General features: G+C 36.3%; 1 protein-coding gene across 1 annotated transcript; it reads right to left on the bottom strand.

The window, feature by feature from the left end:
* Positions 1 to 49,488: 49,488 nt before the first annotated feature.
* Positions 49,489 to 69,229, bottom strand: DMRTA1 (DMRT like family A1). Its single transcript, XM_004004409.6, has 2 exons — positions 68,306 to 69,229; positions 49,489 to 65,106 (listed from the first exon to the last, which is right to left on the bottom strand). The coding sequence occupies exons 1-2, from the start codon at positions 68,946 to 68,948 to the stop codon at positions 64,259 to 64,261; spliced, it is 1,491 nt and encodes a 496-aa protein (XP_004004458.3). The 5' UTR covers positions 68,949 to 69,229; the 3' UTR covers positions 49,489 to 64,258.
* Positions 69,230 to 72,089: the final 2,860 nt, after the last annotated feature.

Raw genomic sequence — 72,089 nt, 5'->3', positions numbered from 1 at the left:
TTATGGGACAAAACACAAAAGTAGCACACACTAGGAGCTCAAAAACTAACTCTTTCTGCTGCATTATCTATACTTATATCTTCCTAGTTGGCCAGATGAACATGATATCTCATTTATCAAGAGACCTCTCTTACCATAGGAGAATTTCAAAGAGAAATAAAAACTCATGTCACTATTTTCTTAACCAAATTACTAATAATGTAACATGTGTGTAATATGTAAGAATTTAATATTCTAAGGAATATTAGCCATACAAAGATCGAGATTCCAAACTTATTATACCAAATTTTTTCTATGTGATTGCTATCATTTGCCTTTTATAATTTCTTCATCTCTAAAATTTAAAAGTTGGAATAAATGACCTCTAAGACTTGCCACTATCAAAGATCTGCAATGCAATGAGAAGTAATAGCCATAACCAATTACCATGGATTATAAATTGGAAATACATAGTATCATTGTGCTATACTTTATCAGCTAAAATTAGTTTGGCATCTTTGTGGCTCCAACTTTTGCCTCTCTTTTGTGTTAACTGGAAAAAAATGACCATCCAGTAAGTCTTTTTCATCAAATTCTTTTGATTATGAATTTATCTGTATCAATAATTGGAAGAATCGAGGGTTCAATGGAATATTTTATATCTGGCAACATAATGACAAATAGTCAATTAAATATATGAGATGTTAAGATTATATATACATGTCAAACACTTATTTTAAGAATTCAAGCAATATCAAATGATACCCAGAAACTGCAAATAAATAAACAAAAGAGCAGAAAATCACCTTTATAAGGCCAAAATCCTTTTGGAGAATGACAGTCTAAAAAAGATTAGGCCAGAATAACAAATAAACTACTTCTTTGGAAGAACTAGCATATTTATTTAAACAGAGACAAAAAGAAAATGAAATAAACCCTCAAGTTGCCTTAGGTCACAGCATGTGGCTTATAATCTAATCTAAGAAAAGAATTTGACAGATTCTACAGGTTAGTCATGATAGAAATAATTTTCATGATTTAGCTGACAAGTCCTTTAATATTTTCATTGTAGATAACGTGGAATGGAGAGATATATTACACTGCCTAGCATGCTCTCAGTCTGATTTTACTCTATAGCTTGTTTCCTCTCTAGTTTTTTTCCCTTCTCATTTGATTTTGTTCCCATTGGAACTGAACAATAAATCACCTGGTTTGCTTCCCAAAAGGCCAGGATAGGATTGAAGTAAGATTCATATTAATTTCCCTTGATCTGTGACTGAGAAAGCACTGAAGCTAGGGAGCACTCTGCCATTATGCAAGATTCAAACAGATTCTATGATTTCTGTTGTGAGAGTCACACCAATAACTCATGGAGTCATCTCTGTTACTAGCTATGTGACCTTAGGCAGTATACTTAACTTCATTGAGCTTTATTATCCTAATGTGAGAACTGAGGATAAAAATTGTACTTTTCACAGACTTTTATTGAAACTTAAATGAGAATATTCCACAAAGCACTTAATAAATTGTTGTGTATTTATTCTTTCAACGGATTTTACTGAGTTCCTACTATGATCCAGGATCTAAACTATAGAAAGGTCTCAATTAATACAAACCATTATGTTTATTATCAGCAACATTAGACCATCAATGTTTCTCAGTAGAGAAACATTCCAAATAATTATTCATTCTGTGATTTTAGGAGTCCTTTTTTGAGGATAGAAGAATGGTAAGCAAAAACTTACTTTTAACCAACTTAAAAAGGCATGCTTAGAGGAAAAAGCTATGATGATGGTGGTGTTTTTCCTAGGTCTCTTTGATAAAAGAGATTAGTTCTGACTTGAAAGCAAAAGCAGATTTCCTGCTCAATAATTAATATTTATTCATTTGACAGATTTTTTAAAGTATATCAGGCTATTAGAGAAACAAGCACAAGTTTAAATCTAGTAAGAGAGAGAAAACTGGTGTGTAAGAATCAAAGTGTACAATAAATGCCACAGTGATAACACACAGTACTAAAGACAAAAGCTATATAATAGTGTATACTAAAAATAAGCCTTATGATAGCTTTAGTCTCTATGACTCTAATCTAAATTTGAAGCCTAGTCTGAACCTTCCCTCTCACACAATGTGACATCATAAATCAAATCAGTTCTTCCAAATGGAATTCCCGAAGAGCAAATAGAGTGCCGCAGAACTGCCATTCTTGGAAGCTGCTGGTGTTCAGACATTTTATGACTTTCCTTTTTAAACTGATTGTGAAGCCTCCATTTCAGTGAATTTCTTTGGTTCTGCTCCTCTTTCTTTGTAACAAAAGGATAGTTATTTTGAGTCAATCCCTTGACGCCAAATGAAAAGAGAACAATCTTGTAGAGGAGAATTAGACACATTTAGAGGCTAAATATGGCACCTCTGTTAAGCAGTCTTGGAAAATTTCAAGGCAAAGGGATTCATAAGGAAATTGCAGTTGAGAAGAGAATAACAAGCATCTGAAAATTAGAGAATAGGATAAGAGGAATAGTTACAAGTGCAAGTATAGAATTAGATAATTGAGGGAAAATGTGTACAGTGCCTTGAGCTCTTTAGAAGAAAGTACCACAACACAAGAAGTATTATTAGCTAAGGATGAACTTTCCCAGTATAATCAGCAGCTGAAGAAAAGTACAAGAGATCACAATGTAGAAAAAATTCATTTAAACTTCAGGGCATAAAATTGTTTAGAAAAAGCATTCAAAATAGCTTAGGTGAGAAATGGGTAGTTATACAAGCTACTTGCTCCCACTTGCAAGTAAACTGTGACCACAGACAAGGCCACCTGAGAGCAGTTTGTTTTGCTTATACCCAAAGACATGACACCTATACTCCTCTACAGGCAGAGTACACTCACTCCACCTGTGTACTCCACGAGTGTACAGGCACCACATTTGTGAAAAGGTACATCTCAAATCACAAGTAGCTAGAGATTATAAATTAAACTATATACAAATGGAATATATGACATTCCTCCATAAAACATTTCTAATTAATCATTTGAGAATTTAAAGTTCTATGAAGTACTTCCATAAATAAATCCATGTTATCTGTGTCAGAGTCCATGCTACTCCTAAAGATATAATCCCATTTCTCATTCAAGGGCTTCCTTGGTGTCTCAAACAATAAAGAAAGTGAAAGTGAAGTTGCTCAGTCATGTCCGACTCTGCAACTCCATGGACTGTAGCCTACCAGGCTCCTCTGTCCATGGGATTTTCCAGGCAAAAGTACTGGAGTGGGTTGCCATTTCATTCTCCAGGGGATCTTCCCAACCCAGGGATCCAACCCAGGTCTTTCACATTGTAGGCAGACGCTTTACCGACTGAGCCACCAGGGAAGTCCAAATAGTAAAGAATCTGCCTGCAATGTGAGAGACCTGAATTCCCTACAAAACCATCCTATGCCCATGCTCTATCTAAATTACTTAATAAATCCATATATACTACTCTCTAAACACTTTAATGTGTCTATACCTGTAATGAAAATTAGAGTAAATACTTACATAGCATTTACTCTGCAATAAGCCCTGTCCTAAGTACTTTACATATATTAACTCATTTAATCTTGTCAGTAACCTAATAAGTAAGTACTGTTGTTCAGTTCAGTTCAGTTCATTCACTCAGTTGTGACCGACTGTTTGCGACCCCATGAATTGCATCACACCAGGCCTCCCTGCCCATCACCAACTCCCAGAGTTCACTCAAACTCACTTCCATCGAGTCAGTGATGCCATTCAGCCATCTCATCCTCTGTCGTCCCCTTCTCCTCCTGCCCCAAATCCCTCCCAGCATCAGAGTCTTTTCCAATGAGTCAAATCTTTGCATGAGGTGGCCAAAGTACTGGAGTTCCAGCTTTAGCATCAGTCCTTCCAAAGAACATCCAGGACTGATCTCCTTTAGAATGGACTGGTTGGATCTCCTTGCAGTCCAAGGGACTCTCAAGAGTCTTCTCCAACACCACAGTTCAAAAGCATCAATTCTTCGGGGCTCAGCTTTCTTCACAGTCCAACTCTCACATCCATACATGACCACTGGAAAAACCATAGCCTTGACTAGACGGACCTTTGTTGGCAAAGTAATGTCTCTGCTTTTGAACATGCTATTTAGGTTGGTCATAACTTTTCTTCCAAGCAGCAAGCGTCTTTTAATTTCATGGCTGCAGTCACCATCTGCAGTGATATTGGAGCCCAGAAAAAATAAAATCTGACACTGTTTCCACTGTTTCTCCATCTATTTCCCATGAAGCGATGGGACCAGAGGCCATGATCTTCGTTTTCTGAATGTTGAGCTTTAAGCCAACTTTTTCACTCTGCTCTTTCATTTTCATCAAGAGGCTTTTTAGTTCCTCTTCACTTTCTGCCATAAGGGTGGTATCATCTGCATATCTGAGGTTATTGATATTTCTCCCAGTAATCTTGATTCCTGCTTGTGCTTCTTCCAGCCCAGTGTTTCTCTTAATGTACTCTGCATATAAGTTAAATAAGCAAGGTGACAATATACAGCCTTGACATACTCCTTTTCCTATTTGGAACCAGTCTGTTGTTCCATGTCCAGTTCTAACTGTTGCTTCCTGACCTGCATACAGATTTCTCAAGAGGCAGGTCAGGTGGTCTGTATTCCCATCTCTTTCAGAATTTTCCACAGTTTATTGTGATGCACACAGTCAAAGGCTTTGGCATAGACAATAAAGCAGAAATAGATGTTTTTCTGGAACTCTCTTGCTTTTTCCCTGATCCAGCGGATGTTGGCAATTTGATCCGTGGTTCCTCTGCCTTTTCTAAAACCAGCTTGTACATCTGGAAGTTCATGGTTCATGTATTGCTGAAGCCTGGCTTGGAGAATTTTGAGCATTACTTTACTAGATGTGAGATGTGTATGTGGAAAAGTCAGTTTAAAGCTCAACATTCAGAAAACTAAGATCATGGCATCTGGTCCCATCACTTCATGGGAAATAGTTGAGGAGACAGTGTCAGACTTTATTCTTTTGGGCTCCAAAATCACTGCAGATGATAACTGCAGCCATGAAATTAAAAGATGCTTACTCCTTGGAAGAAAAGTTATGACCAACCTAGATAGCATATTCAAAAGCAGAGACATTACTTTGCCAACAAAGGTCCATCTAGTCAAGGCTATGGTTTTTCCAGTGGTCATGTATGGATGTGAGAGTTGGACTGTGAAGAAAGCTGAGCCCCGAAGAATTGATGCTTTTGAACTGTGGTGTTGGAGAAGACTCTTGAGAGTCCCTTGGACTGCAAGGAGATCCAACCAGTCCATCCTAAAGGAGATCAGCCCTGGGTGTTCTTTGGAAGGAATGATGCTAAAGCTGAAACTCCAGTACTTTGGCCACCTCATGTGAAGAGTTGACTCATTGGAAAAGACTCTGATGCTGGGAGGGATTGGGGGCAGGAGGAGAAGGGGACAACAGAGGATGAGATGGCTGGATGGCATCACTGACTCAATGGACATGAGTTTGAGTGAACTCTGGGATTTGGTGATGGACAGGGAGGCCTGGTGTGCTGCAGTTCATGGAGTCATAAAGAGTCGATCACTACTGAGCAACTGAACTGAACTGAGACGAATGCAATTGTGCAGTAGTTTGAGCATTCTTTGGCATTGCCTTTCTTTCGGGTTGGTATGAAAACTGACCTTTTCCAGTCCTGTGGCCACTGCTGAGTCAGCAGCTGACAGGAGCTACCCCATGCCCGAGGCTGGGGGCGGTGGCTGGGAGGAGCTACCCAACGTCCAAGGAGCGGTGACTGCACGGGCGCAGGAGGGCCGAGAGGAGCTACTTCACGTTCAAGGTCAGGAGGGGTGGTGGTGAGGAGCTACCCCTCATCCAAGGTTAGGAAGCAGCTGCACTTTGCTGGAGCTACCGTGAAGAGATACCCCACGTCCAAGGTAAGAGAAACCCAAGTAAGATGGTAGGTGTTGTGAGAGGGCATCAGAGGGCAGACACACTGAAACCATAATCACAGAAAACTAGTCAGTCCAATCACATGGACCACAGCCTTGTCTAACTCAATGAAACTAAGCCATGCCCTGAGGGGCCACCCAAGATGGGTGGGTCATGGTGGAGAGGTCTGACACAATGTGGTCCACTGGAGAAGGGGATGGCAAACCACTTCAGTATTCTTGCCTTGAGAACACCATGAACAGTATGAAAAGGTAAAATGATAGGATGCTGAAAGAGGAACTCCCCAGGTGAGTAGGTGCCCAATATGCTACTGGAGATCAGTGGAGAAATAACTCCAGAAAAATGAAGGGATGGAGCCAAACCAAAAACAATAGCCAGTTGTGGATGTGACTGGTGATAGAAGCAAGGTCTGATGCTGTAAAGAGCAATATTGCATAAGAACCTGGAATGTCAGGTCCATGAATCAAGGCAAATTGAAAGTGGCCAAACAGGAGATGGCAAGAGCGAATGTCGACATTCCAGGAATCAGCGAACTAAAATGGACTGGAATCGGTGAATTTTACTCAGATGACCATCATATCTACTACTGTGGGCAGGAATCCCTCAGAAGAAATGGAATAGCCATCATGGTCAACAAAAGAGTCCAAAATGCTGTACTTGGATGCAATCTCCAAAATGACAGAATGATCTCTGTTCGTTTCCATGGCAAACCATTCAATATCACAGTAATCCAAGTCTATGCCCCAACCAGGAATGCTGAAGAAGCTGAAGTTGAATGGTCCTATGAAGATCTACAATACCTTGTAGAACTAACACCCAAAAAAGATGTCCTTTTCATTATAGGGGACTGGAATGCAAAAGGAGGAAGTCAAGAAACACCTGGAGTAACAGGCAAATTTGGCCTTGGAATACAGAATGAAGCAGGGCAAAGGCTAATAGAGATTTGCCAAGAGAACGTACTGGTCATAGCAAACACCCTCTTCCAACAACACAAGAGAAGACTCTACACATGGACATCACCAGATGGTCAATACCGAAATCAGATTGATTATATTCTTTGCAGCCAAAGATGCAGAAGCTCTATACAGTCAGCAAAAACAAGACCAGGAGCTGACTGTGGCTCAGATCATGAACTCCTTATTGCCAAATTTAGACTGAAATTGAAGAAGGTAGGGAAAACCACTAGACCATTCAGGTATGACCTAAATCAAATCCCTTATGATTATACAGTGGAAGTGAGAAATAGATTTAAGGGACTAGATCTGATAGATAGAGTGCCTGATGAACTACGGAATGAGGCTTGTGACATTGTACAGGAGACAGGGATCAAGACCATCCCCATGGAAAAGAAATGCAAAAAAGCAAAATGGCTGTCTGGGGAGGCCTTACAAATAGCTGTGGAAAGAAGAGAAGTGAAAAGCAAAGGAGAAAAGGAAAGATATAAGCATCTGAATGCAAAAAATAGCAAGGAGAGATAAAGCCTTCTTCAGCGATCAATGCAAAGAAATAGAGGAAAACAACAGAATGGGAAAGAGTAGAGATCTGTTCAAGCAAATTAGAGATACCAAGGGAACATTTCATGCAAAGATGGGCTCAATTAAGGACAGAAATGGTATTGACCTATCAGAAGCAGACATACTGTTTTTACTACTCTTTTTTACTAGAGAAGACATGAAGGTAGAATGAAAGAAATTAGATAATTTTTCCAGGGTAGCCTATCTGATCTGGTAGAAAGCAGGATTTGAAGCTAAATAATCTGGTTTCAGGTTCCAGGTGGGATATACATACATAATATGTTGATTCTCAGAAATATATTTGAAGACTCCACAACAAGTAAGTACTCTCAGTCTATCTATATTTTATCAGTTCAATAGAATTACTCTCTTAAAAAAAAAAAAAAAAAACCTTAGTAATTGACATTACAATACCCCTTCTTTTTGTTTCCAACTCACTGACCTCAACTATGCTTCATTTTTAGCCATCCAAAATTTCATTATAATCTTTCATCCTCTCCAGACAAGTAGTTTTAGTCCTTTAAATTTGTAATGTCTTATTATTCCTTACTACATGTCATCTGAATTTTATCTTCTTCATGTGTCTTTCCCAACATACCTAATTAGAAGAATTTACCTTTTTTGTCAGTACTACTGAACATTCTCACAAAAGAACAGAAAAACCGGAGTGCAAAATGATTTTACTTCTCTGTTTCCTTGATGTTATAAACTAAAAGTAGTTTCAGGTTTGAGATATTAGCGTAACACAGTGACATAGAATGAAGAGGAACAATAAGAGATCACAAATGGGAGGGGAGAAAAAATTCCTATTTAGAACGGAATATGATCTTTTAAAACGAGAATGACAATAGGATGAAAAAACAGAAAAAGTGTATAAACAGCTCTAAATACTGGCTCCATTTTCTGTGTCATGAATTCCACATCTCTGTTCAAAGGCCAACTTGAATATAACTTCTCTGAAATTACTAACACGACAGCATCTCAAGAATATCCTCTCCCTCATCTGCCTCCTAAAGCCGTTTATGCACTTTCACCTAACTTTTCATTACAGTATGTTCCAGGGTACATTACACGCGATGATCACTTGCCTGATCCAACCGGACTTACCAGCTTCTTCTCCCCTAGTGCCCAGAGCAGTGTTGCAGACTGCAAAGCATGTGGACTTTGAGAAAGAACCAAGATTAAATTACCATTCAGTCACTGACTAGATGTAAGATCTTTCAATAGCTTCAGTTGTACAGTGGAGGTTACAATAACCCTCAGGATTATGGGGGAAATTTAATGAGATAGCTTGTATAAAGTTTCTGATATATTGTAGACATTCTGCAAAAAGAAGCTGTTAGTTTTTTCCTTGAAGATATACTGTGGATTCTATCAAGAAGAGGAGAAGGAAGGAGGGAAGAACTGAAGGTATGTCTCAACTCCAGTCACTATTCAGTGTAGGGCTCCGTTCTTCGATGAGGTTGAGCTCAGAGAAGAGATGGGTACTAGATAGGAAGAGGGACCAAGATATAAACTTCATTCTGCATCATAAGTCCAAGACTTTACTGGGATAAGTGGGAGAAATGGATACCAAAAATGAGGAGTCACTATCCAGTGTTTGTTGGTGGTGAAAGAAATTGAGAAGAGTAAAACAGAAGCCTGGCTGGCAGACTGCCTTCCATATTCAAAGTAAATGAATTAATTCCAAGGCAGTGGGGTGTAGTAAAGCTATTAAAATGTATATCCAGATAGGCTTGGAAACCAAGGCCTTTTTGAGCCTATATCTGGGAGCAGTGTAATGCAACTGCATCATGAGTCTGGGGAAATCAGGCACAGAAGAAATAAGATCAAGACTTAAAGCTGAAGTATCTGTGCCAGAATCAGGTGCTATAAACTCCAAGAATTCCTGAGATGGAATCAGAGTTTAGAAAAGAATTCTATTTTTATTCATTTTTAGATAATGAACCCCTTTAAATGCTTTTGGTCATTTCTGAAACCTCGGAGAGTGCCAGAGCTCTGAGTTTCCAGCCTACAGACTGGGAATCCACTTAAATATTAAAGAGTTTTCTATGTTCTCCATGATAGCAAACTAGAATCCACCAGGGTTGCCATAAATGCTCCAAACTTTCCCAAACCAGCCTAAGATTAAACCAATAGACACTTCCATATAGTATACAGAACTAGATTATAAGGAGCACTAAACCTCTCTGTGGCCCTAACAATTGCTGGCACAGCCTCAGGACAAGTTCTTGCTACTTCTCCCAAGAGAAGTTGAATAATCACGTTGAACATCACAAGTGGGAAGAAGTATTTGGAAGGGAAATGATAGCAAACAGTTGAAGGGAAAGTACTGGTGAAATGGTTGAAAAGAGAAGAGATAAATAAAAGCAGTGAAATGTAATTTCAAGATGAAATTGTCATTCTTACAAATTTTCTATGGCAATTGGCATAAAATATTTTAATATCTTTGAAGTAGAATACTTAATTTGAGGTCATGAAATGAAATTAACCAGCTACCCCAAAGTGAAACTGAATATGTGATCAACAGCTCATTTGCCCTGTGGCTGGAGGAAGGCAAATGAAAATGCCAAGACATGATTAACCCAAACTGAATTGGGTAGGAAGAAGACACTTGCCCATTTAATTTGATTTGTGGGCTTAGCCACTGCATGGGGACCTTTGCACTGCTATTCTATTTTAAAGGAACTTCTAGAGAAGAACTCTCACAGCTATGTTGATGCTTGTTTTTCTAAAGGGAAATATCAGAAGACTGTCTCTTTAGCACTATTTTAATTTTGCTCAGTTTGAAAGTATTGTACATGTATGAATCTCATGATCATGATCTTAATTAGGATCGTATTTAGATTCATATTCAAACTGGAATAGATAATCATTTCCATTACCTTGTATTAAATATAAGGAATCAAGTTCTCAAGCACTACACAAATACAGGATCTTATTAGTGTTTTGTTCTCTCTATCTCTGCCTGTTTTTTTTTCTCCTTTCTGAAACCTGTTATTATGAATGTTTAGGAAACAGCAAGAACATATACACCAGTAATTTTTTGGTTTTGGGGGGGTGGATGGGGGAATAAAGATGACAGTCTCAAAACATATTTCTAGTTTGACTGTTCTCTAATGAAAGTTGCATTCTCTTTCACATGGTGGTTGCCACCAATGAGTTGCTCTGTTTCACAAGTCCTATTTGGCCCAGCATTTCATTGAAATAAGAGTCATAGATTTCCTTAAATATCAAAGGAAATTTGATATGGATAAAAAATATAATTGCTTCTGTCTTGATAAAATGTAAAGAATCATTCTGCCTGTAATAATCTACTCAAGAAAATATTTCTCTAGCTTAAAAATTACATGTAACTAGTAAGTGGGAGCTACCTCTGAGGGGTTTTATTGGTGTATTAATATATTGTTTTCCTTTTAAAGGTAACGAAAAACGAGTTCTAGGGGATTATTTTCTTGCTATAGAGAGGACTGATACAAAAGAGAAGTCCAGTAATGCCCCTCTGTGGCAAAAGCAAGGCATAGCGAGTTCCTTTCACAGCGAGAAGAAGCAAAGCCATTTCAAGCTCACCGGGTCTCTCCATTTATGAATTAGATGTTTGGAAAAGGAATAGCTAAAATAGCAGCAATCTGCATTAAGCCCAGGGACATAAATGATTAATAAGAATATATTATGTTTAAATAAATTCAACCACTGCAAAAAAAGTATGTATATATTCAGAAAATGCTAACAGCAGAATTTTAGAAGCATTTATTTTTAATATAATAACAGCTAACTCATAATTTAGAGAAATCAATATTCTTGATCATGAAAAAGTCTTTAAAGGGTTACTGATGATGCATACAGTGAGAAATATAAATATATTCCATCTTTATTCCTCAGAAACTTAAATATTAAATATGTAACAAAAAAAGTTAATTCATTAATCCGTCTTTACAAATGTATTAGACTGTACATCTCTGTCAATGGTAGTCCAGTCTGATTTAGCACTTTGACTGAGAGGAACAAATTATCTTCTGGAGGCTGCATCTTCTTTGTACAGCTCTTGTGAAAAAGTTTTTCCTTACATTGAGATGCTATCTTTCTATCTGAGACCTCTTCTCATTGGTCTGACTCCCTCCACCATACGTGTTCATGCCAAAATTTCTAAATAATAATAATTTAAATATTTTTAGATGATGCCTTTGATACATCCTATTCTTGTCCCTAGGTCATACAGAATCTATTCCCTGAAGTTCCGGGTCTGAACTTTCTTCATTAAAGAGTTTCAAGTGTCTTTATATTCAGTCTCTTTAGAATGTGTCTCAGTTTATCTGATTATCTCTTAAATCATTATCACTGCAAAAATCTAGGCATTCTTAAGAACAGTGGGCCCATACCATCTTAATCCTACAATCTATTTATTCAATTAATGTATCCCCTAAGTCTATATTAGCTTTGGGGACATCTACATCATGTTGTTGATTTCCAGAAATATGATTGTCATCTAATACCTCTAGGCATTTTCACACATTCTACTCAGAAGCTGCAACTTCTCCATCCTCTCTAAGTACAGCTATAGTTCTGGTTTCTGACCCAAGAACAGGACCTCACATTCACCCCTGTTAAATTTTATTATTTTTTCAGCTCAAAATGTTTTAGCCTGTCAAGATCTTTTGGGATCCCAATTCTGCCATCCAACACATTCTTTATCCCTCCCAGCCTTGTCATCTACAAATTTGATGAGACTTCTCTCTACAGTTTCATCCAAGTCACTAACTCTAAAATGAGTGAATCCGACAAGACCATAGACACAGCCTGGAGGTGATCAACAGAAATTTCTCTCCAGATGGATGTTTATCTATAAATCAGGTTTTTTGGTTAATATTATGTCAATTTTTAGTTTACCTAATTGTGAGGACATTCTATTCATACGTCCTTCTATCCATGAGAATACATGATGTGCTTTGATAAATGAATTATTGAAGTACAAATACTCCATGTCAAATGTTTTATCATCAGTTTAGTAGCTCGGTTACAGAAAGAGGTGAAGTAAATCTGTTTCATTTACTTAGTGACCACACGGTGATCCAGAGTGACTATTACTTCCTAGGATTCTAAGATTAAGGAATGCTTCCAGTTAAATTATTGTCTCATGACAAAAGTATATGAGCTGAAAGGAGATAGGACAGTCAGTAATCTTAAATCTTTTTAAAGATAAATCTTAATCTATTTTAAAACAGTGAAACCTATTTTTCAAGTAAAGATATATTTTCATGTATGTATATCTATAAAAATATACATATACCCTTGTTTTATAAAGGGTAAAACTTTTCTGATTAAAACTGGTATTGGGGATAAAGTACCAAGAGCCTCATTGATTTGAAGCTCCAGACTCCTCCAGCTATTCATCAGGTTTCCCTGAAAAATCCCTAGAAAGTCTCAGAATACAGTTTTAAAAGCACTGCTTTAAGCCATTTTTAGCCACTTTACCAATATGAATTAATTTTAAAGTTAGCTTAAAAAAAAAAACAGGCAGTTGTAAGAAGTATCTTAAAGCAAAACTACATTTTGATAAAACAGAGGAAAAGGAATACAGGATAGAATCTAAAAACAGGGAGCATGTCTAAACTATTCAGGTCTTAAGGATTGGTAAGGTAAGATTCCTCTGAATTCGCTCACCGACCACATAAAGTTACTAGTCTAGCATATCCCTTCACATTTTAGGCACAGACTTGATTCGTAGATGAAGGGAAAGCATTCATAAAACTATAAGGCAAACATGTAAGGCAAATCTTTTCATTTTCACTAAAAGAGGAGCAGGAGCTTCTATTAGGACTATAAATGGATTGGAACCATTTGCCAGTAACAGTATAGAATATTTTAAAATAATTATATACTTTTTGGAATTCAAAGACAATCTTTTGCAACATTCACATAAATCTCTCATTTAATAAACATTTATTGAGCATCTACTACGTGTCAGGCATCTAATTAAGTACTTTTGAAAACTGTAGCATCATTCAGCATCACAGAAGCAGTGAGACATGTGAGGATACTGAGATTCCAAGTAGCTAAGTTTCTTGCCCAAATTCACAAACGAGTAAGAAGTGCTAGGATTTAAACCAAAAAAAGATCTTGTCCCAGCTCTCAAGAAGTTCCCTGTATAATCAGAGAGATGTTATGTAAATAAATAATTACATAGATTATTGCATTTATAGATTGATGCTGACAGCTCTCCTGTTTTTACAAGGGCTTTCTTCACCATGCTTCAGAGAAGCATGAAAACGGAAGACAGAGCAGGAAATCTCTTCCCATACTTAAGAGAGACAGATGTCAGTTGCTATCTTATTAAGAAAACAGAAAGTACACTTCCTTCACATTCTATGTGTTTAAAGGACTATCACCTAATAGTCAGCTGTACTAAAGTTCACTCACAACATATGCTTTTAAAATGGCTTGCCAGAGAATAACTATCGAGATTCCACTCTTACACATCTCCAAGGCTTCTGCTAATTCTGTGGTTCTGAAAATGCTAAAGAGACTTTAAATCATGTTTATGTCGATGGCAGCTCTTAAGGCCTTGGTTAATTTTTTTCATGGCAGCAGAGAAAAAGAAACAGGACCTGCATTTGGCACCAATACATTCCTGGCTTCCTCACTGTGCCAAAAAGCCTGACTTGCAGCATTTGTAGTGGTTTTCAGCTGCTGCAGACCACTTCTCTGCAGCTTAGCAGATGGTTAGAGCAGTAGCTAAAGCAACAGAGGCCATTTTAAGATCCAAGAAATGTAGCAGGTGCTGCAGGTTTAAAAAAATTATTCCTCATTTTGTATTTCATCATTCTCTTTTATCTTCGTGTGTGAGAGATTTTTTCCCTCTCCTGCTTCTGTTTACACCTAACATAGTAGTAGAGTATGAACTTAAGAAAAGGTGACAAATGTGTAAGAATAACTGCATATCAATGAAGGATAATACGTCTGGGTATCTGAAGCAGAATGCTGTGTGTTAAGATATTTTCTACTTGGGGCTTATGGTATTTCCTCCTATGAATGCATAATTTCACCTTAACATGTATCTAAAATTTGACGTGGGAGGAATCTCATAGTATTTGAGATCAGAAGTATTTTAATGAATAAGTACAAGATAATTTGGGAAAGTAATTTTAAAGAAATTAGATATAGAATTAAGCTCATGTAACTAGTATTAGGACCCCTGAATTGCCACCTGTTTTGTGCCTGCTATTCTCAACTAAAAGAAATTGTCCTGGTACTACTCTCTCTTGGTTTTCCTCCTTCCTTTCAGGCCTCTCCTCCCCTGGGTCCTCATTTTCCTGCCCCTCATCAATTTTAATTTTACACAGGGTTCCATCCTGGTGACTCAAATGGTAAAGAATCTGCCTGCAAAGCGGGAGACCTGGGTTTGATCCCTGGGTTGGGAAGATCCCCGGGAGAAGGGAATGGCAACCCACTCCAGTATTCTTGCCTGCAGAATCCCATGGACAGAGGAGCCTGGTGGGCTACAGTCCCTGGAGTCGCAAAGAGTCAGACACATCTGAGTGACTAACACACACACTTGGGTTTCAGGGCTTGGTGTTCTATGAGTTTTCCATGGGTGACTTCATCTAAATTCCTGGCTTCAACTATTACCCATATGCTGATGGTGGCTGGGATAGTCTTTGTTTCAGATCTACATGATCAGCCCACTCAGATCAGTGAATCACAAGCGTAACCAGCACTTTCTTCTCCTCTCCCTGTGCCAAATCAGTTTCCAGATCACTGTGTAAGTGAGGTGTATCAGCTTCTACCTGGTCCTGCAAGCCAGACACCTGGAAGTTAGACCATAGTTCTCCCTCCCTTCACTCTGAACCAAACACATCACCAAGGTTTGTCACTTCTACTGCTGAACTATTCCTGGAAGTTTTTTTCTTGTCCTTTTCATGTCTACTGCCTTTCCTCAGGCCCTTACCACTTGTTGACTGGATTATGCTACTAGCCTCTGAACATGACTCCCCTGTTAGCAATTTACTCACTTTATATTGTATCTAAAATCCTATCCAAACATGCTACTCTCCTATCTTCTTTCCCAATTTCTCCTACCCTTCATAATTCAGGCTTAGTCAACCTCCCCTCCTTCCTTTTCTAATATTCATGATCCATATACTTAAGCTACACTGAACTGCTTATCATTCCCTTAAATTCTATCTTAATATATACTCACATACTACTTCTCCTGTCTAGAACTAGACCTCTCTCTTCTAGGTAGCCTCACCACTAGGGAGTTCTTCCATCACAGTGATTAACTGTACATACTGGTAGAAGGCCAGACCACAAACTGGTAAACCACATGGGTTCTGGGGACAGACAGATCCTAATTTAATATTAACTGTGCCTCATACTAGTTGTGTGATACTGGGCAAGTGTCCTCACCTTCTCCATGCCTTTGTGTTTCTCATAGTTTCTACAGTTTGGGGTTATTGTACAGCTGAAATGATATGACACGCGTGAAATTCTGAAGCAGATCCTGCCATATTCAAAGTGCACAGTAGGATTTCCCTGGTGGTCCAGATATTAAGAATCCACCTGCCAATGCAGTCATCACGGGTTCAATCCTTGGCCCAGAAAGAGTCCACATGGTGCAAGGCAGCTAAGCCTGTGCGCCATAACTACTGAAGCCCACTCACCCTAGAGCCGATGCTCTGTGATGAGAAGCCGCTGCAGTGAGAAGCCTGGGCACCTCAACTAGAGAGTAGCCCTTACTCACTGTAACTAGACAAAGCCTGAGTGCAGCAACAAAGCCCCAGTGTAGCCAAAATAAATTTTTTTAAAAAAATTCTTATATATAGTAAGCTACTGTTATTATAATGATTGGTTTACTTTTTGTGAGTTCCTTCAAGGCCAGATGAATGATCTACACCTCCAGATCACCCTGCCAGATGCAGAGTGGCTACTCAACAGATGTTTCCATGAATGGGTTAAGACTGTTCTTCACGAAGCGTTTATGAATCATCAAGGATATTCAAGCCTCTTTTATAAGAAATATTGTTAGCTTCTTCTGTTTACCACTAATTTCATGGTAGATTTAAAACATCTAAGATGTTTTTATAATTTTTTTAAAAAAGATGTTGTCTCAGTAAAGTTGGATTGAAAACACTGTCTGGATATCTCTTGAGTCCTTGTTAATTATTTTTACTCTGCTTAGCAACAACTTAACCCAAATTCCTAGAGTTAATATATTATGTCTCATTTAATCATTTAGTTCATAATTTATTTTTTAAGCATGTATCATGTATTCTGTTTACTAAATACCTCCCCTTCTAACCATAGTCTTTATGATATTATATAAATTAGATATTGCACAAGAGGATGTGGTGAAGAATGGCATTTGAGGGTGATAAACTCACTCTGAAAAGAAAGATGACCACATTCAGGTCCCAAAAACATGTGAGACTGCATAATATAAAAACATCAATGCCCTAATGATAACATACAGTAAAATAAAAAAACAATTAAAGTAATAGCAAGTGCCTTGCACACAATCAACCGTACAGCAGTATCTGTAAACTGAACTCAAATGTAGAATACTTGCCATCTCAAATGATTTGTGAAAAGTCTACATCCAAATACATAGTAATAATAATGATCACACATTGCATGTACACCATTTTTCATTAAAGAGTTTATTTCAATTGCTGAAATTCACTCAACTGAAGGTAGTCAACAGAACACAATTTGTCTAATATTAGCCTTCATTGTATGTAATCAAGGTGTTGATGCTGAACTGCTGGTGTTTATCACATTAGCTGGCAAGGAAATAAACCTTTCCATTATAATGTTAGATTGGATTAATAGTTGATATAAGGAGCATCATAAACTAACACCCTGTTCAAAAGCAATCTATTGACTAAAACATTCATTTACTGAGCAAATGCAGAGGTTCTATTATGTTCCATGCTAGTCTAATTAAATATAAACTATGTAAGCTAATTAAGATAGCTAGAAAAATACATATTTCAGATTTATTAAAAGAAAAATTTGACAATATTTTAATGGACATCTTAATATGAATTCCTCCTCTACACCTGACCAAGAAAATACTAATTTTCATGATCATCAGTATCCTCATTTACCCACTATCTATGCAGAGCTTCATCATCAAGAAAATGACCTTATAGCACTGTAATTAGAATGATGATAGTGGTCCAGGACATTCAGAACAGTTGATCAATCATATTTCATAGTTACCACAGTTCTTCATATTTTAATGTTTGTATTGCCTTTGCCTGAAAGACCAACTGGAAAACTCCTAATCTTGCTTCAGTGCTCAGTTCTATTCTCATCTCATGTGAAAAAACTTAACTTGAATAAAGCTAAGTTAGTATCTTTCTTTTTTTTCACTCTTTTTTCTTTATCTGAATTAGAGACTGCTGAGGCATTTTGCTTCTATTTAAATTGTAGGACAGGACTTACATATCTTACTGTTTGTGTCCCAGTTAAACTGTTTACTTATCTTTGTTTACTGCATATGCAACAGAATGCCAAACACACAAAGGACATGAAATCAATAGTTTTGAATAAATAATCAGTGATTATGCTTTCTGTTAATAATAAAGTTTATGTTTCAGTGTAGTCTTAGGTTCACAAAAAGTAAATGGAAAGAACAGAGAGTGACCGTAAACTCCACACTCCAACACATATACAACTTCCCGTGTTATCAACCTCTTATACCACAGTGGTATGTATTACAATCAATGAACCTACATAAACACATCATTGGGCTTCCCTGTTGTGTGTGTGTTCAGTCACTTCAGTAGTGTTTGACTCAAAATCTGGCAAGAATACTGGAGTGGGTTGCTATACCCTCCTCCAGGGGATCTTTCCAACCCAGGAATCTAATCTATGTCTCTTATATCTCCTGCATTGGCATGGGGATTCTTTGCACTAGCACCATCTGGGAAGCCCGGGGTTCCTTGGTGGCTCAGTGGTTAAAAAAAAAAAAAAAAAAAACTGCCTGCCAAGCAGGAGACATACAATACACAGTTTTGTCCTTTTGGCTTCTTCTACTTAATAATACACATTTAAAATTTTTCCATGTCTTTCCGTGCCCTGATAGAAATGAATAATAATCCATTGTTTGGAAGTACTGCAGTTTATTTATCCATTCAACTATTGAAGAATATCTTGGTTCTTTAAAGTTTTGACAATTATAAATAAAGCTTCTATAAACCTCCTTGTGCTGTTTTTGTGTGGATTTAAGTTTTCAATTCATTTGAGTAAATACCAAGAAGCGTAAGTTCTTGATCATATAGTATGAATGTGTCTAGTTTTATAAGAAACAAACTGTTTTCCAAAATGACTGCACCATTTTGCATTCCCACCAGCAATAGATGAGAGTTCCTGTAACTCCACATACTTGCTGCCATTTGTGTTGTCAGTGTTTTGGATTTTGGCCATTCTAACATCTATGCAGCGGTATTATCTCATCTTAAATTGCACATACCTAATGACATAAAATGTGGAGCCATCTTTTTAAATACTTTTTGACATCTATATGACTTCTTTGGTGAGGTATCTGGTTAGGTCTTTTGCCCATTTTTAATTGAGTTCTTCATTTTGTTATTGTTTAATTTCTTTTTTTTAATTATGTTACTGTATTTATCGATTGATATATTTGCAACTATTTTCAACATGCTGTGGTGGTATAAAGAGAAAAGCAAATAGAAATTTTTTTTTTGATTCCACAAATGCATTTTTTTTAACTTTATTTTACTTTACAATACTATATTGGTTTTGCCATACATTGACATGAATCCACCACGGGTGTATACAAGCTCCCAATCCTGAATCCCCTCCCACCTCCCACCCCATATCATCTCTCTGGATCATCCCCGTGCACCAGCCCCAAGCATCCTGTATCCTGTATCGAACATAGACTGGCACTTTGTTTCTTACATGATAGTATACAGGTTTCAATGCCATTCTCCCAAATCATCACACACTCTCCCTCTCCCTCAGAGTCCAAAAGTCCGTTCTGTACATCCATGTCTCTTTTGCTGTCTCGCATACAGGGTCATCATTACCATCTTTCTAAATTCCACATATATATGTCAGTATACTGAATTGGTGTTTTCCTTTCTGGCTTACTTCACTCTGTATAATCGGCTCCAGTTTCATCCATCTCATCAGAACTGATTCAAATGTATTCTTTTTAATGGCCGAGTAATACTCCATTGTGTATATGTACCTCAGCTTTCTTATCCATTCATCTGCTGATGGACATCTAGGTTTCTTCCATGTCCTGGCTATTATAAACAGTGCTGCAATGAACATTGGGGTACATGTGACTCTTTCAATACTGGTTTCCCAGTAGTGGGATTGCTGGGTCATAAGGCAGCTCTATTTGCAATTTTTAAGGAATCTCCACACTGTTTTCCATAGTGGCTGTACTAGTTTGCATTCCCACCAAGAGTGTAAGAGGGTTCCCTTTTCTCCACACCCTCTCCAGCATTTATTGCTTGTAGACTTTTGGATCGCAGCCATTCTGACTGGTGTGAAATGGTACCTCATTGTGGTCTTGATTTGCATTTCTCTGATAGTGAGTGATGTTGAGCATCTTTTCACGTGTTTGTTAGCCATCCGTATGTCTTCTTTGGGGAAATGACTATTTAGTTCTTTGGCCCATTTTTTGATTGGGTCATTTATTTTTCTGGAATTGAGCTGCATAAGTTGCTTGTATATTTTTGAGATGAGTTGTTTGTCATTTGCTTCATTTGCTATTGTTTTCTCCCATTCAGAAGGCTGTCTTTTCACCTTGCTTATAGTTTCCTTTGTTGTGCAGAAGCATGAGTTCTTTTATATTTTGGATAACAGTTCTTTATCAGATGTGTCTTTTTCCAATATTTTCTCTCAGCCTGTGGATTATCTACCCATTCTAACTCACTAAGTTTTTATTTAATTCTATAAGACTTATTTTGCATATTTCCTGGTATATTGCCTCATAATTAAGGAGTCTGGGGCTGTGCTATTCTAACATTTCATGGATCTATCATCACATAATTATTCCATAACTAAATATTTCTCAATAATTATAATTTGCATCTTTTATCAACTTCATAATTTGAAGAGTCATTTCATATATATATATAAGCTTGCTCCCATCTAAATTATTGATTAAAAGAAATGGAAGATTTTGAAAAAGAAAAACAGCCATAGGACTTCTCTGGTGGTGCAGTCATTAAGACTTCACATTTCAATGTAGGGGGTGCAGCTTTGATTACTGATTGAGGAACTAAGAGCCTACATGCCTCATGGCCAAAGAACTAAAGCATAAAATAGAAGCAGTATTGTAACAAATTCAATAAAAAGATTTTCATAAATAAAACAAAACAAACAGCCACAGCCTTTACTGGTTGTATGTAGCTTAGCATCAACAAGCCTACCAGGCTCCCTTCCATTCAGAAGTGGCTATGTTTTAGCTTGTTAGTTATGTATTTGGAGATGCTATTCCTTCCTCTGATAATTTCTTTCTACTCAAATTAATCAAGCATAACAAATGGGATATAATCAAAATGCATCTTTACATTTTACTTCCACTGCCCCTTTAAAATTTATTCAGTAGAAAGTCTCTTTTTCCCTGACCCTAAATTAAAAACCTCTAGGCCCCATGACTTCCTACAGTTATACAACCACTTTAAATCCAAAGTATAGTCTAGATTCAGAAATTAGAACACCCTGTCCCATATAATCAATACACTGAACTTAATTTAGAATAGAATCGTTTCCTTTCTTGCAGCCAAAGCTGACAAGCCTTGGAGAAGGGGAATAGTGGGTTTCTTCTCACTTTTTCTAATTCTTCTCCCACAGTGTGTTAACCTTGACAGTAGGCCTCTGTATTCTTGTAACACAGAGAGAAAGAAGGGAAAACAGGTTAAGAAAAACTAGAACTGGCACTCTCACAACTGAGTCTTGTGGCATCTTGATCTGTGGGATGTTAAAGCTGACTGCATCATGGGACATGTTTGTTTACTGAGAAATCCTACTTAATCTTCACAAGGAGATATGACAAAATCATTCATCATGAGGGATAGTTATAGCAGTATCTAAGCAAAGCAAAGGATGATGAAATAATGCTGTAAAAGATCTGTATGTGTCTAGTGCCTCCTTTACTAAGCCTTTCTTTGGCACATCTTTAATTCTATATGCTTATCTAAAGTATACTCTGCTCAGAAAAAAAAAAGACCTTTGATATATGCAATTTATGAGATTTTTCAAAAAGTAAAAGAGCCTCTGACAGAGTCATTTTGAATGACTGCATATTTGAGTTGTATGTGCAAAAAAGAATATACTTTTTTACACTAAATTATACTTCTATTGGAAAAAGTTTGTTTCAAAAGTAATCACAGCTTCAATTCAATTTTATTGCAGGTTATTTGCTTACCATTAAAGGGAAAACAATTTTTCCAATCCAAATCAACAAATATAGACTTTGATTATTGGTCAAAAAGGAGACAAATGATCCCTTCCCCCAAAGATACATTGGACAAAGATTCCTCAGAAAAACCTGGTTTAGTGTTTAAATGTAAAAATTCAGTGGCAAATGTCTGAAGGCATTAATTCCCATAATGCCTCACTGGATAAGAAATGCACTCAGTATCCCTAACCAAATAGTTACTGTGTAACACACACCAGATACTAAATTCAATTTTCTGCTTGGGTAAAATGGAATAATAGTTGGGCTCCTGTTTCTATATATGGCTAAGACTACTGATGACACTCAAAAAGAAATGTTAAAATTTCAAAACAGAGATATTATTGATAATAGAGTAATCATCATTTAAGAGATCCATAAATTTCAGATATCTTCAAGTAACTAGTCTTCAATCAAAAATCACAGCTGATACGAACTTTTAAATTCCAGGCATTCAAAAACATTCTATAGCAGGCCAGTTCAACCGTCTCCCCTTCCTCTATTAGCTTTCAAAATGTTTAGGACCTTGCCCGTGAATTATAAACAAAGCAAAACATAATTTAAAAAAACAAAACCTATTATCCTGATCAGAAGAAATGTATCAGTTATATGAATAAAATTCAGAAATCTGCATATGCCAGCTATAAAATCTCAAAGACATTGTGTTAATTATTGCTCAGGTCTGGAAGTGTTAACCACTCAGTCCTGTCTGACTCTTTGCAACCTCTTGGACTGTAGCCCACTAGGCTCCTCTGTATGGAATTTTCCAGGCAAGAATATTGGAGTGGGCTGCCATTTCCTTCTCCAGGGGATCTTCCTGGCCCATGGATCAAACCTGGGTCTCCTGTATTGCAGGCAGATTCTTTACCTTCTCAGCCACCAGGGAAGCCCCATTGCTCAGGTCTAGGTACATGCTGATTATATTCAATTTTAATTTGGAGTTCAGGAAGTGATAGATACTGCTTCTTATAAACTTAGATACTTTTTAAAAATTAATATAGCACTTTTATTACTGGAGTATAAAAAAAGAGTACAAGAGTCATAGCTATCTTTGCCTCCATACACTCTAATCTTGTTATAGAGTTTGTCTATAGCCAAAATGCAGCTGTACAGCTAATTTCAGACCTACCAGCCTTGACAACATTCTCTTTCATAAGCATCTGGTGATTAACCATTTGAAAAAGTGTGATTGAATTCCAGATGGAGTTGACTTCATATAGCTCCAGGCTAGTTAGTTTAGGAGCAGATATCTTTAGTGCTACTGACTATTGAATCACCTATTTATTTAAAATTATATGGTGCTGGAGGTGTTTGCTTATTTATCTCTGACTGCACTGGGTCTTCCTGAGGTACACAGGCTCTTTGTTGCTACAGGTGGGCTTTTCCTAGCTGCAGTGAACGAGGACCACTCTTTAATTGCAGTGTGCAGTCTTCTCTCTTCAGTGGCTCCATTGTTGTGGAGCATGGGCTCTAGGGCACATGGGCTTCAGTAGATGCAGCTTGAAGGATCTAGAGTGCAGCTGAGGCATATGGGCTTAGTTTCCTAGAGGCAAATAGGATCTTCCCAGACAAGGAATCTAACCCATGTTCTCTGCATTGGCAGGTGGATCCTTATCCACTAGATCACCAGGGAAGTCCTGGAGGTTTATAATACGTTAAAGAGAAAAGTGAAAAAATCTAAGCCTATTGTTCTTTTCTATAACTACAGTAGTAGTCTAGGAGTAGTTTAGGAGTAATTATAACAAAGACAATATAATATTGGCTAGCACTCTCCAGCACTGACTTTATGTAGTCATATATTTACACACATGTTCAGAGACAGAATTCCTAATAAGATAATAAATGTTCCACTATTTTCTTACTATATTGAGAAGATGAGTTTATGACCAGAAAAATTCCAAAAGATGCCACTGATAAAATAATTATTGTTGATCTGATCAAAATAATTAAATGTTTTCCCCTTAGGGGAACTCAGCATATACGGCTCAAAATGAATGCTTTCCTAAACAGTCTGTTTCTTCCAAACATTTTCAAGATGGTAAAGGCAATGAGATGGCAAAAGAAAACCAAGGCATCAAAATAACTTTTTTCCTCCTAGAACAAAATAATCAACTTACTACACTTAAAACTGTTAGATTTTGTAAACTTACAACTGGAGAGATCTTGTTCCTGCTTTAGAACTTATCCAATATTTTCTGAATAAAATTTTACATTCCAAGTAAATTTCACAGAGTCACAGAATTTTGCATTTATAAAAATTTTTATACTTACCTATGTTCATCATATCTGATGTACAAGACTGTGCATATTTTAGGGTAAACAGAGCACTTCAATTTCCGGCCAAATCTTCATACTATGATAACACACACAACACCTATAAGAGAATGTTTTTTCACTATAATTTTTAATTTGAAATTAAAATAATCTTAAAATTGAAATGGATTTTCTTTAACTTTCATCTTTTATTTAAGAAACCAGTACTTAAAACGTGTATTAAAATGAATCCACCATAGGTCAAAGCTCAAAAATTAAAGCCAAATGCGCTTTATATAAAAGAGCTGTACAATATAAGTGATAATTCATTTCTTTATTAAATCTGTCATGAGTAATAACTTACTTTAAAGTACTTTTTTTCTAGATTCTAAGTCTCTGTTCTAAGTAGATAATATTCTCTTGCTGCTTCACCATTTTATTTAGAATGCGGTTAACGGACTTATCACACACAATCTGGTAAACACATTTGGTACAACTGACCTCCTATCATCCAATATGCAACCATAAAGTACACATAGCTAAGAAAAAACAAAACACGCAATTCACATCAGCAGTGGTTTCAATGATTAGGGACTGAACTGCCTTTCAGATGGAAAGAAAGTCAACCATTTTTCATACAACTAATTTACCCCATGTAGAAATACTTAATGAAATCCATTTGTTATATGTGAATAATTATGTGATCCTACCATAGAAAAACATATGTAAATCAAACATTTCTAAATAACTTTGTGAGAAACCTGTATGCAGGTCAGGAAGCAACAGTTAGAACTGGACATGGAACAACAGACTGGTTCCAAATAGGAAAAGGAGTACATCAAGGCTGTATATTGTCACCTTGCTTATTTAACTTATATGCAGAGTACATCATGAGAAATGCTGGGCTGGATGAAGCACAAGCTGGAATCAAGATTTGCCAGGAGAAATATCAATAACCTCAGATATGCAGATGATACCACCCTTATGGCAGAAAGTGAAGAAGAACTAAAGAGCCTCTGGATGAAAGTGAAAGAGGTGAGTGAAAAAGTTGGCTTAAAGCTCAACATTCATAAAATGAAGATCATGGCATCTGGTCCCATCACTTCATGGCAAATAGATGGGGAAACAGTGGAAACAGTGGCTGACTTTATTTTGGGGGGCTCCAAAATCACTGCAGATGGTGATTGCAGCTATGAAATTAAAAGATGCTTACTCCTTGGAAGGAAAGTTATGACCAACCTAGAGAGCATATTCAAAAGCAGAGACATTACTTTGCCAACAAAGGGCTGTCTAGTCAAGGCTATGGTTTTTCCAATAGTAATGTATGGATGTAAGAGTTGGACTATAAAGAAAGCTGAGCGCTGAAGAATTGATGCTTTTGAACTGTGGCATTGGAGAAGACTCTTGAGAGTCCCTTGGACTGCAAGGAGATCCAACCAGTCCCTCCTAAAGGGGACCAGTCCTGGGTGTTCATTGGAAGGACTGATGTTGAAGCTGAAACTCCAATACTTTGGCCACCTGATGCAAAGAGCTGACTCATTTGAAAAGACCTTGATGCTGGGAAAGACTGAAGGCAGGAGGAGAAGGGGATGACAGAGGATGAGATGGTTGGATGGCATCACCGATTCAATAGACATGGGTTTGGGTGAGCTCCGGGATTTGGTGACGGACAGGGAAGCCTGGTATGCTGTAGTTCATGGGGTCGCAAAGAGTCAGATACAACTGAGCGGCTGAACTGAACTGAACTGATACACTGAAATAAACATTAACAATGTACAATAAAACACAATAATGCCTCATTAAATCCTGACCCACAATAATATGAGACAATAAATAGTACAGTTAAGTCTCTCCAGTCATTAAATTAATTTATCCCCCTATAAATATAAAAACACACAAAAGATTACATTGCTGACAGTCTAGGCTCCCTCACAAAGACAATAATGACCTGAAAGAACCACTTATAATAACTCTTCTGGGAATCCAAAGCTATCATTCTGTATCATGTTAACTCCTCCTTCTGTATTTTTCACCTCTTCCATTCTCTCAGCCTAAAATATCTCCTTCCAATGCCAACAAATCTTTCAAGCACCACCTCGTCTATGAAACTTTCTATCATAGTCACCTCCCAGAAAACATGCACTGAAGAATTTGAACATGTTAAAATAATAATAATATTTAAATTTTATTGAACACTTGTTTACAAGAACCCAAGTTAAAAGCTTTATGTACATAATTTTATTTTATTCTTACATCAGCCATATAAGTTACATGCTGTTAATATTCCCATCTTACACTTTAGGAAACTGAATCTTAGAGTAATTAAGAAACATGCAGCATCACATAACTAGTGATTGGCAAAGTCAGAATACTAATAACCCAGACAAATCATTTGATTTACACTATCTTAAATTGCAAGCTGATAATTTTTGTCTAAACCTCATATCTGCTTAAAGCATTAACTTTGGACCTTTACATCCCTCACAGCAGGCAGGACATTGATTATCTACACATTTTTTTGTTGTTGTATAGTTTCTAAGCTGTGTCTAACTATTTTGAAACCCCATGGACTGTAGCCTACCAGGTTCCTCTGTCCATGGGATTCTCCAGGTAAGAATACTGGAGTGGGTTGCCATTTCCTTCTCCAGGGGATCTTCTTAACCCAGGCATCCATCGAACCCATGTCTCCTGCATTGGCAGGTGGATTCTTTACCATTGAACCACCAAGGAAGTCGCTGTTGACAAAAAGTATATAGTATATGGCATCCTATTAAATTTAGGTAAGAAAGATGAAAAAAAAAATGTTCTTACTTCTCTAAGCCCTAAATTGCCCGTCTCCCTGGTCATTCCAGCTGCAAACTTCTTAGCATTTCAAATTATCTTGCTTGTTCCATACCTTTCAATTCGATTATGAAGTAAAGTGAGTTAAAATGCACTGTCAACTGAAACCATTTCATGTCCAAGAGAGAAACGGAAAGTATCTGTTTTTACAAGATATAAAATTGTCATAAAATAAGTATAGTCTAATCTGTGCTTGGCTTTGGTTCAAGACTTTGGTACATACAAACAGGAAACAAGTTTGCATAGAAGTTATGAAAACATTCTCTGGTATCAAAGTGTCTGCTTTCAAATCCCAACTCTACCCTAGGTAGTTATATAATCATGGAAAAATTATTTACTTCTCTAACCTGCAAAATGAAAACAAAAATAGCTCCTGTTTTAAATCTTAAGATTCAATGATTCCACATATAAGTGATACTATAAGTATTTGTCTTTCTCTGTCTGACTTATTTCACTAAGCATAATACTCTCTAGGTTTATCCACATTGCTGCAAAGAGGACAAGATTGAGACAAACTACTAAGAATAATATAGATGGCAACAAGGATATATTGCACAGCACAGGAAATTACAACCTTGATCCTGTAATAACTTTTAATGGAGTATAATATGTAAAAATACTGAATCACTATGCCATACACTTGAAATTAATATAATATTGTAAATCAACTATATTTCAATGAAAAATAAGTTTAACTGAAGCAAAAGAAAAAATTCAATAAGATGATTTATGTACAGCATCTATCACAAAGTAATCTCTTAATCACTATTACCATCAGTATTATAGCACATGTATATAAAAATGTTGTAGAATATGGGCTTCCCTGATAGTTCAGTGGTAAAGAATCTACCTTCCAATACAGGAGATGTGGGTTTGATCCCTGGATCAAGAAGATCTCCTAGAGAAGGAAATGGCAACCCACTCTAGTATTCTTGCCTGGGAAATCTCATGGTCAGAGGAGCCTGGCAGGCTACACAGTCCATGGGGTCACAAAAAGAATCAGACACAATTTAGTGACTAAACAACAACATAATGATGCTATTTGCTGAAATTAGCACCTTATGAATGAACCACCTTGAATCCTCCAGTACCCAGCTGATCTGTCCCAACTGATACTAAATAGAACAAAAAAATTTTTGTATTTCTACTGTATTTGTTTTATTTGTATTTGTATTTCAATTTATATGAATATACCACAATAAAGCATCTGCCTGCAATGTGGGAGACCCGGGTTTGATTCCTGGGTTGGGAAGATCCCCTGGAGAAGGAAATGGCAATCCACTCCAGCACTCTTGCCTGGAAAATCCCACGGACGGAGAAGCCTGATAGGCTACAGTCCATGGGGTCGCAAAGAGTCGGACACGACTGAGAGACTTTACTTTCACCACAATTTGTTTACACATTCTGTTTCTAATGGATATTTCAGTTCAGTCACTCAGTCATGTCTGACTCTTTGCGACCCCATAGACTGCAGCACACCAGACTTCCCTGTCCATCACCAACTCCCGGAGCTTGCTCAAACTCATGTCCATTGAGTCGGTGATGCCATCCAACCATCTCATCCTCTGTTGTCCCCTTCTCCTCCTGCCTTCAATCTTTCCCAGCATCAGGGTCTTTTCCAATGAGTCAGTTCTTCGCATGAGGTAGCCAGAGTACTGGAGCTTCAGCTTCAGCATCAGCTCTTCTGATGAATATTCAGGACTGATCTCCTTTAGATTGAACATGGTTTGATCTCTTTGCAGTGCAAGGAACTTTCAAGAATCTTCTCTAACACCACAGTTCAAAAACATCAATTCTTTGGTACTCAGCTCTTGGACACAGCTCATACTACTAAAGGATATTTCAGTAGTTTCCAATTATTGAGTATTAAAAATATTACTGTGGTGAACATTCATATGCATGCTCTTTGGTTAACATGTGCTTCCATTTAGAGCTGGAATCTAGAGCTATATCAATTTTATTACTTTTTCTTCCATTTTCCATTGTCTATGGTGCCAGTGAGTATACCTTTTTTTTTTTTAACTTTTTCAGTTTTATTGAAAGTATAATTCATGTTACATATCTGTTTCTCAAAAGTTTCCTTGCTGCTGCTGCTGCTGCTGCTGCTAAGTCGCTTCAGTCGTGTCCGACTCTGTGTGACCCCAGAGATGGCAGCCCACCAGGCTCCCCCGGCCCTGGGATTCTCCAGGCAAGAACACTGGAGTGGGTTGCCATTTCCTTCTCCAATGCATGAGAGTGAAAAGTGAAAGTGAAGTTGCTCAGTCGTGTCTGACTCCTTACTAAATTTCTAATTTCAAATGACAAAACAAAACTTGTTATGCCATTCCTCCAATCCAATTTTTATAGTAATCTCTATAGTGTATAAGTAGACACAAATAAAAAAGGACTCTTTTAAAGTGACATTTTACTAACAATTTCAAAATAAATATGCCCACTTTACTCACATAGGGCAAAGCTAGTGGTTTAGAAGATACAGCTGGAAATTTAGCTTATCTATTATTTATTTTGGTCTCCTTATTTCATTGTCTTATTTTTGTTTCTGTTTTGCAAAATAGGATTTAACTTCAATTTCTTTGACCATTTAATCACATGTATCCCCAAAAGAAAATATTTGTACAAACTACTAAATAAATCTCATTTATAAGCTTTTGTACTTTTAATTATCAGGCAATAATAGCATGTTTTCAATGCTATAGATTTTGGCATATTTTTCCAGTGAACATATTAATGTTGCCTAATTTAGACAATATATTGAATTGGCCCACTTTAACTTAATAACTTAATTACCAGAGCTTATCACCATATATGGCCACACTCAGTACTGGTTGTTACTGCTTCAATATGTGAGTTTTGTAGGGGAAACAATTCAGTCTATAACACTCTCCATAGGTATCTGATAAACATCTCTCCAAAGGTAAACATCTCTCCAAAGATAAACATCTCTCCAAAGATACACAGATTGCCATGAAATAATGCCACATGAAATAATGCTCAACACTACTAATCATTAAGGAAATGCAAATCAAAACAATGAGATGCCAGTTAATATCATTAGAATGGTTATTAGAAAAAACAAAAACAAAAATGAAAATAACAAATGTTTATGAGGACGCGGAAGACAGGAATTCTAATGCACTGCTAACGGCAATGTAAAGTGGTACAACCACTATAGAAAACAGTATAACAGTGCCTCAAAAAAATAAAAATAGAGCTACCATATGAGCCATCAATTTCACTTCTGGGTATATACCCAAAAGAATTGAAATTAGAGAGTTGAAGAGCTATATCTACACCCATACTCACAGCAGCATTAATCACAAAAGTCAAAAGGTGAAAGCAACCCAAGTACCCACTGATAGATTAATAAATAAACAAAATGTGTGTGTGTGTGTGTGTGTGTGTGTGTGTGTGTGTAGACACACAATAGAATAATATTCAGGTTTTAAAGGAAGGCAAATATGGTGCAAGTTACAACATGGATAGATCTTAAGACGTTATGCTAAATGAAATAAACCAGGCACAACCGGACAAATACTATATGATTCTACTTAATGTATGCATGCTTAGTCACTTAGTCAGGTTGACTCTTTGTGACCCCATGGACTGTAACCCACCAGGTTCCTGTAACCCACCAGTCCATGGGATTTCCCAGGCAAGAATACTGGAGTGGGTTGTCATTTCCTTCTCCACCACTTATATGAGACCCCTAAACAGTTAAATTCATAGAGATATAAACAAAATGGTAGTTGTCAGAGGCAATAAGTTGTTTAATGTGTCTGTTTCAGTTTTACATGAAAAAATCCTGAAGATAGATGGTGATGATGGTTGCAGAACAGTGTGAATGTATTTAATGCCACTGAACTGTATGTTTAAAATGGTGAATTTAATGTTATGTATATTTTACCATAGTTAAAAAATATTTAATCTATACAGCAAATATAAAGGCCACTCAGCAAATATATATTCATACTTGGATTTTTCAGACAAAGTAACAAAAGTTCAACAAGGTAAAGTTGATATCCTTAGCAAGTAAAAGAATCAGGTTTCAAATGTGGGTTATATCTCACTCTAGAGACATGCATGCTCAAATACACCACACTGACCACACTTTCTCAACATGGTTCAAATAGTTGTTGGAGAAATCACTGAAAAATTATAAGACACTTTACAATATAAAGGAGTCTATTAAGAAAGTGCAATATATTAATGTTTTACTGATCTAAAGTGTTCATTTGAGCTTTTTCTGTAATGACTTTTCTTCTGGACAGCAATGATACACCTAACCTGTACTAGATAGCTTATCATTTCATAGAACTAGCATAAAGTTTTATATTTTATATATCCATATTAAGGAGAAAAATACACCCCGCTGTTCCTAATTTTCCTTTAAAAATCAGTGAGAGAGGAGTCACTGAACTGCTTAAGAACCTGAATTGCAAAAGATCCCATGCTTTGCTCCAGTTTGTTGAAAAATTAGTGTTAATGCTTATGTAAGATATCAATATCAAGCTTTGTGATTCATTTTCACACTAATAATCTAGACTGCTCTAAGGCTCCAAGGTTAGACGCCCAAGAGACATTGTTTCTTTAGCCAATTTTTGCTTGACATTATAGTTTATAAAACACCATCTGAGATACAAAGATAATAAAATTAATAAAACACAGAGCTAGAGCCTCATATCAGTGTGTTAAGGATTTATGCACATAAACTGCCAAGTACAGGTTTTGAAACAGACCCTATAGACTTCCAGTTGCCATAGTAACTGCACATTTTTATTGAATGCGAAAGTGTAAACAGATGAGCACAGCTCAGGTAAATCATCAGTGATGCCATTGTTGGCCTCTGAGTGGCAGAAAGAAGAAAATGCTGTCACTTTGTAAAATAAAATAATCATAATTTATACCCCTGATTTCTTGGTCTGTGAACATCCCCTTAGAAACTTCTTTCAGTACTACTTGACTAATTACTCATGAAGAGAAAGTTCTAATGAATTATTAATAATTTTGTCATTGAAACAGATTGGAGAATTACACAGCAAATCAGGTAAATATGGCAATTCTATCAAATGTTTGCACTTTGCTACCTCATTTTCTTGATCCTAATCTGTTCTTTCATTTACCCACGAAAGAAGAAGGGTAGCACAGCAACCAAAACAACTTTTCTAAACATAAGCCTTCCTCTGAGATGGTTACAGGTTATTTTAGGGAAAAAAAATAAAAGAAAAAGGCTTTCAATTGGAATAATTGAAGGAAATGGTGGAGACAGATGCTAAAGGGCTATCATCATTAAAATACTTGAACACAAAACTGATGTCCCTACAGTGGTTCTTTCTTTTTTATTTTATTTTATTTTATTTTATTTGACAGTGCAGAGGGCATGGCATGAAGGATCTTAGTTCCCCAACCAAGGATCGAACCCAAACACCTTGCAGTGGAAGCATGGTGTCCCAACCACTGGGCTACAGGGAAGTACCCTCGAATACTTATTCTTAACGGTATGAAGTTGTTAGAGAAGGCTATATTTGTTTTCGTATAGTTGAGAATGAGAAATTTCCTAATTGTTTTGTTTCCTACATAGGCAGGAAAATATTGCTAAAATAGCAGTACATAGTTTATGAATGCATATGATAAGAACAGAAATAGGCACGAGAATATACTCATTTTTTTTACCAGGCATACAAATCTTATGCAAAGACATTCTTTATGTTAACAAAACTGCTGTCACTTACTGAATACTTAATATGAGCTGAGTATTTTGTTAAATGCTCACATACTCTAAAGTTCACTGATTAAAAGCATAAATTCTGAAGTTGATGTTGGGTCTAAAATCTTATTCCACTGTTTATGAGTTATATAATCTCAGGCAAGTTACTTAATCTCCAAATCTTGGCTTCCTTGTTTCCAGAATGAAGATAATAATAGATCTTACTTCTTCAGTGTTCTTCAGTGTTTTCATAAAGGACCAAATGAAAATACTTATGTAAAATACTTATTTACAGGATTAGCAGTGCACAAATGTTAGTAAGTTTATATTATTATCTCATTAAATATTCACAACAGCAAAGGGCAGGTATGATTATCTGTATTTCACAAATAAGAAAATTGACGCTTAAAGGATTTAACTAACTTGGTCTTGTACTTGGTAGATATAAAACATTGATATTTACCTTGTTCTTAAATCTATGCATACTGAATCAACGTAGGAACTAATATTTTGAGATCTGGTTGCACTTCTTATCCTTTCTTTGTCCTCTTGAAGATGCCCTTCTGTCAATCCATAAGTGTTTTATTAAGCTTCCCCAATGTTCTATTGCTTTTCTACTCATCAAAGTGATACAAAAGAAAACAATTCATGACATCATGGAGTTTACAATTTATCTGAGAAGAAAATGTGAAAAAATTCAATAAAGGATTAAACTGAATGATCTCATATCTAAGATTCAGGATTTAGCTGCAGAAAGCAGAGGTTTAGGTGTATAGGCATCATCAGAGAAGAATTCATAGGATTAAACTGATTTTAGAAGATGAATATGGATAGATAGATAGATAGCTATTCTTAGAGAAAAAAGGAGGACATTTTGAATGTAAGAAATAGAATAAAGACAGACATCAAAGTACTTATCAAAAAATAATTTGGAAATGGATTGTGAAGCCCTAAATTATGGAGATGGAAATGAAATTAAATGATTAAATGCAAAGATATAATTGGGACTTACCTGACCATCCAGTGGTTAAGATTTGGTGCTTCCACTGCAGGGGGCACAGGTGTGATCCCTGGTCATGGAATTAAGATCCTGCACACCATGCTACACAGCCCACCCCCTCAAAAAAAGATGTAATTAATACGAAAAATATAATAGAAGTTAGAAAAAGATTTGATAAAGAAGGTAAATAAAAGAAAATATACAAAATTGGTTTGGAATAGTCTCACTTGGACCATGAGAAGAAATTTCATGTACCAGAGAAAAGAGTAGAGAAACTGAAAGTGAAAGCACTTCTACTGGGGATATTTTCAGTTGGAAACTTATTGTATAAAGCTTATTTAATATTGTTGACTTAATCTGAAGATGGTTGTAAAATAAAGAACAACAGCACAAGTGATGGCCACTACCTACAAAAAATGTAATTATATGCATGCAATGATAATTAAAGATATACTATAGTTTCTGTTACTTTGCATAAAGATTAAATAATCTTGGGAGAATATACTGGGTTGGTAGAGGTATTGAAAATTAGAGTAGTCAAAATTCAAGGTAAGCAAATTGCAGGCAGATAAGAGGAAGATAAGAAAAGTAGTTTACAGAAGCCAAAGAAATGCTAGTAGGGTGTCAAGGATGATTTAGATAGAGATTTATCAAGACATTTCTCTTGTAATATCTGTATTCCCCATTTATGAATCTGAGAACAAATGCTTAGAATAACTTCATACACTTTGAGTACAAGGGTTCAGGTTTCAAAACTTATTGATAGTATTTCTGTACTGTCTTCTGCAACCTTGATTAAATCTAGGTCTCTGATATAGGAATAAATTTTATTCCTTCATTTGGAGATCAAGGAAAATTGTACAGTCCTCTGAAAATCATACAGTCCTCTGAAAAAGTCACAGCAAGCTACCTGGACAACAGTAGGTATTCAACAAATTTGAGTAGTATTCATTTCTGCTTTTATTTAAACAAAAAGTTGACTGAGGTGGTTATTCAGGGAACAGATACAAATAAGATATACATATGTGTTTCTGCCTAAAAGATTTTCAATTTTCTATGTCTAAATTTGGGCTTGTGAAATCTCAGCAGATATTTTATATACCAAAAACAATTCCCACTGCAACCTTAAAGGACGTTTATATCTCACTGAATACATAAAGTAGTAAAATATTATCTCATATTTATCCTTTATCATTCATATGCAGAATTAACTGTAATGCCCTTTCCATGTTTGTGCCCTCAAAAGTCCTCCTCATTCTTGATAACTAATCTTTAACACTCCTGATAAGTCTTCCCAGCCAAGGTGGAGGTTCAACCATTTTGTCCATGAGAGCTTCTCACCCAATCTAAGCAGTATTCTTGCTCTCTGTTTTGGTATTGCTTAGCATAGACAATTTTAGCCCTGACCTTATACTTAACGTACAGTTAATTCACAGCATACATAATATCAACATATGCGTGTGCATGTATAACAAATTTCATAGAACAGTACATTCCCATAAACTTTCTTTTCGATAGATGCTGAATTTATAAGAAGATATTGTGAGGGTCAAGAAAATGTCCTGTGAGGTACAAATTTCCACCAAACCCCTCTCTGTCACATATCTGCTTCAGCTAGGCAAATAATAATTTTCTGTGTCATAAAAGGGTTTTAAGATATATACTCTTTCAGTCCTCTAAAGATCAGAGTATGTCAGGACTATTTTCATCTAAGTATCTTATTGCTTGTGCAATGTACTCGGGTTTCTGGTCAAACGGAATACTTGAGCTTTTCTCCTTAGAGTACGTACTGCATTCTAAAACTGTGCTCCTCCTTATACCAATGATGTTCTGACTAGTTTTAATTATGAAAACAAGGATGCTTTTCTAAGTGACCATAATTTATTTCACTTAGTAAGTAGCCTTATCATGACCAATTACAGTAGAATGATCAACTTTCACAAGACCATCCATTTAGCAACAAAATCAATACCCTTTATATAAATGATTTTTCATTTCTTCTGCTTTTTTAAATTTCAAAGAATAACTTCAAAAATTTGGGTATATTCCCTTTGACACTTAAGTTTGAGTTAATATAGATGACTTGAGGCCAAATAATGTCAATTGGAAGTATTGACATTTAAACATGTATGGTAGAACTTCTTAGCATAACCCAATACATATACCAGGAGCTCAAAAAAATCTTTGAGAGAAGAGAAAGTGGTTTTCTTATATATGTAGATTAAAGTGTTATATAATAAATTATTTTAGAAATGAATCCTTTTGGAACATTGGTTTAATTTTTGGCTTTTATTATGTTTTCTTCATAAAATGTACAAGTACCAAGATGTTAAATAGAATAGGTTTTATAGAAAAATTCACTTGAGTTATCTATACATGTTCCCTCTCCCAAATAGAAGAGATGGAATATATGTATTTTGATTTCTGAGACTATTTTAAGACCAGTTATAAGAGAAATAAAACAGTTCTAATTACCACTAAGGTTGAATCCCAATAGTTTGCAGATGAAGATTTTCTGAGCATTAAAGAATTGAGTTCAGGTGCATATCTATGCTTTCAAAGCCCCGGAGAGAATCAGTTTAAGAGACAAATCTCAAGATAACATTCTCTTCTAGTTCTTAACATAGGGCTAGAAAATACATCAGTATGTATGTGTGTGTGTGTGTGTGTGTGTGTGTGTGTGCGCATATATACACACATATATGGGCTTCACTGGTGGTTCAGACAGTAAAGAATCTGCCTACAATGCAAGAAGGGATTCCCAGGTGGCTCTAGTGGTAAAGAACTCACCTGCCAATGCAGAAGACAAGAAACGCCAGCTTGATCCCTGGGTCAGGAAGATCCCCTGGAGGAGGGAATGGTAACCCACTCCAGTACTCTTGCCAGGAGAATCCCATGGACAGAGGAGCCTGGTGGGCTAGAGTCCATAGGGTCCTAAAGAGTAGGACATGACTGAGCAACTAACACTTTCACATCATACATACATATGTATGTATGTATGTATGTATTTGATTTTATCAAAATTTCTTAAAATTTAGAAAACTCTGATCCTTTTTTTTAATAATTTCTAAAGTAAATTTTTTTATTTTAATTGGAGGCTAATTGCTTTACAATACTGTAGTGTTTTTTGCCATTCATTGACATGAATCAGCCATGGGTGTATACGTGTCCCCCATCCTGAACCCCCTCTCACCTCCCTCCCCATCCCATCCCTCAGGGTCCTCCCCAACCACACACTGGTTTTGAGTGCCCTGTTTCATGCATCAAACTTGAACTGGTGATCTGTTTCACATACGGTAATATACATGTTTCAATGCTATTCTCTCAAATCATCCCCCCCTCACATTCTCCCACAGAGTCCAAAATCTATTCTTTATATCTGTGTCTCTGTTGCTGTCTCGCATATAGGGTCATCATTACCATCTTTCTAAATTTTATATTTATACGTTAATATTATGTGTTGGTGAAAACTCTGATTTTTATTTTATTTCAAACGTCTCTTTAGGCCCCTTTTCTCCCATCCACATCCTGAGAAATGATAAAATTCTAGTCTTTCCCTAGAAAGGGAAGTATTTTGTCACCAAAAAGAAAGGTGATCAAATCTTGGAAAAGTAATAAATTCTTGGATACAGAAATATTTCAAATTAAGAAGTAATGTAAAAAATTTAGCATAATGCCTTTTATGTAGTTGACATTTTCCTTCTCACCAGTCTTTTAAAGATATTCTACAATAAAACATGAAGCTAAAATTTTGTATCTGTGTGTAACAGATAAATTTTGAGGAAATCAGCAAAATGTTAAAACCTGCCAAAGATGCCTTAGAAAATGTAAATCATATTTTTGCATATCTCAAAGCATTTGCTAGAATCACTTTTTAACCTCTTAATGCCAAAAGAGCATTATTGTATTGGAAATAAGGAGAACAGATGAACAGGAAAATATATCACTAATGGTACAACTGAGCACAAATGTGTAGACAGTGATTGCCATAATGAATATTTGCCTAAAACAATCAGAAAAACACCAGCAATCTACAAAAATGTGCTGTTCTGTCTCTAAACTGTTGGATGAAGGCTTTCAAATTTCCTATTATCTTTAAAATCAGATGTTTATTATGCAGTCTTTTCTGCATAGCACTTGACAGGTACCCACCTAACTCCCTCAAGCCAAAGAACATTGCTTGACAGCAAAGAATTCTGAAACTCTAGTGTATATTTAGAAAATAAATGCTTAACCCACCAGTATGGAAAGAAAACTATGGGAACAACTTCCTCTATTATACATTCACACAAGTTTAGAGATATGACTTTATATCACATGGTAACAAAAATCACTCTGTTCTTCCCAAAGTAAATACAGCTGGAATTCTTAATCAGCATCTTTGAAAGCCTAAGCCTGGCTTATATATTTAAAGATGCAGGCATGCTAAAGTTACCACAAGCTAAACGGGATAAGGCTTGTCCAGAGACTCTTTAGCTTTTGCTACATGCAAAACCAATAAGGGTCTGCTGATACTGTTATCAAATGCAGTCCCATCAGCACTACACACTTGGCTGGGCATTTTGACAGTAATGTCTTAAAGGAAGTAGACAAGATGGGTTTCTCCTTTATGTGATAATGAATAATAAAGAAGCTTCTTTTATTGGGTTAGGAACTGAGAAAACAGATGAAGTTTGTGACATTAGAAACATAAGAGATGGCATCCATGATAAATTCTCACACTGGGAAATAAATACTCTAACTAGCTGTTTCTGAATTTGGGCTATAATTCTAGTTTGGAGGGCTTTTCATCCTATAACTAGCTCACTAATGGTATTTACAGGCCCTGCAATGCTAATACAAAAAGACTCCCCAGCAGTACATTCTACTTAAAATTTCGCTTATTTCAAAAAAGAAATTGTAAGGAAGCCTTAATCACAACTCACAGAATAAAATAGCAAAACTTCCCTCCCTCCCTCTGTTGGAAAAGGAGCTCTATGCAGATATGGTGGTAGAAATGGGACTAAGGGAGGAAGAAAATTGTGGCTATCTCTTGGCCACAGCAAACTTGTCTTCATGCACCAGCCTGCTTTTCTGCATTTCTGTTAGGCCTTTCACTGTGCATTTCTAGCTGATGACTTTTGTTGCTTCTTGCTCAAATTTGAAAAGTACTGTCCACTGCTTTTTAAATCTTGCTCTCACTAATATGCTTTAAAAAGAAGAAGAAGAAGAAGCTAATCATTCATCAAAAGTTGGCAGAAGGAATTTTCGGCTTTTGCAACTACTGTATCTCCCAGCAGTTTGGTGACTAGGTGTCCCTAATAAGCACCATAACAGATAAGGAAACCAGAGAGGCTAAAAGATTTATCCAGGACACATGAAAAGCATAAGACAAAGACATGTTTCCATTCACCTTTTCTGAAATAATACCTCATATTCCTTCTATACCACTTCTTTCAAAAGAATGGTACTATACAAACAAGAATAGTCTATGTGGTTTTTGTAGTAATCAAAATTTCTAAAGAGACCAGAATTAGCAAAGTGACCCATGATTATTTTATCCAAAGTATCTCCCTTTTGTCCCCACCCTTCTGTCTGAAGGCTTTACTCTTTTCTTGCCCCTTACCACACTGTATGGTCACTTTTCAGATTATTTGCTTGTCTATCTTATACACTAGATCATAATTTCTCTGAGGGTGGGAGAGTATCTTGTTCAGGGCACTCACTCTGTTTAGCTTCTAGCACAATGCCTAGGACATACTGGGGTTGTAATAAATGTTTCTTAAAAGTGTGAATAGTTAAAATTCTTCCTAATTTACACATAAAAAACAAGCAGAATTCCTTATGTTTTTTATGGTATAAGTTCAGTTCAGATCAGTTGCTCAGTCGTGTCCGATGCTTTGCAAAGCCATGAATTACAGCACACCAGGTCTTCCTGTCCATCACTAACTCCCAGAGTTCACTCAAACTCATGTCCATCAAGTCGGTGATGCCATCCAGCCATCTCATCCTCTGTCATCCCCTTCTCCTCCTGTCCCCAATCTCTCCCAGCATCAGGGTCTTTTCAAATGAGTCAACTCTTCGCATCAGGTGGCCAAAGTATTGGAGTTTCAGCTTCAGCATCAGTCCTTCCAATGAACACCCAGGACTGATCTCCTTTAGGATGGACTGGTTGGATCTCCTTGCAGTCCAAGGGACTCTCAAGAGTCTTCTCCAACACCACAGTTCAAAAGCATCAGTTCTTCGGGGCTCAGCTTTCTTCACAGTCCAACTCTCACATCCATACATGACTACTGGAAAACTATAGCCTTGACTAGATGGATGTTTGTTGGCAAAGTAATGTCTCTGCTTTTCAATATACTATCTAGGTTGTTCATAACTAGCCTTCCAAGGAGTAAGCGTCTTTTAATTTCATTGCTGCAATCACCATCTGCAGTGATTTTGGACCCCCCAAAAATAAAGTCTGACACTGTTTCCACTGTTTCCCCATCTATTTGCCATGAAGTGATGGGACCAGATGCCATGATTTTTGTTTTCTGAATGTTGAGCTTTAAGCCAACTTTTCTACTCTCCTCTTTCACTTTTATCAACAGGCTTTTTAGTTCCTCTTCACTTTCTGCCATAAGGATGGTGTCATCTGCATATCTGAGGTTATTGATATTTCTCCCAGCAATCTTGATTCCAGCTTGTGCTTCTTCCAGCCCAGCGTTTCTCATGATGTACTCTGCATATAAATTAAATCAGCAGGGTGACAATATACAGCCTTGACGTACTCCTTTTCCTATTTGGAACCAGTCTGTTGTTCCATGTCCAGTTCTAACTGTTGCTTCTTGACCTCCATACATATTTCTCAGAAGGCAGGCCAGGTGGTCTGGTATTCCTATTTCTTTCAGAATTTTCCACAGTTTATTGTGATCCACACAGTCAAAAGCTTTGGCATAGTCAATAAGCAGAAATAGATGTGTTTCTGGAAATCTCTTGCTTTTTCCATGACCCAGTGGATGTTGGCAATTTGATCTCTGGTTCTTCTGCCTTTTCTAAAACGACCTTGAACATCAGGAAGTTCACGGTTCATGTATTGCTGAAGCCTGACTTGGTGAATTTTGAACATTACTTTACTAGCGTGTGAAATGAGTGCAACTGTGCGGTAGTTGGAGCATTCTTTGGCATTGCCTTTCTTTGGGATTAGAATGAAAACTGACCTTTTCCAGTCCTGTAGCCACTGCCGAGTTTTCCAAATTCGCTGGCATATTGAGTAGCACTTTCACAGCATCATCTTTCAGTATTTGATATAGCTCAACTGGAATTCCATCATCTCCACAAGCTTTGTTCATAGTGATGCTTCCTAAGGCCCACTTGACTTCACATTCCAGGATGTCTGGCTCTAAGTGAGTGATCACACCATAATGATTATCTGGGTTGCGAAGATCTTTTTTGTACAGTTCTTCTGTGTATTCTTGCCACCTCTTCTTAATATCTTCTGCTTCTGTTAGGTCCATACCATTTTTGTCCTTTATCGAGCCCATCTTTGCATGAAATGTTCCCTTGGTATCTCTAATTTGCTTGAAAAGATCTCTAGTCTTTCCTGTTCTGTTGTTTTCCTCTATTTCTTTGCATTGATCACTGAGGAAGGCTTTCTTATCTCTCCTTGCTATTCTTTGGAACTCTTTATTCAGATGCTTATCTTTCCTTTTCTCCTTTGCTTTTCACTTCTCTTCTTTTCACAGCTCTTTTTAAGGCCTCCCCAGACAGCCATTTTGCTTTTTTGCATTTCTTTTCCATGAGGATGGTCTTGATACCTGTTCTCCTATACAATGTCACAAACTTCCATCCATAGTTCATCAGGCACTCTGTCTATCAGATCTAGTCCTTTAAATCTATTTCTCACTTCCACTGTATAATCATAAGGGATTTGACTTAGGTCATACCTGAATGGTCTAGTGGTTTTCCCCCTTTCTTCAATTTATGTCTGAATTTGGCAATAAGGAGTTCATGATCCAAGCCACAGTCAGCTCCCGGTCTTCTTTTAGCTGACCGTATAGAGCTTCTCCATCTTCGGCTGCAAAGAATATAATCAGTCTGATTTTTGTGTTGACCATCTGGTGATGTCCATGTGTAGAGTCTTCTCTTGTGTTGTTATGACCAGTGCATTCTCTTGGAAAAACTCTATTAGCCTTTGCCCTGGTTCATTCCGCATTCCAAGACCAAATTTGCCTGTTACTCCAGGCGTTTCTTGACTTAATACTTTTGCATTCCAGTCCCCTATAATGAAAAGGACATCTTTTTTGGGTGTTAGTTCTAAAAGTTCTGTAGGTCTTTATAGAACCGTTCAACTTCAGCTTCTTCAGCTTTACTGGTTGGGGCTAGGCTTGGATTAATGTGATATTGAATGGTTTGCGTTGGAAACAAACAAAGATCATTCTGTCGTTTTTGAGCTTGCATTCAAATTCAAGTACTGCATTTCAGACTCGTTTGTTGACCATGATGGCTACTCCATTTCTTCTAAGGGATTCCTGCCCGCAGTAGTAGATATAATAGTCATCTGAGTTAAATTCACCCATTCCAGTCCATTTTAGTTCGCTGATTCCTAGAATGTCGACGTTCACTCTTGCCATCTCCTGTTTGACCACTTCCAGTTTGCCTTGATTCATGGGCCTGACATTCCAGGTTCCTATGCAATATTGCTCTTTGTAGCATCAGACCTTGCTTCTATCACCAGTTGCATCCACAAACGGGTATTGTTTTTACTTTGGCTCCATCCCTTCATTCTTTCTGGAGTTATTTCTCCACTCATCTCCAGTAGCATATTAGGCACCTACTGAGCTGGGGAGTTCCCCTTTCAGTATCCTATCATTTTGCCTTTCATACTGTTCATTATGATATCACTTAAAATCAAATCCTCCAAGTGTAAGAATTATTCAATATGGTTAAACATAGTGGATTTTTAGAATAATAAAGAGCTTTAGAAGACCACTTAATTTAACCATTTTGTGTAACTGATGAAGCACTGGATTTCAAAGAGATTACTCAGCTTACCCACTCACACCCTGAGTCAGAGCTGAACTGAGTGAGAGGTTATCACCTTTATTCATGTATATGTACCTAGCATTACTGAAACGGAGAAGGCAATGGCAACCCACTCCAGTGTTCTTGCCTGGAGAATCCCAGGGATGGGGGACCCTGGTGGGCTGCCGTCTGTGGGGTCGCACAGAGTCGGACATAACTGAAGCGACTTAGCGCAGCAGCAGCAGCATTATTGAAAAGGTCTAGGGAAACTGACTAACAATGTCCCAAAAAAGCAGAAGTTAGTACCCTGAAACAAATTTCAATAGCGATTTTTCTTGTACCTGGAAACGTTTGATTCAGCTTCCAAACAATAGTAATTTACATAAGAAAGTATGGTACATTGCTGATAAAAACAGGCATTTTGCCTCATAACTTACTCCACTGTGTTTCAAGATAAAAGATATATTTTTACATGATTTAGTCCCTTCCTCACAAAAAAAGAACAGCATTTCTGAAATAAAATTATTTGGAAAAGTAGGACAGTATAGCAAATAAAGCCATAGATAGGGTCTCTATGTACAACTTTCCAATTTCCACATCAATTCAGAGAAAATACCTTCTAAGATAAATGAAAATAAATAAATACATTTTTAAGAGTGTTTTGACAAAACTTCTAAATATAACATCTTGGGTATTTACAAATAACATCTTCATCTTGCAGTGTAAGCTGTTTATAAATATATACCAAGCATTATTAATACTATTTTGACTTTATACTACTATCTAACAAAAGGGAAAGAAAAAATGTCCAGACTGAAATCATCTGTAATTCACACCACAGCAAGTAGTTATACAGCCCATATGGAGTGAAGATTACCCACTGCTGAACGTTCCATGAGAATGTTACAAGGTGATATACTGGAGTTAAGTGGTGTATGCTGGGTGGCAGCTCATTTCATAGGGGCTCAGACCTCACTATATGCAAACGATGTACAGAAGCCACCATACCAACAAAGGTGAAAACCGAAGAATCAAACAAATGTTGCAGATTCCAAGTTGCTCTCCTACAATAACAACCAGCACCAAATGAGTTGCCGTGGTGGAGAGCAAGCTGTGCTTGGAGACTAATTGCTGCACTTGTTAGAGTGTGCAAGAAGGTGTTTATTTGTTTTACATGTGTTTGGTGCCAAGACATCCCGGGGATCTGGAGCTGAAGTGGAAACAGAATGACAGTGTTTAGAAAACTAAACACAAAAACAAAAGGGAAAGAGATTTTTTTTCTGAAAGTAACTTTAGCGTTAAGCCTATGAAAAGCTCTAGGCTCTTATCCTGGGTGATTAATTCTTCAGGCTCCTTCAGATCAACCTGTGGGACCCACGCTGGAATGAAGCATATTAAGTCTGGCATGCTTTAATGTTGTTACTTTTATTTAGATGGTGAATTATTCAAAGCAGGGAATATCAGTCTAAGAACTACCAAATAAAAAGAAATGAACTCAGGAAAAGGAAGGAAGTGAAGCACAAAATGTGGTGTTCAAACAGTTCCACCTGAATGGCAAAGTTTAAAATATGTACTACTGGGAATTTGCCACACTGTATCTTTCCAGCTTCAGAAATAACAAGTAGATTTTGACTGACATTTTTAAAGGTTTAATGATGGAAATACTTCTACTGAACAACCTTGTTTTTCTTCTTTTATACTTCATAGGCCTCCAGAGTCTTCCTTTGGACAGAAATTTGCTACTCCTAATCTAAGTCCAAAATATTTATGGAATACGATTTTAAAGTATGTTAATTCCTCCAAGCAGTGAACATGGTAAACATTAAAAGCAATTATTGTTACTCATTATTTTTCTTTTGATGTAGAGATATTTGAGCACTAATAAACTCCCCAAGGGCAAATTTTAATACACATATTTTTCATATGATTAGCACATTATGTGGATTATTTATTTAAAATAGAAGAATATGAATGATATTCATTATGCATCATATATAATTTTTGAAACACCTGTTTTACATAAACTGTATTATTAAAAAATCAAGGTAACTCAATTAAGTTCCCTTTATTACCTCAAAAATGTATACAAAAAATTTTTGCTTGGTTTGATTCTCTCTTTTTCTATGTATCTCTCCTTCTTCCTCCTTCCTTCTCAGGAATTTGAAAACTTCTCAAAAAGAAGGAAGTGGTAACTCATTTCTCACACAAGTTCAATAATGCAAATCCATACCCACCATAGATTAAAAAATTCATTTTAATGTCATTTACTTTCTATTTTTTACTGCTTCCTGCCACATATAGTGTGATTGGTTCATTAATGTGTAGTGGAAAACATATGTCAAACTGAGAATCATGCATATCATCAGTCCTACACAAAAAGTGAATTTCATATCTATGAAAATCTTACAACTTCTCCAAGATTAAATATATTTAACTTTGCAATTATACTCATTTAATCTTTGAAAAATACAGTTTTAACTCTCTCTAAAAAGTGTTAATTTCATGTTTTTATCCAGTTTTCTATACAAGTAGCAGAATATGTGTACAAAAGAGCATTATGGCAAAGAAACATCAGTTTATTTATTGAGGGAATGAGGATTCACCTCTGGTTTAATGCAAAATACATCAAGTAAGTCAGCCACATACTATTAGCACAACTATTATAGTTACATGGGAGATAGTCTGCCTCACCAAAGTTCCTGAAACAAAAAAACACTAGAAAACCCAACAAATGAACCAGTTTATGTAGGGATGTGTGTGTGTGTGCTTCTGATGTTTATCCTGATATTTTATGATTCTAATCCAGTGTCACAGGGTTTACCGCTTGCTTTCTATATTCTCCATTTTCATTTCTATGCTATCTTCACTCCCTCCACTAAGCACTCAACTCAAAGAGCAGAGGAGTCACTTAGAGGAACGCTTGTCACTGTCCCCACTGAGAGCTCCAGAGCTCTGACTCAGAGATTTTGCCTGTGGGAAGAACAGACTGTAAAACAGATGGCTCCTAATCTCTCCGATAGGAACTGGCTTCATTTGCAACTGAGCATGGAGAGGTTTAAACCAAAGGATGTTCTCAAGAATAGCAGAGGTTGGAGTGGGAGAATATATTTGCAAATTAAATATCCAATGAAAGGTAATATCCAAAATATATAAAGAACTCATACAATTCAACAAAAAAGCAAACAACCTGATTTTTTTTAATGAGCTGAGCATTTGAATAGATATTTTTTCCAAATGACATTGAGTTGGCAAACAGGCACATGAAAAGATGCTCAAGATCACTGATTATTAGGGAAATACAAACCAAAACCACAATGGAATATTACCTTACATACTTTCGAATGGCTATTACCAGAAAAGCAAGAAATAACAAATATTGGAGAAGATGTAGGAAAAGGAGAAATCTCATACACAATTGGTGGTAGTGTAAACTGGTATAGCCACTATGGAAAACAGTATAAAGATCCTTCAGAAATTAAAAATAGAATTACCATATGATCTATCCATTCCACTTGGAATTTATCCAAAGATTATAAAAAGACATTAATTTGAAAAGATATGTGCACTCATATTCATTGCAGCATTATTTACAATGGCCAAGATATGAATAAAACCCCAAGAATCCACAAGAGATGGATAAAGAAGATGTAATATATAAATGTACATAATGTATTATGATACTGTTGGTGTTGTTTAGTCGCTCAGCTGTATCCAACTCTTTGCAACCCCATGGACTATAGCTTGCCAGGCTCCTCTGTCCATGGGATTTTCCAGGCAAGAGTACTGGAGTGGGTATTCTTTCTGCAGTGGATCTTCTCAACCCAGGGGTTGAATCCACATCTCCTGCATTGGCAAGTGGACTCTTTACCATTGAGCCAACAGGAAAGTCCAATGTAATACTACTCAGTCATAAAAATAGATAAAGTCTTGCCACTTGCAACAACATTGATGAACTTTGGAGGTATCTAAATGAAATAAGTCACATAAAGAAAGCCAAACATATATCACTCATATATGGAATATAAATAAATAAATAACCTAATCAAGACAAAACAAACACATAGACGCAGAGATCAGAGCTGTGGGAAGAAGGGTAGAAGGAGGGTGAGATGGGTAAAGGGGTCAACTATATAGTGATGGATGAAAACTACATTTTTGGTGTTGAGCACACTGCAGTGTTTACAAAAGTCAAAATATATTGTATATATGAAACTTACATGGTGTTTTAATCAGTGTTACCCCAATAAATTTAATTTAAAAGAAAATAATGGAGATTATGATGAAAGGAGATTCGAAAGTGAGGAAATTCATGTATCTAATGAAGATATAGCCTAGACCATAAACTGGTTAATCACAGGAGATAACTAGGCAATAAGACAACTTAGAAGAATCCTGCTTGGGTCAAAACAAGTATCAAACACTGACCTCAGAAACTATTTCATCCATTGAAAGAGACATAATTTGATTTGATTAGTTAACAGAGAAATGTATGCCCAGGTTATTTTTTTTTAATGAAGCAATTAACTGGAAATCAGTCAAGTTTAATAGCTAGATGTGGTCAGAAAAAGAATGGAGAGAGTTCTACCAGTACCATGACTACAGGGTAACTGTAGTCATACCAAATCTGTTCTTCCCTGAACAGCAACACTAGAAGGTTAAAATTAGGAGGCTAGAGGGAAAAGACATCACTGAAATAATCCTGCCAATTCCTAAACAATAAGCAAATAATAATAACATCCTTAAAGTGAAAAGAAGAAATCTATACTTGCTACAATTTATTATAAAATATATAATTACTATAGATTTTTATATGTATATAATATAAATTATATATACTTATAAATAAAAATGGTAATATATAAAATATATTATTACTTGTTACAATATATTATAAAATTCCAAAAACAAATTAGGAGATATGCAAAGAAACAAAAAAATATGACCCATGCACTATGGTGGAGGAGAGAAATCAGGCAACAGATTGCCTATGAGACTAATGAGATTTTAGATTTAACAGAAAAAGATTCCAAAATATCTATTTTAAATATGCTTACAGAATTATACTCATAGAATCAAAAGAAAACATGATTAAAGAAATAAAAGAAGATATGATGACAATGTTGCATCAAATAAAGAAAACCAATATAGATACTGAAATTATAAAAAATGAAATTACTCAAAGGAAACAAAAGAGTTACAAGTACAATAACTAAAATATTAAAAATTCACTAGAGCTACTCAACAACAGACTTATAATGGCAAAAAGAAAGAATTTAAAAACTTGAAAATAGATTAATAGGCATTATGCAAGCCTAAATAGCAAGAAAAAAAGATAAATGGAGACAGAGAAATGTGAAACATTGAGCATCAAGGTACATATAGTGAGAAAACCAGGAGAAGAGAAAAAGTAATGCGAAGAAAAAATATTGAAGAAAGTGTAGCCAATACAGCAGAGTAGGAAGACCTCATGTTCACCTCCTCTGACAGGGATATCAAAATTAGAACTATTCACAGAGCAGCTATCTATGAGAGTGACCTGAATGTTAACAAAATAGATTTACCACAACTACAGATATATAGAACAAAGCATAAGGAGATGGGTGAATAAAGCTGTAGTTATCAAGCAATAGAGTCCGGGTACCAAAAAAAGACACATAGATAAATGGAACAGAATAGAGAGTCAAGAAATAAACTCATGGTTATACAGCTAATCAATCTACAACAATGGAGACAAGAATATACAATGTGGAAAAAGACAGCCTCTTTAGTAAATATTAAGGTCCTTAATTCCCACATAATTTCTTCTTTATATCTTTGTAATCCTTATTTTGGAATAAAATACACTTTGAATGCAATGATGGAAACTTTTTCAATCATGGTGACAAAGTCATCTCTAGCACAATGGGTGCTGGAGTTATACTTCCTGGGTGCAAATCATACTTCCATTATTCTGCTAGCTGAACAGTCAGTTTAAAGTTGTTTAAACATAAAATGAATATGACTATAATAATAATATAGTATAAGAATGTAGTAACTACAATAATTTATCCATCATTAAGTTATTGGTAGGATAAAATTATTGGCACATATTAAATGCTCAGTAAATAATAACAATTGACATTTTCTCTAAGTTATCATTTTCATTGTTATAACTTTTATTGTCCCCATTAGACAAGTAATTTAGATATTCAGAATTTCTCCATATTAAACATATTTTGTTCAGAGATACAAAAATATAATCCAAGTAAAAATGTTATAAAAGTATTTGGACCACATTTCTCTAGCATAATTTAGTCCTTAGTCAAGACCTCCTTAATAACCTATATAGGGAGCTTGAAAATCATTAATCAAAGTGTCAAATACCTTCATGTAGTAATCACAAACTATGCACAGATATTCCAGGTCTCATGTTTCCAGGTCAAAGTTCTCATGTTTCCAGGTTAAATTTAGGATTATATTACATATTCTCCATTTTTAAGTTATAATATCAATAATAATTTGCTTATGCCAATGAAATATGAGTCAAAATTTATGCTAATTTCATCCAATCAGACACATCTACAAGCCAGAACATGATTCACCATATTTTTTGGTGTTTATTAATATTTGTTATTAATAACTACATATTAATTTTAATTTATTTGTATTCTCATCAACCTTTTATTTTATTTATATATTTAAGCTTATATCATTAATAGTGTACTTATTAATAATTAAAATTAAAATATAAAACCACTACAATAAAATTTGGTACAATTATTTTATTATTTAAAGGGCAGGCATTGTAGGTAAAGCCCTTCTAACTGTACTCAAAGCTCAGAAGCCATTGAAGAAAAGATCAATGTATTTTATTATGCAAAAACCATAATTAAAAATAAACACTCTGCAGAATAACAACAAAAGAAACAGCCTGAGTCAAAAGACAGAAGAAAACATAAATCCCCAAAATAAAATTCTGACCTCCCTAATACGGAAAGAGTTCCTAATCAAGTTTTTAAGAAAAAGAATAGCAACCCAATAGAAACATGAATATACCAAATGTACAGATGGATCACAGAAAAAGAAATAAGGAAATATGAATGATTTTTAAGCATTTTAAGAGATGTTTAACTTTATTATAAAAGAAATGCAGGTTAAAACTATATCAATATGCTTTTTTTCCAAAAAACCCAAACATTTTTAATCTATTAAAGACCAAAATATTTTTGACACACTGTATTAATGATATTCATAAATTGCTGCTAAGACCACAAATTAGCTTAGCCTATTGAGAGCAATTTGGCGAGATCTTTCAAAATTATAAATTAATCTAAATTCAATTTATATAATTTATCCTCTATAGGATATCCTCTATATTGTACACAAACAAAACAACAAATATTCAATCATCCAATGAAACACTGTTTGCAATCACATAAAATTATCAACACAGAGATGGCCTTGAATGGGAATCATAGACTGGAATACTATGCAGTTAGTTTTTAAGTGGCAGGATAAAAAGTCTCTTAAAGTGGCAGGATGAAAAGCAGTCTTTTTGGGTTTGATACAAAAAATCTCCAGGATACACTGTTAATTGAAAGAAGTGAGATGTTACTTTTTGGATCATATAAAAGAATGATGGGGATGAGAATAAAATTTCGCATCTGTTTTCTTATATTTGCATATAGAAACTGTGTAAGTGTACCAAAGAAACTAATAATGGAGACTAAGAAAAGAGAGCTGTATATTTCATTGAGCTAAAATGGTTGTCATTGCCAAAAAGCCTTTACACTCCAAGCAATTTTTTGTATATTTATCTTTTGTTACACCCTCTGCTTGCAATTTTCATAGAACTATACAACTCTATGGGAATTAAACATCATAATTTTCCCTTTTGGTCTCCAGATTTTGAAAAGCAGTGTTTCTATATCAGAGCCCCAGCAGTGATCAATGCAATCAACCCTACATGTCCTTTGAAGTATGTCCTGGTCTCAGCCAGAAAGGTAATCTTAAATGGCTCTATATTTGCAGAGGGGACAAGCAAAGCATTTCAAAAAGGTCCAGGATATGGTTTTATGTTTCTGACATCAGCCCACCAGGTTTGCCTGTCAGGCCTAATGTGTGCAAAAATGTTTTATCTATATCTGACATTTCTCAAAGTGATTTCATCAGTAGTGCCTCTGGAGGGTCAAATGAAAGCTTGTTCAACTAAAACTTGAGGCAAAGACAGTAGCAAGCCTCAGGCAATCCCCGATCTTGGAATGTTAAAGGTCAGTGTTAAAATTTATAACATATTGTTATCTAATATTAACACTTCCGCTGATGTATTCTCAAAGAAACTTACATTTTGATGTGCCTGAATCAAAGTTAGTTTCATGATCTGGTTTCTTAAATGTGTCCCTTCATAGCAAACATGAACAGAGCAGTCAATTCAATTGGAATATTTATGCAGATACATCCACAGGTTGTGAATTGGTTGGTCCTTTGGTTCTGAGCACAGGCTACATGCCAGACTTTGAAGAAAAGTTTATTTTTACTGTGACTCTCATTGTCACTGATTTGGTATTCTTTGCCCTACTTGCTCACATATGGCATTTTATAGATAAATGTATCAGGTGAAGGAAGCACAATTTCACATAATATTAGCACTGTTCAGTACTTTTTTTTTTTTTAATTTAAACTAGAGGAGTAGCAGAGTACACACAAACTCTCAAATTCTTGCTTGTATCACACAGGTAAGCTGTCCTTAAGTCAGGCACAGTTATACTGTACACAACATGGAAAAGTTCCAGAGAAGGAATCTGACTCCACAAACCTCTATATAGAGAAAAAGGAAATAAAACAGTACTGCAGGGAATGCATAGGCTCCCAAAAACCAACCTGGCTTCCTGGTGAGGGAAGAGGTCCTGTTAGAAATGACAGGGGTAAGGGAGGGGTTCAGCCTCTATTATCATAGTTTTGTTCTCTTGAACAACTTAGACCTGCTGAATCAGCTTCTTGATGAATTACCAAAAGATGGGAAGAAATGTGTTTCTATGCATACCCAGGACCATGGCATCAACTGGGCCACCTAGAGGAAATTTTATATATTTGCATACAAGTGAAATAATAATGCATACTATCCCTTTTGCTTTTATTTATATTGTGAAAGAGTAACTTTATATAAATTAGTAGCTTAGTCTGCTCAGAGAATTGATCCCTTATAAATACAAATAGTAATACAATCTTTACCTAACTCAATCTTACAAGAAATGGGGGCAAAAACCTTATTTATTAAATGGACCAGGGTGCTTTCAATTTAGTTAAAACAGCTCTTGGCTACAACAAAAATGTGCTTTGTTTCTCGACAGTAATTTGGTATTTTATTCTGACTTGCCAATCTGATAAAACAGTTGGGCATGCTGTCTCTGCTTTAGCACATTTATTGCATCATTCAGTAAGAAAACAGAACTTCCTCTACAGGCAAACAATTATATCTGTGTATTTTCTTCATCAAGGTATTTAATTTGGAATCTGTTTTAAAATATGCTCTAAATGTAATTTTAAAAATATGATCTAAATATAACATATATTTTCCCATTAACTATAAAATTACATTTATATTCTGTACATATACACATATACTTACATACACTCATATGTATATATATAGATATAGATATAGATATAGATATATATTGGAGAAGGCAATGGCACCCCTCTCCAGTACTCTTGCCTGGAAAATCCCATGGACGGAGGAGCCTGGTAGGCTGTAGTCCATGGGGTCGCAAAGGGTCGGACACAACTGAACAACTTCACTTTCACTTTTCACTTTCATGCATTGGAGAAGGAAATGGCAACCCACTCCAGTGTTCTTGCCTGGAGAATCCCAGGGATGGCAGAGTCTGGCGGGCTGCCATCTATGGGGTCGCACAGAGTTGGACATGACTGAAGTGACTTAGCCATATGTATATATAGCATATATACCTTAGAAAGGCAGAAAACATGGAAGAATGTAAATTAGTTTTGTGGTTACACTAATCTAGGCTGAAGTTTGAGCTTTATAGCACACACTAGTTAGCATAACTTGGGAGTATTAAGCTTTTTCAGGTTGTTTGCTCACTTATAAAATTGGGATAAGTATTCTTCTCAAGATAATTGAGAAGATTGATGCAGTGTAATGAAATGTCCAATGTAAAGTACTTAGCATAGGTAAAGACGGCATCTGCCTGGGATACTGATCAATAAGGACAGCTGTCACTGGAACACGCTGGAAACATGGTACAAGTTAAGCCACGTTCTGGAAAAAGGCTCCTTGTGTAACTGGATGTCTGTGGTATTTCACTTCCCACAGTAGTCAGCGCCCTCAAGTGGAAACTTTAAAAACAAGTCCTTACAGAGTTGACTCTGAGGAAGGTGTAAAGGGCACCGTGCAAGTACGCAAACCGCATGGGTTGGAGATTCCTACAAATATCCATTCCTCCAATAATTTCTACATAGTTGTTGCCTAGACCTAATGTCCCACAATTCTTTTATTTTTAAAAAAATAGACATATAGTCGCTAATAATATTTATTGACATATTTTTAACTTATTTTCCCTTTTTTCCAATTACTGCACAACTGAAAATATTTTAGTTATTATTGCATAATTCTCTGCTCCTAGAACTCCCACAGGACATATGTTAGAGCCTCTCAATCTATTTCCTATCAGCATTTTAAATAACCATTTAGTTTTTTCATCTCTTTCTCTCAGTGCTAGGTTCCAGATGAATTTTTAGTATAATTTTCCAGTGAATTATCTTCTCAATACTTTTTATTCCAAATATTTTTATTGGTTTTTACCATATCCAACTGTTCCACAGAAATACATATCAATATGAATTTGTTTCATGAGTTAATTTCTTTTTAACTAATCTACTTTTATATCTTTGGGGCCTTTAATAAATCTATAAAGTCATCTACAAATCTTTATCTAAACCTATAAGGTCATCTACAAATCTTTATCTAAATATATAGTCATCTATAAATCTTCCTATTACTTGAATTTCATAGATATCTCATATCTCTATTGTTTCTTGAAATGGCTATCTCTCTTGGAAGTAGATTTCCTCATGTGCATTAGGATTCTAATTTGTATGCTTAGATTTAGCAGTAGTTCATTTTTCTTTCTTTTTTATTCTCATTTTTCCCCTGTCTAGCAGTTTTGTGCTTGCCTACACTGCATTCTAGGATCTCCAGACAAGAATCATGCATTATACTGGCACCTCAAGGATCCTGTTTCACATTAGTATTGGAGTTATGTCACAGGCCATAACAGAGCATGATCCAGATCCTAGTTCCATGATTATTTTCTCTTTCCTATCAGCTCAACCTAGGTACAACTCTAGGAAAGCATGGCAGCCTTTCTCAGCCTGTTTTACTTGGCAGAGAATATAAGCCACATTTCCTAAGTCTCATTCATCTTTTTTTTTCTTCCACTACCCATGAACAGAAGGTAATGCTGGGACATTAGTCCAGCCCTCTATTTATTGTCAGATCCTGCTCTATTTCTTATCTCTTGAGATACTTATCTTGTCTTTGAGCAAAGCTATGTCTTTTTAATTTCTAAATAAATGTATTTTAAATCTATCACTGCTATGTATATTCAACAAGAAGGGTAAAATGGTTTAAACTGTGAATTCATAATTGCTTTCTGACAAGATGTTAAGACATACCATTTTTAAGTCAAAGTAATCTTACTGTAATAAGACTCCCAGTGTGTTCCACCCATGGAAATAATCATAGGTTTCTACATTTATCAATAAAGACTATAAGGATTAAAAATTATAAGACTTAATTTATCCTTATATTTTTGAAAGCATTAAGAGTATGTTAGAAAACAAATTTTCAAATCAAAGAATAAAATTTTAATATATGATATATGAACCAAAGTATCTGCTTTGGTTTTGAAAACCTGAAAATGACAAAAACTCAGCATTTCATCAGTCACCAAATTATATTATTCCCGATTATTTAATTTACTAATAGTAATATTTTCTACATGGAGGTAAAATTATATGTATGGTGTGTGTATGTTTCGCTAAACCAGTGAGAGGAAAAAAATGCAATGATGGTTGGCAATTTTAACACCCCACTCTCAGCAATTCATGTAATTATCAGAATAATAATAAAGGAAGAATAAAGAAGAACTAGATAACACAACCAACCAGCAGTATCTGATTGACATATATAGAACACTCCACTAAGCAACACAGAGCACACATGTTTTTCAGGCACCCATGGATGAGTATGAATATTATTTAAAAAAAAAAAAAAACAACATTGAGCTGAAGCAATAGATAGATTTGTCCTGCGGAGATTTTGGCATTGACTACTCAATCATATTTTTAGGACTGAAATAGGTGGGAAATATGGTAAAGTCATACTTTATTTGTATAAGTGGGAAAGCACTAACTCTGATGAAACTATTTCTTGAATCACCATAATGGACACTCATGGCTGTTCAACAAATGTCTAGTCTTGAACCTGTTATGGAAACTTAGGATGATCCCCTTGAGTAGTGACTCTACTGTACTTCTAATAACTTAAACTATAAATCTTTCTCCTAGCTTAATCCAAGAGTACCTGAGCCAATTTACTAGGTGACTATACCCTGGGAAAAGATAAATAATAATTTTTTTGGTGTTTATTGGATAATGGCTATTCCCTTGGAAGCTAAACTGCTACTGTGATCCACCAGGCTCGATAAGGTTTAAGGAAGAGGAATGAGATCTAATCATCATTGACATTTTGTTTCAAATCAGTCTTACAGTTGGTCTAATATGTACCCAATTACCCCGTGTTTATTTCCTCAACTCTAGAAAGCACAATTGGTCAGGACATACCTAGCAACTGGGAGAATCCCCAAATTGGATCCCTGACCTACAACAATTAGGCTTTCTGTGTACTGAGGATGATTACATAGGAAATGTCAAACGGAGACACTCCCACTGAAGTAGTGAAAGAAACATAATGGCACATCCTGGAGAGATTGCCAAGGTTTTTATCCCCACTAGAAGTTTAAAGGATTCTAGTACATCCCCTTTCAATTCATCTATTTGGCCTATAGATAAGGCACATGGATCTTGAGGAATGAGAGTACACTATTATAAAATTAGGTGGTAACTACAACTGCAGCTGTATTTCCAGATGTGTTTGCTTTGTTGAAGCAAATCAATACTGCCCCTTTTCTCCAGTCTGAGCTATTGATCTCAAAAATACTTTTTCTCTGGACTTGTTAAAGTCACCAGAAACAGTAGTAAACTTTAGTATCTCTCCTTAGGGCTCTACCAACCCTCCAGCCATTTTCTATAGTTTAGTCCACTAGGAACTTGTTTGCTTCTCTATTCTACAGGACATCAAGCAAGCCAACAATATAAATAATATCATGCTGATTCGACCTGATGAGCAAAAGGTAGTATACACACTAAATATCTTATTAATATATGCATGCCAGAGAATGGAAGAATAAACACCACAGAAAGTCAGAGATACATTATATATGTGAAGTTTCTAGGCATCAGTGGTCTGGTGCCTGTCAAAATTTCTCTTATCAAATGGTGAATGTGTTTCTGCATCTGATACCTGCTGTCTCTGAGAAGTGGATCTCTAAATGTTGGTTGTAAAAAATAAACAATTTGGGCATCTTACTTCAACCTGTTTACCAAATTACCCAATCGGCTGTCAATTTGGGGTCCAGATCAAAAGTAGGTTCTACAACAGAACCAAGCTTCTATTCAATCTGTCTTGCCACTTGGTTCACATGACTCAGCATATCCAGTAGTGCTTGAAGTGCCTATGACAGTTGGGGGATCCTAAAGGGACCTAAAGCAGAACCTCACAGATAAAACACAGTACATCTCTTTGGGATTTTGGAGAAAAATTATACTTTCTCAGCAGATTATTCTCAACTGAGAAATAGCTTCTAACTCATTACTGGGTCCTGCCTGAGTGCAAACACTTACTGCTGCTGCTAAGTCACTTCAGTCGTGCCCAACTTTGTGCGACCCCATAGATGGCAGCCCACCAGGCTCCCCCATCCCTGGGATTCTCCAGGCAAGAACACTGGAGTGGGTTGCCATTTCCTTCTCCAATGCATGAAAGTGAAAAGTGAAAGTGAAGTCGCTCAGTCATGTCCAACTGTTTGTGACCCCATGGACCGCAGCCCACCAGGCTCCTCTGCCCATGGGATTTTCCAGGCAAGAGTACTGGAGTGGGTTGCCATTGCCTTCTCCCAAACACTTACTACTGGTCATTAAATAATGATGTGCCCTGAAACACTCCTAATGAACAGGATGTTGTCTGCTCCAAAAGCTCGCTGTAGCAGTATTCCATCAAGTGGAAGTAATAGGCTTTTCTCCACAAGTTTTGAAGTCACAAATAAGTTGCACAAAAAGTGGCTCAAACATTCCTGGTTCACGTACTCCTGCCGTACTGCCCCCTCTCTTTTTCTGTAACGTGAAGTTGTCTATGAAAACAGAATGAGAAAGCACAATTTGATCTTTATTCACAGACAATTCCCCACACTATCCTGACAGTAGCTGAAGTGGACGGCTGCACTGCACGTGTGGCCCTGAAAGACCCTGAAAGTCCCTGAAAGTGGTAAAAAAAAAAAAAAAAAAATCTTTTCAGTGGGAAGAACTTCAAGCTTTCATACTGCCTGGAAGTAGAGATGAATAGAGGTATACATCTAGAATGAGTTATGAGCAGTGACTAACAGTTTGGCTGGATGGCCAGCAACTTGGAAGAAACATGGAGAAATATGATCTACAGAAGACGTATGTGGAAAGACCTCTCCAAATGGATACAGATAAGAGAACATTTTTGTCCCACACAAATGCTCACCAAACAGCAAGGAAGAGGAAGAGACCTTAGTAAATGTATGCACAAGGTAACTCATTCTTTTCCCATTCTTTTATTCCCATAATTGCTCAATTGGCTCATGAAGAGAATAATTATATAGAAATATAGAGCTTATGTATGGGCTTAGCAAAATGGATTTCTACTCATCAAGGCCAATTTGGCTAAAGTCATTGCTGAGTACCCAACCTGCCAAGAGCAAAGATCAACACTGAGCCCCTAAAATGGCCATTCCCTGGGGAACTAGCCAGACACCTGGTATCAGGTTTGTTACACTGAATCATTCCCATCATTGAAGGAGTAGCTCTTTGTTCTCACTGGAAAAGACATGGTTTTGCCTTTCCTATCCTAGTGTTTCTGCTTAAATGACCATCTGTGGGCTTACAGAATGCCATATTCATCTTCACAGTATTCCATACAACGTTGCTTCTGACAAAAAAAAAAAAAAAGACAAAAACGATTTTATAGCAAGTGAAGTGCAGCATTGGTCTCAGTCTCATGCACTTCTCTGGTGTCATTATGTTCCCCTCATCCTGAAACAGCTGGCCTAATAAAATTATGGAACGGCCTTTGGAAGACTCAGTTATGGCACCAGCTGGTGACAGCACTTTATGGGGCTGAAATAATGTCATCCAGGATGTAAGAAATGCTTTGAATAAGCTATGAATATGTAGTGATGTTTTTCCTATACTCAGAATTTAGGAGTTTAGGGACCATAGGACAGATATGGAAACAGCTCCTCTCACATTAATGATAAAGATGCAAAAGCAACATTTTCATTTCCTTTCCCTATAACTTTTTTGGGGTTTAGAAGTTGTACTTCCAAAAAGAGAAATGATTCCACCAAAGAATACAGCATTGTACTGGAACCTAAGACTACCACTGGCTACTCCGGGCACCTCATAACACTGACACAAGAAGAAAGGGTGAGGAAAATATTTCCAGAATGCAGGAGATCCTCCAGAGTATCACTTAGTCTTCCTGTATTTTGTGGTAAAAGTTAATGGAAAGCTAGAACAACCCAGTAAAGACAGGACTATAACAACAGACAGGAATAAAGATTTGGGTAATCTCAACAAATAAGGAAACACAACTGACTTACACACTAGCAGAGAAGAGAGAATATTTCATGACTAGTTGAAAACAAGAGGGCACCGATAGGAGCGTTTATTTCTTCCTTGCTTCTAAGTGTCCCCCATTTCCTTATTGTAACATAAGATTTGCTAATAGTGGTTATAACAGTACCTCAGAATGATAGGATATTCAAGGAGGGTTCTGACTCAGTCAGAAGAGAAATGAGCTTCCCTCAAACATGGGTAAATCACTTTGTATCCTCTCTTATGAAAGGACATATGTTTTCATTGAACAAAGAATCAATTTTAGGTGAAATCATGAATTATGTTTTACCTTTATTGGGAAGTAAATATGGTTAGTATAAATGAGGATGAATGCCATGTTGACAAGGGGTGCACTGGACTGCTGGACTTGCTGATCCACTGTAGTTGCAGGTCCATCACCTGGTACCTGCTTGCAGACCCACAGTATTAGAAGCTGTGAAGAGGCATTAACTTCCTTTATACCTCCTTCACAACACCTTTCCTTGGAACCATTGAGTGACTTGACATGCTAGATCTCACAGATTTCCTGAAAATGTCTGCTCTTGAAAGGACCACTTGTCTACCCATACTAACGCTTGGCAGATTAGTTAGTAACTCTCTGATCTGCCTATTTCCCTCTACTAAACTTTATCTTCCCAGCTCCTTATGTATGTATTCAGTCGAATTTCTAAAATACCTCTCTAATTTATAAAATAACTTTATATGTTATAATATAAAAAAAACTCCCTACTGGTACTCTTTTCCTGATTGAATACTGACTGATAAATGTGGCATAAACATAAAACTCATTTGCTGCTCATTTACTCCATATACCCCTCAAAAGAATCAAAAAAATAAAAAACCATGTACAATAATATATTATCAAAGAATGGCTCACCTATGAAATGAACAATCAAACTGGACCTAACATTGTTCATTTCTCTAGTGATGTCTGCCTTTGGGGTTCCAGGTTCACTAGAAGCAGATTAAATGTAATTACAGTATCCTTCATGTTCCTCTAAATTCTCTATGTAACTTTTGCCTTCTATTCTCCTTACAGTCATTTTTGTCATATGCTAGTTCTTTAAACATTTTCATTTCTCCTACTTTTAAAAATATTTCTCATAGAACCCTTCATTGCCACCATAGCCATTTAGTATCTTATGCCTCTTTTCTTATATCCCAAGTTTTAGCATCACTCTTCATATATGGCACTCAGAACTGAACACATTACTAAAGCTAATATCTGAAGAACTGATATTTCAGAGTACATGGCACCATCATCTCCCTCCTTTTACATGCATTTTTCATATTAATGTAACCTAAATATCAATTGAACTTTTAGAACAGCCATGTTACATGGTAATCTCACAGTAAATTTACCAATAAATAACATTACTTTTTTTCTCAAAAACTTGTTGCAAACTCAGGTCTCTCTTTCTTATCTATGTGTGTACAGTTGATTTTTTTAACCCTAAGATCTTGAATGTTATATCAACTCACTGCAATAGCAGTTACAGTCTAAGAATCAATCATTTAAAATTTGATTCTGTCAACTGAAAAATCAGTTGCCATTCACAGATGAGTGTGGTCCATGAATAAGATAACAATGAATTGTATATCTTTATTTCTTCATCTGTCAGAAGTTTTATAAAAGGTCAAGGACAGGATTCTAAAACATTTGCTGCTTGGCTCAGATTTTTCTAGTCAACAATCTTTGGCACACTTGCTCAAGTCTCTTTATATTTCCTGATAACTATAAACTTCTAGTCCATTTTTTATTGAACTTGATGCTAGGATGGATTTTAACATTGGATATTTTTAAAAAACATTTTGACATAGATGTTTTGAAAAGACCACATTTGTGTACCTATTTTAAAACTATTAATGTTCTCATGAGACTATGTCATGTGGTCATTTTGACTTAAGGATACTGTGACACAGTCTTAAAAATTAAAATGTCATTTTTTAAAATTACACGTTAGGTAAAAATGAGAAATAGGCATCTCTATAGCTCTTATACTTGTCATCCTATTTTCCCCTGAACCCCTCATCGTTAGCATGGAGTTCAGAAAGGGGAAATGACAATGAATTTTTTCTCATTTGAGTAATATTTAGTAAGCAAAAACCAACAAAGGGTATTTTAATGTTTGGCACAGCTGCTCTGAAGTGTTACATCAAAACAGCTTAAATTTTACAGGACATGATGCCAAATAATCAAAGGTATAGCTTTGTAGTGCAGGCATCAATAATGAGATTATTTGGAGATATGTGGGAATGGGAAGAATGAACCTGAGCGAGACCCTTTCTCCTAAAGGATGAGCATCTATGCTTAAGAATCAGGCTGCCCTGAGTAGACCTTTGACTTTATGAAGCTGATGATGCTTCATCTCCTCTTGTGCTTGCCAGCATAATTCTATTTACACGGTACATAAGCTTCTCTTGTATTCTGAAGGCTTTTTAATTTCAAAGACAAATGTCTAAGGAACATGCATTTTAAAAAAGAGTTGAATGGATAGGCCACTTTGTAAATAATTTTTTTAGTTCCAAGTTCACAGATAGGAATCTCTAGAAGGGAAGGTCTTAAAATCCCCAGCATCTTTTTGTTTCAGCAGAAGTTGAAGGGAAAAATAGCAAATTTTACTCACATGCTCTTCAGTTGTTCCCCTAACTCTAATCCATTTTCACAGAATAGCTAGATGACAGCTTACACCATGAGACCTATGCACTGAATCAGAGGAATTCCAAATGATCAACCCCGGAAATAGGATTGGGCGATAACTCTGATCCATAGCCATGAGAAAATGAGGGTGATCTCCACACAAGACTCCACTCAAGCAAACAAAACTTCCTCTTTGCCCACCTTTTTCACCATAGATCTTGAAGTTGTTTACCTCTCAGACAAATGGAATGGACTTGCCTAAACATATGACATGGAAATAGGTATTCTCCTTCTTCCTTCCCATCCTTAACTAGTGGTTTAGGAATCCATACCTCAAGCTGCATGGATAAGCATAAACCTCAAGATTACACAGAACTCACTGATATACCAACACTGTCAAATACTGCCACCACTGGTTGGTGGGTTGGTTTTGTATACATGGGTAAGAGTCTGTGAGCAGCTTGAGGACAGGTCTCATATCTTGTGCTCCTCTTTATCCTCTGATCTAGCACAATGCCTGGCACAAAATAGGTGCTTAATAAATAGTTGTTGAATAAACTAGTATTTTTATCTTTCATTTAATTCAGTCAGTGGAAAACTTGAGCACCTATTTATGTACCAGATACTCTAGGAAGCTGTCAGTGGACAAACAGGCATGAATCCTTCCTCAGACTTTATAGTCTAATTGAAACTGGTAAAGTAACTTCCACTCCTAACAACTGGCAATAGTATTTTAACATAAGGATGGACAATACTACTGCCAAACCTCAATCTCCTCACATTCAAGTTAGTGGTTGGACAAAATGTTCTGTAAGACTGTCTGAGTTCTAAACTTATTGCAAAGAGTATGAAATATATAAACTACTCTGTAAATTAACTTAAGTTTTAAAATTATAAAACTGTTTTAAAAATTTGAAAACTGTCCCAAATGGATGTTCTCCCCAGTTCAAAAGGCAAACGGATACATGCACATCATCATATAATCCACATGAAGAATCCAGCAACTCTAGCACTGTTATGTTGTTGTATCAGATCTCTATTGTATAGCGTAACTTCTTTAAGAGCACATTTTACAGTTGGTATCCTCTATTGGATCTAGCACTTTTAAAATAACATTCAACAAATGAATTAATGTAGTGGAAAAACCTCAAAAATCACCAAATATTCTAACCTGAATGGCATTTGGGAGATTCAAGAATCCCAAGAAATTATATTCAAAACTATGTCTGTAAACCACTTTGCAGAGTTCTTTGGTTTTACCAGTCTCAAAGAGATCTACCATCCAAAATGGTTCCTTCATTTAGTATATATTAATTGAATATCAACTACTTGCCAAGCATTATACTATGATTTAGGCTTGGAATCTAAAACTTTTTAAATAAATAATGAATATTAACTGTATAAAATATTTATAAGATCTGCTTTCTCACATTCATATCATTAAAAATAATGCATACTCTATTACACATTTACATCCTAAATCAGCATCAGATTCTATGCAGTTATTTAATATGATATTTGCTGGTAAAATATACTTTAGAAATATATTATCTGGCTCAATGGAAAAGTCTAAAGATAGAACCAACGGAGCTTAAATGTATAATATACAGATAGATAGTAAGATACACAAGAATATATAAACACACACATACATACACACATACACATAATTTAAGAAATCTTTAGTAAATAATGCTGTCAAATTCTTTTAACCATCTCTAATTCATCAACTATTTCACACCACAGCTGGATTTCCATTTATTCCTAACAACACAATAGAGTTCCAATTCTTTAAAAGATAAATGATGACAAATAAAGAAAATTTCATAAAATTGTTTTGTTCTCAGGGACTTCCCACTGACTAAAATTAACTTTCAAATTCTCTAGATGGAGAACAAAAGTAATTTTAAAATCTCAAGAAAACCTTTAAAATTTAACGACAATTTTTCCCCTTGGAAATCTTTTATCTCCTCAATGCATTAAGCATTATCTATCTAGAATCATTTAATATTCATATGAGTAGCTATTTAAGTTTTCTGAATAAAATGATTTTTACCTTTGAGAATGGCTGCCATAGTCTTGCCACAAACATATGGAAAAGGTTATTTCCCCAGATAAAAGCATAAGATTTAAATCCTCATCCTCATTAGATATTCATTTTATAATATGAAAATTCAATATAGCATGATCCAAAATAACCATTTTCAAAAAATGGTTACATCATACTATTAGGAACCATTTGTATCTAATTTCTACACCATACCAGAACTTAGCTGCAATTAGTGATAGTGGCCAGGAGATGGAGCATTCTCATTTCCTAAGATTTACTTCCTAGACCTTTGTTTAACTCACAAATGTTTCCTTTAAACAGAAATGTTTTATTGGCACTTATCTCCAATGGCAGATACGAATGAAAAACAAGGCATTCAGAAAAAAATAATGACTTAAATTTCTCAAAAGTTTTACTAACTACTAATCACTTATATGTGAATAAAATACTTTGAATACCTTTTATCTCTCCTGTGTATAAGAAGCAGAAGGAGGAAAAAAAGTTTAGAATACTATTTAGAATTACCTCAACTTTTCAATTCTTACTTCCGGCTCATTTTATATAATGCTAGACTGCTTCATAATGTATGTTATAATTATATGCTCCATTTTGTCAATGAACTAAAAACAAGTATAGTTTTAAATTAGGAATTTACAACCGATATCTTAGGAAGAAAATTCATTAAAGTAAAAATATTTCCTGAAATGGTTTTATTCAAGGCACATATGATGTTTAAATGTTTCTTTCACTTAATAAATGCTAAAGAAGAGTCTTTAGATCTCAAATCTATTATACTGCTTGTAAAAAAAATAGCATTTTTAAAGACTGATAATCCATTCCCGTACATAGTGAACACATTAATAGATGCGGGTATGTGGGCTATAGTGCATGCTTCTAGAAATACTCCAGAAATGGAGGTAGGCAGATGCATTACAGGTTGCTCTGATTTGGCCTGGAATACAGTCTGCCACCAGTTACTGAGTCTTTGATGGGAAGGTAAGAAGAATCCCTAATCATTCCTGAAAAGGCATAATCCAAAGCTGGCCTACAAGGCAATGCTGGTACCAACCCAGGAGTCAGATAGGGAGACACGAAACCAGACAGCCCTCTGCCTGGAGAGGAATATGCCAGTCGAAATGGACTGATACCTAGTCTAGGATTTAAGCTGTAGAGACTTGAATCACCTCCATAAGAAGCAGAAGTAGTGTGAAGGGGAGAGAAAGCTGATTTATTTCCTAGAGTTCCAAAACCAATCCCAGCTAAACTAAAATTCGAAACTCTCGGAAAAGCCGTGTTTTCCAATGCTCCTGAATTTGCTAGGTCCCTGGTGTCTGGTTTCTGTTCTTTTCCATTTAGGATCTCTTCAATAGCTTGGACCACATCCCCTTTGCAGAGCTGCAGAATGCCTTCTAGCCTGCTGCGTCTGTAACTTGGGAAAATCTTGGTAAGGATATCAAGAGGGTCTCTTGGTCTAGAGGACACAGTGGGATGGCTGGCTGTAGAATCAGTGAAGTCTTTGGCCCACTCACTTTCATTTCCTGATTCCAAATCAGAAGATGACAGGGACCTGGGACTCTCTTCCCCTCCTGACTGCTCCCCAGGATGAAGAGACTGAATGCTATCATCCTTGTTTGGGTTTTCTGAAATAGATGACCTGATGTTTTGTTTTCCAGCAACATCATTAGACTTAGGAGATGATCTCAGGGTAAACTGATGGGATTTAGACCCCAGTTCTTCTTGTCCACTCTGGCAGGAGTCACATTTACTCTCCTTTTGTCCTGGGGAAGAGGAAAAAAAGGTATGAAATGAAGGGAAAACGTCCAAGAAGAAAGTACTGCCCACTTTTAATTAATGCTGGATAAAATAACTTTTTTACTCATAGTATATTAATAATACTTATTATTCACTGTAAAAGACATTAATGAACCAAAAATGTTAAATATCATTTGAAAATGCAGGTGTTGCAATAGTGGGAAAATGCAATTTATCATGTCATTTCAGGATCACAAAGTTCTATAATATACAAATGCTGTAGTTATTTAGGAATCAGAAGGTGAAATCTATTGTTACCCTCAAACTGTTAACACCAATATTTTATATTATTTGCCCCATTTAGCGATTCAAAATTTTCATAAGTGTTACCCACATTTTGTTGTTATCCACATGAGGGCTTTTTTCCTACAGTGACAATATGCAAAAAGCACTAAACAAAACAATTGTTCAGATAAGAAATCAGAAAAAAAAGAACAATCTTACTATTTAAATGAACATTCTATTTAATCACTAATGCTAAATTTCAAAAACTGGTTTTTTACTCACATTTCAGGTTCCAACTAAGGTACCTGAATAATGTGAAAAAAATAGCAGGATTTTTCATTTCCTTTCAAATCTAAACCAATAATGACAACTGCTATACCAATCTCAAATCATATCAGAGCTTGTATATTTCATTTTATGTGAGACACAATAGACAGTTGATATTTTTCATAATCCTCTGTAAAATATGGACTTTCTCATTAAATCTCTAGGGAATATCAGTAAATGAGTTTATCATCAAATTGTTTCTAAAAGAAAATAATTTACAGCACTCTTTTCACTACTGGAATATGTATATATTTTCAAAGTATCTTGTAAAAAACATTAGTCATTTGCCTTAACTCACAACTCCCTTTCAATATTAAGGGAAATGTTCCAAAAACAGTTTCACAGAAAAATCTGATTTTCTATCTCAATATGTTGAACATATGAATATTAATAAAACAAGACTATCTTTAAATACTTTTTGCAAGGCTAATGCCAGGAAAACAATAATAAATAATTTTTATTTTGATTTACATTTACTCTTAGATGGAGTTTCTCTATTTCCATTAGAAACAGTAAACTGTCAATGAGGCACTCAGTTTTACTGTCAAACTTTCTCTTCAAACAAGATTTATGAATGTAACAAAACACATATGACCTATAGCAATGATTTGCAGTGCTCTTATGTTTTCTCAAAGAGCAGTCCTATATTCTAAGCAAATATCTACAGTTTGCTTTATAAAATTAAATGTGTACAATTTAACACATTGAGAATGAAAATGCTGTCATTACATCAAACATGACAAATAAAAAACGTGTTGCTTCTGCAAAATCACAAAGACTCTAGAATTTTCACCTTTAAATAAAACAATAAAAGTCATCTAATGATATAGAGATAGATTGGCCTTGGTCTGCCGCTCCATTTTATTTCTAAATATGATTCACTACATATGACCCCTTGAACATGTAAGGTTATCACAATTTCATCTCTATAGTAATTTTTACCTCTATCGTAATTTATGCATAAAACACAATATAATGTAATGAAATACTGATGGCATCAGACTGTCTAGAAAATAAGCTGTCTTTAAAATACTGCAATATCCTTATGTCATTTCTTTTCTCTCAACTCCTATAGCTGATTTTTATCATTGTATGCTATGTATTATACTGTAGTTTTAGGACACATATAGTTTTCCTTCTTTTGAATATAATATTCTTTTGTGTAGGAAAATCTTATTCACCTCTGAACCACTGTTTGCCTAATGAATAAATACACTAGTTTACTACAGTTCATGGATATTGTATAAGAGAAGGCAGTTAATTTAGAAGTGTCTTTTCAAAAAAAAAGAGGTCAACTGAGGCAAACTATAAAATAAATGATCTATAAAACATCACCCCCTCAAAAAAATCACATAAGTCAATGCCTAGCAGAAGGTTGCCAGTCAGATCTCACTGTCAATTTAGTTTGCAGAATTTTAATTTTTGCTTCTTTTTATAGCAGTTTCACTTAACAACTTTATTCTTCAGCACACCTTGATTTTTGATGAGAAATGTTTAAACTACGTTGTCCACTGACACAAACTAGAACATGGACAAAAAGTGACATAGGTGAAAACAAAATCATATGTCTTATTTAAGTAGAGAAAGAGTCTTTTTCAAAAGCAAATGCTGCGATCTGTTAAGAGCTGCAATTTTCACAATTCAGGGAAGTTTTCTAATTAATAACTTAATACATCATTATATTTTAATTTCATATGATTCAACCTATCTTGGATTTATACAAAAACACCAAAATGGCATTTTCGTGCAAGTATGACCTACTGTAGAATTATGAAATTTGCTAAAATACAGTAAGATTTATGTTAGCATGAAAGGTTAATTTGGGATAACCCTAGTCAAAAAAAGAAATCTTTTTACCTGACATAGAGGGTGAAGGCAATTTGCAGTCAATAAATAAGAGAAAAAAATTAAAACTTATTGGATAAGAAATCTCTAAGGTTAAAATCCCCAAAGATAAGAAATTCTTGGACTTTGAAATTCATATCAATGGTTTTACAAACCTAAATTTAGAAAACCTAAATTTCTTTCCTATGAGAAGAGGTAAAACTTGAAATGTTAGAGTTTTCTACACTGTTGGAGGCTAAAAAGCAGCTGAACAAAAGAGGTGGAACGCTTAAAAACGTTTAAAGAGTAAAAATGCTTTGGTAGATTTCAGTCTCTTTCCCACTTCTAGTTGGTCTGTCCCACAGGTAAAGACTGTACTCCCAACCACAAGTGAGTTTTCCATGCAAGATCACATTAACCCTGGTTTTACAGCTAAAAAAAAAAAAAAACAGAGCAAGCTCAATACAGTTTCTTTCACTGTTTTTCACTCAATCTTTGCTCTAAGTTCGTCTCCTCTAGCAGAGAAATTTGGGCACAAACTGCATTCCTAGAATGAGTTCCCCAACTGATCACTGGCACTTCATTTTTTCATGTATCCTATCACCTAAGGGGACAGAAAGCCCCATGGAAGTGAATGTGATAGGTCTCTAAGCAGTTTCCCAGAACTTAAATGCTTCTTTTAAGTTCTTTCTCGCCCTCCTCCATGCCATGGCTGTTTATTTCAAATATTTTTTTCTTCCTCCAAAACAACCATTTTTCTTTTGCAAAGAGCAAATTAAGTCTACTCACCTTGTTTTTCCTCTATATAATCTGGCTGGAAATTTTCGGAAACAGGGGTCGGCAGACCACTAGCCTGTCTCGGGGCACTCAGTCCCAGAGCAGGCACCGTTGCAGGGCCGCTTGAGGTCGTCTGGGAAGTCTCCGTTCTGCTGCTGCCTCCGGATGACCGACCCCCTGGCCCTGAGGGTCCAGGGTACAGAAGCCTTTGCAGCCCCCGAGCCTCGCTCTCCTCTTGGGCCTGCTGTCTGCGCAGCGCCACCTGTGCGGCCATGACCCGCTGGCGCTCGGCGATCAGGGTGCACTTGGCACACGCGCAGTCCCGCCAGCGACAGAAGCGCTTGTGGCCCTTGAGGGCTGACACCACTCCGTGGTTGCGACAACGGGCGCACTTGGGGGTCCGTGGGTAGCCACCGGCCACAGCGCCCACCCCCCTTTCCAGTTCGGCAGGCGGCGGGCAACCTCCACTTCCCGCGCTGGAGGCTGCCCTCAGAAAGAGGCTGGACGGGCGCAGGAAAGTTGGAGGAACAGGTATCCCCGGGGGTACCGCTAACGCCGGAGACGGGGGCGGAGGGGCCGCTACCAGCAGTCCCGGGGCCAGGTGGAGCCGGCCGCTGCGGCTGCGGTCTCTACTGCCGCACTGTGACTGCTCCATTTCCGAGAAGGGTCTGGTGAGGGAGGAGTCGCAACAGAAGAGTGCGCTGTCCGCAGCTAACCCTGCTGGGATGCGGGAGCCTGGAGGGCCCGCCTTGGTCCCTCTGCCTACCACCCCCACACCGACAAAGTCTGACACAATTCCCGCGATGAACTGGGGAAACCGCTTCCCAGAGCTGGAGACTCTAAGAGGCGCAGAAGTCCACTGAGCCTCTTAGAGTCCCAGGGCGCTAAGTTTATGCCTTGTTCTCCGCGCGCCTTCGCCTTCGGAAGCAAGAGACGGCAAGACTGCAGAGGCTACCCCGCCCACTGGATCTACTGGCCAAGGGCTGAAACCGGGGAGGGCGGGCCCCGGCGGGACCTGACTGTCTGGGAGGAGGGGCGGTGGGAGACACAAGAAATTGCCCCTTCACACACACACAAAAGCCCTTTTCTCCCACTTGCTTCTCCATGAATTCCTCAATGTATTTTTTTCATTTTTGTAAGATAATCTTCTCTCCCTCCCAATGCCTCTTTGTCCTTCGTAAATTAAGCAAGATTTGAAGTTCTTTCCCCAGTTCCTAGCTCCTCCTACGAAAGACTGAAGATTTGAACATGGAGTTCTCCGTTTCTTTCCTTTTCCCACGTGAAGTGTTTAAGATGGTGTGTGTGCTCAGTCGCTCAGTCGCGTCCGGCTTTTTGCGACCCCGTGGATTGTATAGCCTGCCGGGCTCCCTGCCCACTGGATTTTCCAGGCAAGAATACTGGAATGGGTTGTCATTTCCTTTTCCAGCTTAGATTGGTAGCACAGTCAATATAAATGAGAAAGCACAAACAAGCTGCAAATATTACCCACACCTGAAAGATACCTTATTTTAGGGCCTTAGGGCTGCGTCAGAACGGTGGATAAGTATTTAAGGGGCCTGATTTCACGTTCAGAATCTTCTCATGCATCTGTTTATTTAGAGATGCAAATTTGGATTCTATATGTCATATTTTCAAATATTATCATCCAAAGAAACCCTAATGAATTTATCTATAACTACTTATAGGTAGCAATTGTGTTAAAACTTTCAAAAATACTTCACATTTCTATTGTCAAGTGTTGGGGAGGGTCATCTAGACCTAGACCATTCTTTAAACATGCTATTATTAATTGCACACCTAAAATATGCACTTAATGCCTTTAATTGAAAGAAAATATCATATTGCTTTTAAACCAAAGGACAATTTAAAGTAGGAAAGTAAAAAAAAAATAAAAAATAAAGCAGGAAAGTCATGAGTGTGTTCCTTAATGGAAAAGAGAGTCAGGGTTCTATCAGTTTTTCAAGGTAATATTCAACTGCCTTAACAGGCAATTCATATTCTAGTACTAAGATAGCAAGTAATAATGAAATTTTTACCATTCCACCTACTGACATCCAGGGAAGACATTGCTAATCTATATGGGCTTTCTCTTACTGGCCCACTTCACACCAACACCACCATTACCATCCTCCCATATAGGCATCCTGATATTCTATCATAGAACTTCCCCACCCTTCCTAAGTATTAGAACTACCTAGGTAACTATGGAGAAGGCAGTGGCACCCCACTCCAGTGCTCTTGCCTGGAAAATCCCATGGAAGGAGGAGCTTGCAGTCCATGGTAGGCTGCAGTCCATGGGGTTGCTAAGAGTCTGGCACGACTGAGCGACTTCACTTTCACTTTTCATTTGCATGCATTGGAGAAGGAAATGGCAACCCACTCCAGTGTTCTTGCCTGGAGAATCCCAGGGACAGAGGAGCCTGGTGGGCTGCTGTCTATGGGGTCGCACAGAGTCGGACATGACTGAAGCAACTTAGCAGCAGCAGCAGGGAACTTATATAAATACTCTAAACCAAGTATTCTGATTCTTTTTGCGCTCTTTTAAACTCTCAAGGTGAAGATTATATATAACCAAGGTTTAGAACTGCCACTCTTCCCAGAGTTCTATTCCTAACCTCTGTGGAATCTACAATACCCAATTTTCTCAGACTTCTATATCTTTGCTCAAGCCACTCCTGCCTAAAAGCTATTTATTCCCCTATTGTGGAACTCACATCAAATGTATGAGTAATGAGTTTTCAATGCTATATGGATCATTAAAGCATAGCGAATTACCTAGGGAGAAAACAATTCCCTTTTTCTACTATTTTTTACTGATCTTGATTACATAGAAGAAAATGCTCAGCTTGGTATAAATACGACTATCATTTGTTAAATCTTATCAATTATACTTTAAAAAAATTAAAAGCACCTCAACAAGTAACACTGTTTACCTGGAATTTAACACTATTTTTCTTTTTTTATTTGATTTTCAGTTATCTTCCAGTTATGGCAAGTGATATTGATTTTCATCCAGATAAGTGAAAATAATTCTTAAAGTAAACATATTTAAATAAAATGGGTGTCTATTGAAATGGAAAATGACAAAATGTGTGAAAGACAAACCTTAAATAGTGGAAATTGAAATAAATTGAGAGAGAGACCATTTCCATGGGTCAGAAGACTCAATATTCTTAAGATAGTTCTACCTAAATTGATCTATAGATAAATTTAACCTCAGTCAAAATTCCAGCAGACTTTTCTAGTAGAAATTGTCAAACCTGCTCCAAAATTCATTTTGAAATGCCAAGGAAAGACCTGGAATAACCAAAACATCTTTGAAGAAAAAGGGATAAATAAAGTTGCAAGGCTAACAATATCTTACTTCAAGAATTATTATGAAGTTATAATAATAAAAACAGTGCATTAGTGGTAAAAAGATAGCAAAATCAACCAATATGGCAGAATAGACAGTTTTAGAAAAGACTCACCCAAAAATAGACAACTAATTTTAGACAAAGGTGTAAAGACAATTCAGTGGAGAAAGGACAGTTTTTTCTCAACAAATTCTGCCCAAAAATTTGACATCTGTGTGCAAAAAAAAAAAAAAAAATGTTTACCTTTGATCGGTACCTTATAGTTATAAATACTCAAAATGGATCACAGACCTAAATATAAGTCATAAAATCATGTAACACAGGAGAACACCTTTGTGATCCTGGTTTTGCAAAGGATTTCTTATCTACAACACCAAAAATATTCATAAAAAGAACAAATCAATAAATTTTACTTTATCAAAATTAAATACATTTCTTCT

Source organism: Ovis aries, chromosome 2 (assembly GCF_016772045.2).
Source record: "Ovis aries strain OAR_USU_Benz2616 breed Rambouillet chromosome 2, ARS-UI_Ramb_v3.0, whole genome shotgun sequence".
Classification (NCBI taxonomy): Eukaryota; Metazoa; Chordata; class Mammalia; order Artiodactyla; family Bovidae; genus Ovis; species Ovis aries.
The sequence above is the reverse complement of the archived record's forward strand: the minus strand, read 5'-3'. Positions and strand labels throughout refer to the sequence as shown.

What these genes read in the sequence shown, in the direction of transcription:
- DMRTA1 (XM_004004409.6), bottom strand. Translation starts at nt 68,948, where the DNA reads ATGGAGCAGTCACAGTGCGGCAGTAGAGACCGCAGCCGCAGCGGCCGG. An exon ending in TTATATAGAGGAAAAACAAG is followed by an intron (nt 65,107 to 68,305) that starts GTGAGTAGACTT and finishes CCTCTTCCCCAG; the next exon opens with GACAAAAGGAGAGTAAATGT.